The sequence below is a fragment of the Canis lupus genome, chromosome 15, assembly GCF_003254725.2.
Source record: "Canis lupus dingo isolate Sandy chromosome 15, ASM325472v2, whole genome shotgun sequence".
Taxonomy (NCBI): Eukaryota; Metazoa; Chordata; class Mammalia; order Carnivora; family Canidae; genus Canis; species Canis lupus.
Genome location: NC_064257.1, coordinates 55,644,151 through 55,700,000, shown reverse-complemented (window position 1 = coordinate 55,700,000; position 55,850 = coordinate 55,644,151). Strand labels below are relative to the sequence as shown.

General features: G+C 38.7%; 1 long non-coding RNA gene across 1 annotated transcript; it reads right to left on the bottom strand.

Moving 5' to 3' along the window:
* Positions 1-11,531: 11,531 nt before the first annotated feature.
* Positions 11,532-26,269, bottom strand: LOC118350821 (uncharacterized). The gene is made up of 4 exons (XR_004805346.1): positions 26,205-26,269; positions 25,655-25,750; positions 12,469-12,610; positions 11,532-11,678 (listed from the first exon to the last, which is right to left on the bottom strand). It is a non-coding gene; the product is annotated as an uncharacterized LOC118350821 (long non-coding RNA).
* Positions 26,270-55,850: the final 29,581 nt, after the last annotated feature.

The window sequence follows — 55,850 nt, the reverse complement described above, 5'->3', positions numbered from 1 at the left end:
GGGGCGATATTGCAGTTTTGATTTGCATTTCCCTTATGTACAGTATCTTTTCATGAGCTTACTGGTTATTCATATGTCTTCTTTGGAGAAATGTCTATTTGAAATCTTTGTCCATTTTTGAATCAATTCGTTTGTTTGTTGAGTTTTAGGAATTCTCTATATATTCTGGGCATTAATCTCTTTTCAGATATATGACTTGAAAATATTTTCTTCCATTTGTGGGTTGCCTTTTCACTCTGTGAATAGTGACTATTGATGGATAAAGAAGATATGATATAAATATACACTGGTATTGTATTCAGCCTTAAGAAAGAAAGGAATCCTATCATTTGTGACAACATGAATGAATCTGGAGGTCATTAGGGTAAGTGAAATAAGCCAGATAGAGAAAGATGAATACTGCACGATATCACTCACATGTGGAATCTAAAAAACAAAAAGTTGAACTTGTAGAAAGAGAGACCAGAAGAGTCATTGCCAGGGGCTGGGGACTGAGGGGCAAGGGAAATACGGAGAGGTTGGTAAAGGGCACAGACTTCAGGGAGGTCTGAGGATCTAATGTGTAACACGGTGACTATGTTGACAGCACTGAATTGTATAATTTAAATTTGCTAAGAGAGTAAAACTTAAATGTTTTCATCAAAAAAAAAAAAAAAGAGAAATATATGAGGTGATGGATGTGAATGTATTAAGTAGCTCCATGTGTTCGTTCTTTCTCAATGTACACATATATCAAATCATCAGAGTGTACACTTTAAATATCATACACTTGTGTATGTCAGTTATACCTCAGTAAAGCTGAGAAAAAAGAGTAGCCTCTTGGAATATTTATAAAAAAATATAAAAATAAAATACAAACAAAAAAAAAAACAAGCCCTGTGTCGGGGTTACTATAGTATGTTATTGTAACGCTGGATATGGAGGTAGAATGGACAATTTTGTATATCCCTTCACTATACAAAAAAGTTGAATCATTCAATCAGCCACTTACTATTTACTGAGCACCTATTATGTGTGTTTTGATACAATGGAAGGGACTCAAGGCCGTGCTATCTGATCACAGAACACAGAAAGAAAAGGAAAGGAAGAAAAAGGGATCAAAGATAAACTTTACCAAACTGACCCTGAGCCTTGCTTAGGGAGAAATCATGTGTGCAAACTAAAAGTCGCTGAGGCCTCCTTTGCCCTCATGTCCTAACTTGTCTCCACCTAAAATGCCATGATGGTGTGAGAAATAAGTCATTAATAACAGTTTTAAAATACATGTAGATTAATATGCTACTCCTATAATTTGAGATCTGACTAAATGGAAGCTTATATGAGCTAAAAAGACTATTCACGACAGGTCCTTCGCTGGCCCCAATAACCTCTCTCTACTACTTAGAAAGGGCTCCTCTTCTTCAACACAGGTTACTACCATCGTATGATTTTTTAAAAATCAGACACCATACTGCCATCCAGCAGGAAATCATCATAACACATATACAAATAAGCGCCCTCTTTGGTGTGCATCCCCCCTGTCCCCTGAGTTAGCAATGACCTAACCTATCACTTTGATTCAGGACACCATGAGCATGTGTATTAGCTAAATGTTTCCTCTGATAAAAGTGAACATTTACCGAGTACCAGCTTCATCTGACATTTACATGAAAAGGGCTCAGAACAGTACCTAGAACACGTGGTGGTGATATCAGCTTTTTATGCTATTAACCCACTTGAGCCACAAAAAAAAATTCTACAAGATGGCTACTCTTAAGCTTTTTCACTAAAATGCAGTGCACATATTCCTAAAAAAAAAAAAATCACATTTTGCAAAAGTTTGCAATAAACCAGCAGAATTCATACTGAGTATTGGGTTAAAAGGAGACCATTCAAAACAAATGAAACTTTCTAAGGACAGTGTCAATAGATTTAATTAAAATGGCACATTTAAAAAACATGATAAATGCCTGATAAGTAAAATGGGAATTTATGTGTAGTTTTTTCTTTCTCAATAATATAGAAAAAAAATGCTAAAGAAAATGAGGGATTTTAACTTTCTGAAAATGTGGAGTTGCTGGACTGATGGCAGTGTAAGAAAGAATAGACACTCTTTTAGATTTTATTTATTTATTTATTCATGAGAGATACACAGAGAGAGGCAGAGACCTAGGAAGAGGGAGAAGCAGGTTCCCTGTGGGGAGCCTGATGTGGGACTCGATCCCAGGACCCTGGGATCACGACCTGAGCTGAAGGCAGACGCTCAACCACTGAGCCACCCAGGTGTCCCAGAACAGACACTCGATACAGAGATGATATGCACCAGTCAGGAAACCATGCAGATGATCGTGGCAAGCCAGGTTATGTGCCAAATCAAGTCCAACTTGCCCAACAGTCAGAGGGAGACCATTTTGCACCATGCACAGCCCTGCATTCCCCCCCAGCTCACTGCACAGGGTCTTCATATATTTTGCATTCAGCTGCTGATACTCAGTGGTGCAAAACACAAACAGGTAGAGAAAATCTCACGGGAACCGGCACATATGCGTCGTATTGCTGGCATTCTCTTATTTACCAATCATGAGCGAGTCAATTCACATTACACAGACACATGTTGTAGGAGAACAAAGGTATCATCTTCATGTCACAAATGAGAAAACTGAGGTACCAGAAGGGTGGTGGGTGGGTGGAGGGGTGAAATGGGTGATGGGGATTCAGGAGTGTTGTGATGAGTACCAGGTGTTGTATGGAAGTGTTGAATCACTATATTGTATCCCTGAACCTAATATCACACTGTATGTCAACTAACTGGAATTTTAAAACTTAAAAAAATAAAGAATATTTAGTATTTAGAGGCCCCTCGCCCCCTCCCCCCCCAAAAGAATTTGCTTCAGAAAAAAACCATTAGTGAGCTATTTAGAACTTGCTGATTATTTCCCAGGTGACTTGGAGGCGAGAAGTAATACTACATATGTCTATAAGCAAAAATCCTGGGATATCCTTAAATATTTCTCTCTAAAGACCCTTTCTTTGCCACAAGCCCATCTAGTGTCACTTTGCTCACTTCTCTGATTTATTGCCTAAACTTATAACTTTATTCTCCTTCCTTCCAGATTTTTCCTGGACTTTCAAATGTGATTTTATTAAGGAAGAAATCTATCTTCTTCAGTCTCTACCTGTTTGTTCACTTGCATACTAACTAATATGGGAGCCCAGCAAAATAGAATCATCTAACTACCAAGATGTAAACTCTCTGCCACTTGGTGTTATAGTAACTGAGATTTTATTTTATTTTATTTTATTTATTTTATTTTATTATTTTATTATTTTATTTATTTTTGTAACAGATTTTTAAAAATTACATACTTATTTGTCATATGTAATTCACAATGTGGGGCAAGATACCAATAGATTCAACTGTCTCCCCAAATATTTACCTTTAAACAAATTCATCACCAACAAAGCCTACTAATGAAATGATATTCACTTGCTGTAGGGCAGGTTGTGTGTGTGTGTTTGTGTGTGTTAAGTCCTTTATTCTTTCTTGGTCTCTTCTTAGTCAACCACTCTACTTTTTTTTTCTCTTTTCCAATTTTTAAGTTTATTTATTTTTAAAAATTTTATTTAAAGTCAATTAATTAATATACAACATATTATTGGTTCCAGAGATAGAGGTCAGTGATTAGATAAGACTGATAAAGCTATCTGTTGTGATCAGGGCCACGTGACTGGTTTTTGGGCTAAATCTGTAAAGAAAAATGCTAATTCTGGCATAGGCTCTGGATAAGAAAAAGGATTCAAGGTTGGCTCCAGTGACTCTTGTACCCTTTATTACTTATCATTTCCGGCCTGAGGTTTTCTCTCCCTATTCACAGCAGGGATTCTCCAAGATGTTTCAGTTCACAGCTACCCGCAAAAAATCACACATCTTCATGTTCTCTCTCTCGGTGTAGCATTTCAGTCTTAGAGTGATTTTAGGAATGTGTTCCTAGATAACTTGGCACACAGCTGCACCAGCTGATTAGCTGCAGAATGTTCCATCTAGTGTCTCTCGGGCAGATTTCACAATTTGCCTTGTGGGTGACTGAATCATGCACATAAGGATCATGATGACTATCTTGGCCATCGCATGTCAGAGCCTTTTCAGTCACCTGAACTTGTATTTTAAGAAAGAGGAAACTGTTAAAATTTTAGCTCTTATTTGGTGATGTTTTAAAAGAAAGCTAAGGATTGCTACGGCTGAGGTCAAAGAGGTCGCTGGCTGCGTTCTACTCCAGAATTTTAATGGTTTCCAATCTCACATGTAGGTCTTTCATGTATTTTGAATTTATTTTTGTGTAAGGTGTAAGAAAGTGGTTCAGTTTCATTCTGATACTTGCGGTTGTTCAGTTTTCCCAAAATCATTTGTTGAAGAGACTCTTTTTACCATTGGATATTCTTTCCTCTTTGCAAAGACTAATCAATCATATGGTTGTGGGAACCCATTTCTGCGTTCTATATTCTGCTCCACTGATCTATGTGTCTGTTTTTGTGCCAGCCCTATACTGTTTTGATCACTACAGGTTTGTAATGTAATTTGAAGTCCGGAATTGTGATGTTTCCAGCTTTGCTTTTCTTTTTCAAGATTGCTTTGGCTATTTGAGGTCTTTTGTGGTTCCATACAAATTTTAGTATTGTTTGTTCTAGCTCTGTGAAAAATGCTGTTGATATCTTGATGGGGATTGCATTAAATATGTAGATTGCTAAAAAAAAAAAAAAATGTAGATTGCTTTAAGTACTTAGATTGTCTATTCTTCTTGTGTGAGTTTTGGCATATTTTATCTTTTAAGGAATTGCTCCATTTCATGTAGGTTATCAAATTTATGCGCATAGAGTTGTTCATTGTATTCCTTTATTATCCATTTAGTAAAGGATAATTATCCATTTATCATCCATTTTTATAGAGGAATCTGTAGTGATGTCCTCTCATTTCTGACATTAGTAATTTGAATCTGTTTTTTTTTTTTTTTTTTTTTTTAGTTAGGCTGGCTAGAGGCCTCTTAATTTTATTGATCTTTTCAACCAGCATTTGATTTTGTTTTTTTCTTATTGATTTCCTATTTTCGATTTCATTGATTTCTGCTCTAATTTTTATTATTTAATTTAGTTACTTTGGATCTAATTTGCTCATTTTTTCTGGTTTCCTCAGGTAGGAGCTTAGATGATTGATTTTAAAACTTTCTTCTTTGCTCATATATACACTTAATTCTATAAATTTCCTTCTAAGTACTACTTTAACTGCATCTCACAAATTTTGGTTAGTTGTGTTTTCATTTTCACTTAGTTTAAAATATTTCAAAATCATCCTGGAGATTTCTTCTTTGACACATGTGTTATATGGAAGTGTGTTGCTTAATGTCCACATATTTGGGGGTTTTCCAGCTAACTGTTTGTTATTGATTTCTAGGTTAGTTCCATTGTGGGCTGAGAGCAGACATTGTATGCTTTTCAGTTTTGGAAGTTTGAGCAGAGATATCCTCAAGTGCGGAGATTGTCTCCTCCATCACGTATAACCTACTTATCAGCCCAATCAAAGGCATTCTTCATTTCTGTTACAGTGTTTTTGATTTCTAGCTTTCCTTTATGGTTCTTCCTTAGAATTCCGATGCCTCTGCTTACGTTGCCCATCTCTCCTTGCATACTATCTACTTTTTTCATTAGAGCCCTTAGTAGGTCAATCACAGTTGTTTTAAATTCCTGGTCTGAAAAAAAAAAAAAATAAATAAATTCCTGGTCTGATCATTCCAACATCTCTGTCATATCTGAGTCTGCTTCTGATGCTTGCTCTGTCTCTTCAAACTTTTTTTCTCCCTTTTTGTATGTCTTGTAATTTTTTCTTGATACCTAAACATGGTTTGCTGGGTAAAAGGAACTGCAATAAATAACCTTTTGGTGATATAGCGGTCAGTTCTAAGGTAAGGGAAGTGTTCAATAGTCCTATGACTAAGTTTTAGGCTTTTAGTGAGCAATAAGATGTCTGAATATTAGCTAAATTTAAAAACTAATATGGTTTTCTACTCTAATAATAAACTTCAGTGAAGTTAATGAAAAAATTGTAATAGTAACAAAACTATGAAATACTTAAGAATAAATTTAGTGAATGACCAAGGTCATGTTTTATTATTTAATAAATGGTGCTGACACAATAGAGGTCTATCATACGTTACAAATTGAGTGTAAGAAATAAGGTGATAAAACTCCTACAATAAAATCTAGGCTACATGCACAACCTATACCTTTTTGAAAGACTTTTTTTTTTAAAAAAAGATTTATTTATTTATTTGAGAGATAGTAGGAAGAGGGGTGGGGTTGGGGAGAGAGAGGGGATGAGTCTCCAGCAGACTCCCACTGAGCATGAAGCCCAATGTGGGGCTCGATCCCATGACTGCAAGATCATGACCTAAGCTGAAATCCAGAGTTGGTCCCTAACCAACTGAACCATCCAGGTGCCCCTTTGGAAGATCTTCTTAAATAAGCCTAGAAACTTAGATAGGCATATTTGATTTAAAAAAATTTAAAATATATGGTAAAAATTCAATTAAAACAAATACATATGTAATATCTATAAATATCTGACATATGATATTTGTTATATTGCCTATTTGTTATATTAACAGATGGATAGACAAACAACATGACAAACTTGACTAGGCAATGAATTAAAGAGCAAATCCAAATGACGAACAAACCTGAAAGGATTGTCTAACTCACAATCAGGAAAAGGCAAATTTAAGGTAATACCCAGATATCACTTCACAGCAGATTGGCTAAAATTGAATAGACTGCTAACACCAGTTGCTTCTGGGAAGTAGGAAACAGGAGCTCTCAAATGTGCTTGTGGAAATATTAATTTAATCATTTTTTGGGAAAGCAACTAGGGAATATCAAAATTTTAAAAATACACATGCCTTTTAACTCAACAGCTAATATTTTCTCAAATAACACAAAATAGTTCACAGGATCTTAAAATCCAAGAATCTGAGAGTTTCCTTCTATTGTGTACCCCCAGATTAAACATTAATAATGAAGGATTATCCTCCATCTATGGAATTCTCAGTGAACTGAGAATTAAAATAGATAAAGTACCATAAAAGTGATCTAGCTATTGCTCCTCTACTGGATAAATTAAGGAAATACATTTGGATGCAACAACTGCTTCAGAATGTCATTCCCACAAATAAAAAGTAAAGCCAAAACAAAGCAAGTTATACATATACTTAAGGGCAATGCATTGAAAAAATATTTTGTGTAAGTGCTTCTTCTTTTGTAAACCTTCCTTTACAATTATTTTCATTTTAAAATATACAGCAAATACTTAAAATAACAGATATTTACAGGGACCAGATAGAGAACATATGTGTAAACATTTGCCCTAATGCTTAAATCCTTAATTGAAGGAACTGAGTGAGTGTGTGTGGAGGAGGGAATGTTTGCTTTTGCTTACCACATGCCCATCATTGGGCCTGCAGTTTTGGGTTATTTACACTGTTGAGAGTGTTCTCCACTTGTACCTGTGAGACAAGGTGGCCTAGGGCCTAGGGTCCACCATCTTCCATGGAAGAGCTGGGCCTGCAGCTTTGTAAGCAAGTAAACATCATACCACCTTTGAACACTAGGTATTGTCTCCATTTCGCAGATGAGGGATCTGAAGCATAGGGACGTTAGGTCATTGGCATAGGTCACATATCTAATAAGTGACAAGACAAAGCTTTTCACTATAGCACAGTTGTGTATTCCAGTGATGAACAGTTGAGGGCCATTTTTATTTTATAATTCCATGTTTGTTTTAATATGTAAGAAAGACTACGAAAATCATGCATGCTTATAATGTCACATATATTATTGCCAAGTTTTAAAATGAATTGATTTTAAAGATAAATATTACACAACTAATAGTACGAATGGCATGTGGACATGACAACATATCAGGACTAAGTTTGTTTGAACTTTTTGCTCTTCTTTTTTCTACCAATAACTTTATATGCCATACAGTTACCTTACAGGATAAAATCACCGTTTGGCATTTTGCTATACAGTTTAGCTCTAGCCAGCTGACCTCTAAATCTCTCTTCCTGAGGACTGCCCACTGGAGCCCAGGAAGTTGATTTGCTGTACTTGAAGGACACATGGGCAAAGTCAGCTAGATGCCCACCACACTCTTTCTCTTTTTCTATTTCAAGATCTCCATTGTATCACTTCCACTAAGATGTCAAATAACACAGACTCAGAATGCTCTAATATCTCTTTTTAAAATAAAGCTGTTTATAAAAATCAATGGCTTATAAGATATGTCTCTATATACTGTGTAGTTAACCAATGAATGTTTATTATGCCCTTTTTGTATGTAAGGCATTATATTAACTTCTTTGAGCACTGTCTTCTTGGCTTCATAATATTATAATTGAAGAGCATGAGATGTATATGTGAAAAGTGAACTTATAAAAAAAGTGGTGGTAGACTCCAGGATGCTCATTTTAAAAGGACAGTAGGATGCATTGGAAATGTCATAATTCAGAGTTAGATACCTGTGTCTGCTGCTCATTAATGGCATATTTGTGTGACCTTGGACAATTAACCTAAGTGTTCTGAAGATTTCTCACTGTAAAATGGGGAAAAATCTATTTTGCAGACCTGATTGGAAATCATGAGATAATGTTTTGCAAAATATTTCATAAACTTCATAGTGACCTGCAAGTATGTGTATCTATCTCTGTCTCTATCTCTATCATCTCTATCTCTATCTCTATCTCTATCTCTATCTCTATCTCTATCTCTATCTCTATCTAGTTTTTATTTATTTAAGTAAGCTCTCTCTCCAGGGTAGGGTTTGAACTCATGACCCCAAGATCAAGAGTCAGTTGCTCTTCTGACTGACCTGGCCAGGCACTCCATGAGTATATTTCTATTTGTCACAAGGTTTTCTATGACAGAAGCATATATTACTAATAGGAGTTTTAAGGCTGAGTTACAGAATAACTGGTTTCATGTTTAGCCCTAGAAAAATAGTCGACTTATTTTTATTAATTTTTTTATTAAGTTTTTTATTTTAGTTCCAGTATAGTTGGTATATAGTGTTATATTAATGTCAAGTGTACAATATAGTAATTCAAAATTTCTTTTTGTTTTTTAAAAAGATTTATTTATTCATGAGAGATATATAGAGAAAGAGAGAGAGAGAGACAGAGACACAGGCAGAGGGAGAAGCAGGCTCTTCGCAGGGAGCCCGATGTGGGACTTGATCCTGGATCCTGGGATCATGCCCTGAGCTGAAGGCAGACACTCAACCACTGAGCCACCCAGGCAACCCATTTTTTTAAAAAAGATTTTATTTATTTATTCATGAGACACACACACACACACACACACACACACACAGAGACATAGGCAGAGGGAGAGAAAAGAAGGCTTCCCGCAGGAAGCCAGATATGGGACTCGATCCCAGGACCCTGGGATTACAACCTGAGCTGAAGGCAGATGCACAACCACTGAGCCATCCAGGTGCCCCAGTAATTCAACATTTCTCTACATTACTCAGTGCTCATCATAAGTGTACTCTTAAGTCCCCATCATCTATTTCACCTGTCCCCACCTCTCCTCTGGTGACGATCAGTTTTTCTCTGTAGTTAAGAGTCTGTTTCTTTGTCTCTCTCTATTTTTTACCTTTGTTCATTCATTCTGTTTCTTAAATTCCACACATGAGTGAAATCATATGGCATTTGTCTTTCTCTGACTTACTGCGTAATATACTCTAGCTCCATCCATATCATTGCAAATGGCAAGATTTCATTCTTCTTATGGCTGAATAGTATTTTATTGTATATATAGACCACATCATCTTTATTCACTCATCAAAAGAGTAAATTTAATATAGTCAAAAGAAAGTATTGTATAATTACAAAATTCCCCCCTTGGAATTATTAAATAAGAAACTATTCTAAATGTGAAATAACTTATTAGAAAAGACTCATTTGTCCTACCAGATTCCAAGACTTTTTATAAAATAATGGTGATTAAATCAACATGGTGTTGATATTGGGAGATGCAAATAGACTCCATACATGCATGCATGTACACACACATCCACATACCTACACACACCCTTTCACATACACATGCACAGAAACTTGGAATATAACAGAGGTGGCATTGTAGACTGTTGGTGGAAAAAGACTATTAAATGGAGTGGACAATTGTTAACCAGATGAGAAAAAATAGGATAAGATACCAACCTCACACTCTCCATAAAATAAATTAATAATGTTCTGGTAGATTATAGATCTAGCTTGTAAAAATCTAAATCTTAAAACTTTTGAAAGGAAATACAGAAGAGTATATTACATTAGGATAGGAAAAGGTTTCTTAAGGCAAATTAAGAATAAATCATCAAGAAAGTTGGAAATTTTCAACTATAGTAAAATTAAAAATTTCTGTATGACTCAACAACAGACCATAAACAAAATTAAGAACCTTTACTGGAAGATTAAATTATCATCCATAGCTAACAGAAGTTTTTGAGTGTAGAATAGAAAAACAGATACAAGTAAATTGGAAAAACACTAAAAATAAAAACAAAATAGGTCTAAAATATGAATAGATAATTCACAAGAGGAAACATATGTGGTCCATAGCCATATATAAAGATAGTCAAACTCTCAGTAATTTGAGGAATGCACCCATAATCAGCAAAAATTTAAAGTCCGATTATATCACCTGTTGGTGAGAATATGAGGTGAGTGAGAACTCTTGCTTGTAGAAATAATGTAAATTAGCACAACCATTCTGGAGATACTTTTATGATTTTCAATAAAGTCAGAGTGCACATACCCTGCAAATCAGCAATACACATCTACATATTAATTCTCATACATGGGTAAGGTGACAAGGGCAAGGGTGTTTATTTCAATGTTGCTGGTAATAGTAAAAATGGTAAGTGTGGGATCAGCCAAATTGCCTGTCAGTAGAGAAATGAACAAGCAAGCTCTGGTTTAGTCTTACCATGGAGGGTTTAGCTGAAGGAAAAGATGAAATAAAGAAGTAAAAGAGAATTATCAAAATGGCTAAATCTCATTAATGTCTGAAATAAAGCAAACTGCAGAATGATACAGTAAATGTGATATAATTTCTGTGTAAATCCTATAGCATTTAAAAATTTACACATAGTTTATGGATATACACTTGCATAAAATGTGCTTGGAATGATATAATCGAACTTCAGTTTCCTGTTACATCTGGCGATGTTGGGCAATTCCCTGGGATGGAATCTTAGTTGTTTCAAATATTTTATTCCTTAACAGAGGGATCTGAAGCAAATAAGGAAAGATGCTAATGTTTTAAAAATCAGAATGATAGGAAGGAGTATAAACCATCATTTTTACTATTTTATCAAATGCTTTTCTTCTGTATCTGTCACAATTTTTTTTATGATCCAGGAACTTTACTCCCCATTATTACCTAGGAGAAATTAAACATATATTCACAAAAGACCTATACAAGCATGTTCATGGCACCTTTATTCTTAACAGCTCTACACTTGACATAATACAAACGTCCGTCAACAGAGGAATGGTAGTCACACAGTGAAATGCTGCTCAACCATAGGAAGAAATGAGCTGCTGCCACACATAACAACATGGATGAATCTCATAAAAGCTTATGTTGAGCTAAAAAGAAAAAGACACAAGGAAGCTACATTGTAAGATTCCATTTATATACAGCAGGGTTGGCCACATCAGTTGAATAGCCCAGCACAAAGTGAAAATGGGGGCCCATTGTTCATGAAGCCGGAAAACAGTATCTAAAGGTACTAAGATATAAAGCTTTTTCTTCTTCCAAAGTCTTTTGAATTTTCATGGCACTTTTAATTTGTTATTCCATGGGGTTCTCAACAAAGAAAAATTAAAAATTAAAATTGTTATATTTAAATTTAATATTAAATATTACAATTCATTGTTCATCCTTATAATGTGCCATGCTAGTTTTAAATGCAGATGTAAGAACGTTCATCTTGTATGAGGAATAACTGAAATTACACAACTGGTGCTTTGTGGCTCATGCATACACATGTATTTCGTTCTTATCCAAACAGTGAAAGTGCTGCACAAAACTCATAGAACTGTTTCTATTTCACAGCCTGCTATGTGAGCATTGTACCAATGCTCTGTTCCTTCTGTTTAACGATGAGTAGAGTCTGAAGGGTAAAGGGACTATGGGTCACACTCTGGCCTATCCTTCCTTTCCTTTTATAGCACCGTTTACAGGATCAGTGATCGACCAATACAGGGAAGTAACACAACTAGCAAAGGACATGATAAGGCTCCTTGGTCATTAGTGTTTCTTAGAACCCCATTGCTTTCCTTCTGTGTTTGAAGCAAGTTCTGATTGGAATGGAAAGTGTGACTTCTGAGGCTCGTGGTGCCCATGCTTACTCATTCCTAGAGGTAACCTGCTTACCTCATGCTGAGTCTCACTGAAGCCTCCCTCATCATTTGTCCTCTGGAATTGTGTCCTCCTGGAGCATGTAGAGCCCACGTGTGAATGGGGCAACAAGGAACAGCAGATGCACACCATTACTCCTTTGTCCAATCAGATGCCACTTACGAAACACAAGTTCAAAGATAAAGTTATTGAGAATTTCAAGAAAATAATAGTAACAGAGCACTGAACTAAATGTGAAGCCCCCTTGAGCATAGTTATATCTGTATACATTTCGTTAATGTGTGGATACATTTCTCACAATTCAGCAAACTTAAAATCTGTGCAACTTGTTATGTGTAAGTTGTAAGTAAATAAAAAATAAAATGACCAAAAAAAAATGACATCCCCCTCCCAGTTTTCTCCTAAGTGTAAAACTACAGAAGAATTTTATATTTTGATTTAATTTTTCTGGTGACTAATCATGTACCGAACAAAATCAAATTGATTAAATAATCAATAGATTACTAAATTGATCAGTTACCAGCTTCCTCTTCCATTTCCCCCCAGCTCTGTGACCTACTTCAATAGTTGAAAATAGCAAAACTATTACACAGTAACAGAAGGTAATTTATTTTGTCTTGTTCCATATTTCTTTTTTTTTTACAAAGAAAGTGTAATTATCCGTTTGAATAGCATAATACATGAAAAAGAAGGTTGTAATGATCAGGCTACAATTTCAACAAAAAAAAGGTATTTCTTGCTTCTTTTATGCTTCATGAAACATGTAATGTGTCTGCAATTTATGAGGAATTTACATTCATTTTTCTCAGTGACAGTATAAGCCCCTAGAGAGAAAAGGCTTTGATAGGGATCATGATATTTTGCCTCAATGTACTCATTTATCCTGGTCAAGGATGCAAATTGGAGGACGTTTCCCTCAGTGCCATGATAATCACACATTGAGAAGGAAGAGAGTTCAGTATTGCTGGACTTTTGTTCACACTTAGTTATCACATTTGCAATGCGATCAAGAGCTTTAACATACTGTCCTAAGATTTTATTTTACCATTTTTCCCAATGACTAACGTCCAGCAGGATAGTGAATTATTTTTACATTTGTCTGTAACACAAAAGCTAACATACCGTTTAATTCTTAGTTCGTGGAGGCAATGTTTGACAGAAGTACTTTGTAAAGAGATTTAGGAATACGTCTTTTTTAAGTACTATGTTATTTGTTCAGAGCTAATTTATTACCCTGAATATTTGCTATCTTTAAAGGGAAAAATCATTTTAAGAGAGTACAACAAATGGAAAAAATTTCAGGCATGAAAAGTTTTTTATTTTTTTATCTTGCAGTCCAACAAATTGCTCAGTGCTTCTACATGTTGTCTATAGGAGGAGATCCTGAGGGGAGGTGTATGGTGAGCGGAGTCAATAGCATTACAAGCTTGCCCAAAGGAAGACAACAAAACAAGGGCAACACTTTCCAAATCTCAAAAACCATTACCAGCATTATTCTTGTCTGAATTACTATTACTATTACTATTACTATTACTATTACTAACGACTCAATTTGCTCTTTTTTTTTTTTTCAGTGTATAGCTGAAGATGTTTCTCCTCTTGTTCTGAATCATTATTTTGATCTTTCACTGAATGGTTCATACTGTGGGCCCTCTGGGACTTAATTCAACAAGACCGAATCCGAAAACATCATTCTCCTCTTTAAACCAGCTCTTCCTTTTCTCTTAATTCAATTTTATCATCCTTTCAACCACCATAAGATTTTGTCCACCAAGGGCCTCAAGAATCCACTAGTCTCTTCTCCAGCATCCTCTACCCTCCTCTCCTAGGCCCTCCTTTCCCTCTGACGTGCAATAGCACACCACTTCTCTTCCCTGCCTTAATTTCTGCCCTTTTTACTGCATCGTGTGGAGTCCCCCAGCCAAATGCATCTCCATAAGATGCCGTTTTGAATCTATAATTTTTAAAAAAGATTTTATTTATTTATTCATGAGAGACACAGTGAGAGTGAGAAGCAGGTTTCCTGTGGGGATCGCCATGGGGGACTCGATCTCAGGATCCCAGGATCATGACCTGGACCGAAGGCAGATGCTCAACCACTGAGCCACCGGATGTTCCTTGAATCTATAACTTTTAAAGAACTCAGCTAAGATAATGAATCTTTCAGAGGAAGACTGATCATGTGAAGGAACAAGCAGTCCCTGGTGCTCACTCTCAGTTGCCTCGGATGAATTTATTACAGAGGTGGAGTTGGAGAATCATCGTCACCTAGGGCTCTCAGCGTCAACATTCTTCATGATATTGTCAGCCCATTTTGATACAGGGAATTAGAGCTGCAAGATCCTTTCGTGTCTTTCTGACCCCAAAGAAATATGCATTCCTAACCTTTACTCCAAAAATAGTCTTTTATGGCCATTTTATTTTTTAACATTATGGACTGTATAAAAAATCATGAAATTATAATGTGTAATACACCAGAGGGGATCTGGAGACATTTGTATCATGTTCAGTGAAAAGATCCATTACATTTACTTTATATAATTGTATACTTTGTAAATATTAGATATTGAGTGTGCTTAAAATGTTCAAATAAAATCCTTCAGTTTTTTTTTTTTTTAAGATTTTATTTATTTATTCATGAGAGACACAGAGACACAGGCAGAGGGAGAAGCAGGCTCCACACAGGGAGCCTGATGTGGGACTCGATCCCAGGACTCCAGGACCACACCCTGGGCTGAAGGCAGGAGCTAAACTGCTGAGCCACCCAGGGATCCCTGAACATAACACTTTAATATTAAGTTTTATGCTTTTAATGGTTGTATTTAATTTCTGATTAATATTTTTGGATAACAATCTCTTCATTTTTCTTGATAGTCCCCATCAAAGAGAAATCTTGTTCACCTAGTACGTGATTCTAAAAATTAGAGCCATTTGGAAACCATTCAAGTGAAGCATTTATAACAGTTGACACTGTACCTAAGGCAGCTCTTTTTTTTCCCTTCAGAGATGTAACATTAAAATCATTTTTAATGTGAATAGATCTTAAATCTACTTCAATTGTTCCAGCTCAGAATTTCAAAATAATGATAAAGCTCTAATTTGCAGAATGTGGCTGCATTTTAAAGCCATCACCTGAAACTAGTTTGAATCAGAAAGGGGGGCCAATGAAGCCACAGAGCCACAGAAGTAGAATCATAGATATGATTTGGTGGTGCCTGCCAAGAATTTTGCCTGAGTCTGCTCCCATTCCCACCTCCCGCTGGTTAGTGTACTAGGGCTGCCTGCTGGCCTCCTGCGGTCCTTGGGCCGGGAGCTTGGGCACTTCTGCAGGCCCGCTGTCCCTGATGGGTGGCAGCACATGGGGCAGCAGGCTGCCGAAGGTCATGCCTTGGGCTGGCACCTGCTCATCTACAGTGGTGGGGACTAGCACCTGCTCATCTGGCTCGGTGGGGACTAGCGCCCACTCATCTGGCTTGGTGGGGACTAGCACCCGCTCATCTGTGGCTGTGGGGACTAGGCCCACTCAACTGGCTTGGTGGGGACTAGAGCCAGCTCATCTGTCTTGGTGTGACTAGTGCCCGCTCATTTGGTTTAGTGGGGACTAGCGCCCGCTCCAGTAGTGGGGCTGGGGGCGACTAGCGCCTGCTCATCTAGGGGACTAGCGCCCGCTCATCTGGCTTGGTGGGGACTAGCGCCCGCTCCTGTGTGTGTGTGGGGGGCGACTAGCGCCTGCTCATCCAGCGCGGGGGCAAGGGAGGAAGCAGCCAGGGCGCTGGGTGCCAGCGTGCCCACTGCTTGCGTTTTGCGGGTGGGCAGGTGCCCCCCGGGGGCCAGGGCCACTTCCTGGAGCCCCTGCCTGGAGATGCTAGCTGCCTGGGCACCTGGTCAGCTGGGAGCACCTGGTCATCCCAAAGAGAGACAACTTCTCTCTTGAACTCCTGAACAGTTGTACTTTCTATGGTTCTCTTCTCACTCTCGTGTTTTTCAGTGAATCATTTTATTGTTCCAAACAGAAAGCAGATCTCTTCGAAGACTGAAGCTGTGACTTCATCCTTTGTACCCGAGGACGCGCACCTGGAACATCCTCCATGAATGTCTGTTGGATTGCACTGAATATAGATACAGAAATAAAGTCCTTAAGAACTTCAGTGGTCCGCTCAAGGTTACGATGGGAAGTCGGTCAATCTATTGTTAATCCAGCAGTTAAACATACTGAGGAAAATTCGGTTTTTATAATTTGTTTTATAATGTAGTGCAGATCAGCCGAATGGAGTATTCATTTTTTTCTGCAAAAACAATGCCGAGGTAGTTTTGCAGCTAGCTTCAGGATCCTTCCAATTCAATGATTTTTAGGTTTTGTTGTTTTTAAACCAGGGAAATTGGGGCACCTGGGTGGCTTGGTTGGTCAAGCAACCGCCTTTGGCTCAGGTCATGATCCTGGGGTCCTGGGATCCAGCCCCACTTTGGGCTCCCTGCTCAGCTGGGAACCTGCTTCTCCCCCTGCACCCCTCCTGCACATACTTAGGCTCTCTCTCTGAAATAAATAAAAAATAAAAGCTTAAAAAAAATAAACCAGGGAAATCATGTATATTTCAAATGAGTTCCAGTATATAAAACAGATAAAAGTGGAGCAGCCTAAAACGATGCATAGGCCAAATGTGACCTTCCCCCACCACCCTGTGGGCTGTCAGGCACCTCTGCGGAAGGTGGGGCTCCAGGGCACACAATGTGAACACGGCTGCCCCAGGGTTCAATCCCATTGTGTAAAGACGGGGCTTGCCAGGCAAGGAGACCCTGGGGCCCATCCTGGGCTTCTGCATTGGAATGCAAATTCCAGGGGATTCTTACCTGTCCTAACGTCTAGAAGCATTAATTTGGAGGATTTGGGGGATATTAGGATAGGAAAGAGAGTTATTAAATAAGAATTTATGTATAATAAATTATGTAGAATAATTCTTATGTGTAAGAATTTATGTGTAATAGACTCGGGAAATAAAATCGAATGCATTATATACATGAGGGGACGCTGGCCTGGCTTCGCCTTTCCGGCTTCCCGCATGCGTTTCCCTGGGCGCCCGAGAAAGGGGTGCAAGGTTTGGAAGGTAGAGGAAGCCGTGAGGTGACCCCGGAGGTTTAGTGCCAGGTTCCAGGTGCCACCGTTACTCGTGCCTGTGGCCGCCAGTCCGCGCAATTTGCCTTCTCTCCAGGCGCAGGTGTCCCACACCTGGCGGCCTCAGCTCCTGCGGCCCCTGCGGGCCCGGGCCTGTTGCACCTGCAGCCGCACACCCGGTGGACTCGGGTCCTGCGGTTCTTGCAGGCCAGGCCTGTTGCACCTGCAGCCGCGCACCTGGCGGCCTCGGCTCCTGTGGCTCCTGCGGGCCCGGCCCTGGCGCACCTGCAGCCGCGCACCTGGCGGCCTCGGCTCCTGCGGGCCAGGCCTGTTGCACCTGCAGCCGCGCACCTGGCGGCGCGGGGACGTCTGCGGGTGTGCGGCGAGGCCGCGGGGCCAGCGGCATCCTCCTGCGCGTCCGCGGGGCTTGCCGCCTGCCTTGCTGAGCGCCGGCTGGTCTGCGTGGCTGCTAGCTCTGCAGTGACAGTTCCCCGCCCTCCCCCTCGGACCCAGCCCACCTGTCACACCTTGGGCCGGCGGGCAGGTGCGGAGCCCGCGGTCCGGCAACGACCTCTTCCCCAGCTCGCCCTGGCCTTCCTGCTCAGGGATGCTTCTCTGATTCTCCCGCTACCCCCACCCCCTCCGGAGTTTTCTTTCCCCGGCTTCTCCCACAGTTTTCAATCCCTAAAACGAACCTCTCACTCCATATTACTCATTATGGTCTTTCCTGATTCCCCGATTAAGCCCTGATACCTGTTGAGTCCACCAGTGACCGCTGACAGGCCGCCTTCAGGTGTGGCCCATTCCAGGTGTTCTGTATACGTCCTATCCGAAGGTTTTCTTGAGGCCTTGAAAGGGGAATTACTTTTTCTAGAACTTTTGCAGTTTGATATGCTTTGAACATTCTTTTTTGGTTTCTTGATGAAGCACAGAAGACAGCTAAGATACTACTTAATGACTCTCTATATAATTTCATAAAGATAAATAAAAAAAAACAAAACAAAACCCAAACAACCCACAACCATAATCAAGGAGCACTAAATCAGAGGAGAAAGCTCGAGAGAGATAGGCTATTAAGAGAAAGAGGACAAGGGTTATTGGAAAATATAAAGGGATAATAATAAACTAGTTGTTTTGTACCAAGAAGCTAATCCTGCGTTTGAGTCAGCCTCTCCTCTTTTTCCCTTAGTTTCCCTTGCCTTTTTTCAGTTAACCATTTCACATCAGCCAAGTATGAATTTCAAGTAACATAGGATTCTCTATTTTCCTGTTTAAATTAATGTAAAATTTGGTGGGAAAATGGGGCCATTTTTACTCCATCACATGAAACCCTCTGTTTTAGATCTTAGGAGTCTTCTTGTACTTTAAACTGAGTCATAAAATGGAAACAAAAGGCGCTAATAGTTTCTCTTCCTCATAATGAGGTCTGTTTCATCTGCAGCCAACTACTAATTGCTTCTGGAATCCATTCAAATTTCCAAATGTTCTCTTCTACCCTTGACGGGAGGATTCAACAACTCTCCTCTTCAGATGTAAGGTTATTTTATTTTTTACAGTAAGTCCTAATATTTTTGAGCTAGTTCTTGTCTATTTCAGGTGGTTACCTTGGAAGTCATAAATTTAATATTTTCCAGATTTTTTAAAAAAAGATTTTATTTATTTATTCATGAGAGACACACAGAGAGAGGCAGAGACATAGGCAGAGGGAGACTTTCCAGATCTTGATAGTAGAGTAATATAGAATGTGTGAACCTCACTACTTTTCAACCAAAAGATACTTTGCTGGTGATCCTAAAAGAGTTCCTGGACCGCTCTTCTCCCTCTGCCAGAATGAAAGCTCCATGAAGGCCAAGATTTTGGTTTGTTCACTGTTGAACATCCATCCAAGGGAGGCCGGTTTGGCCAACACCTTGATTTTAACCTTCTCTATTTTTTTTTTTTTTTTTTTTCAGATTGCTAAGCTCCAGAACTATCAGAGAATAAATTTGTGTTCCTTGAAGCCACTAAATTCCTGGTAATTTGTTACAGCAGGGGCAAGAACACTACCACACTGATAGTGTTTTTTTTTTCTTTGTGTCAAATGGTTATTATTTATTTATTTATTTATTTATTTTAATTTTGGGAGTGATCTTTATAACTTTTCATAACTTTGTAATTTGGTTGGTTGTCCTTAAGTTTGTAAGGGAAATAAAATGTTATAAAGCCAACAATTTATTGCTGATTTTCCTGCCAGCACCTTTGTTTTTTATTCTGGAATTCTTCAAAGTTTAATGAAGGCAATTTCAGTATAAATTGATTATAGTTTATTTTTTAAAGTTAGAACACACTGGATGATCTCTTAATTTAGGAACACATAACTTTACTAATTGCTTCCATAATGACTTTCCCTTTATTATCTCCCTTATGCCTCACAGAAAAACCCCTTTAAAAGTATATATTAACCTTTTCATTCTTCAGATGAGGAAACAAATTAAGGAAAATTAACTTATCTTGCTTAAGGTGAAACTGATTGAAATTAGTAGGTAACTTATAAGAAGACATTTGAATTCAAATCCCTCTGAAGGATGTATTCTTATATGTTATTTTATTTTCTGAAGGATGCATTCTTATGTATTATTTTATTCTGAACCCACTGGTAACACATAGCTTCATTCCAGTTAAGGTGAACTTTTAATATTCAGTTGACCCCTGAACACCACGGGGATTAGTGATACCAACTCCCATGCAGTTGAAAATCCACGTATAACTTTTGACTACCCCAAAACTTTACTTATAGCCTACTATTGACAGGAAATCTAACCGATGGCCTGAACAGTTGATTAACATTGATGATTAATGCATATTTTGTATGTTTTATACACTGAATTCATATAATAAATAAGTTAGAGGAAAAAAACTCATAAGGAAGGGAAAATACATTTATAGCATTGTATTGTATTTATTTAAAAAATCCACAGAGGGAAGCCTGGGTGGCTCAAGCAGTTGAGCATCTGCCTTTGGCCCAGGGCATGATCCTGGAATCATGGGATCGAGTCCCACACTGGGCTCCCTGAATGGAGCCTGTTTCTCCCTCTGCCTGTGTCTCTGCCTCTCTCTGTGTGTCTCTCATGAATAAATAAAAGCTTTAAAAAAAAAACAAACCCAAAAAACAAAAAAATCCACTGATAAGTGGATCTGGGTAGTTCAAACCTGTGTTGTTCAAGGGTCAACTGGATTGTCTTTTGTTTGAGACATAGAAGAAAATGTTAGTAATTGGACTCTGAATTCTCTTTCACAGGAGAGGGTAGGGGTCCTACAGACAGGCCCCTGACGCATATGTGTGTTGGCATGAGGTTTAGATCATATCGACCAGACTGAGTTAGGTTGAGGGCTGTCAGTAGAGTGTAGTAAGAACCAGTAATTCATGGGGGTCATGTCAGGTTAAAGATTTGATAAAGAAGAAGGGAGTTAAGCTATGAAGATGAATATTTTCACTCATCAGACTGACAAATAAATAAATCCATACTTCGATCCATACTTTGATAAATAAATGCATACCTTGATCTAACACTTTTTACTGCCTGGATTTGGGTTCTTTTGGGTCTTGTAGGATCAAAGGAGCATATAGTCTAAGGTACTTTTTTCCCTCAACTGAGGCAAATCCCCTCTGATGCCCCATGAATTAGGAAGTGTTGTGCTCTGGGTGGTGGGAGCAGACACTATTCCAGGTCCTGTGAATGCAGTGTGTGCTGTTCCCTGTAACTCTTCCAGGTGGTTCTTTCCCGGGCCTTAGAGTGTTTCCTTACATGCAGGTGCTGGCCAGTACTTGGCTGAGGACTTACAAGGACCATATATGCAAATTTCTCTCTTCAGGCAGCTTCTTTAACTCTCTGTGTTGCCAGTTCTAGCCTCCGTCATCTTCCCAGAGTCTCACTTGCATCTCTCCAACTCAGGGAGACCTTGCCCTCAGGTTGGGCCTTCCTGCATCAGGGTCTGGAAACTCTTAAAGCAGTAACCTGCGACAATTCCAGGGTCATTTATTACCTCTTAGTAATACCTCACTGTCCGTCACTGTCTGATGGTCATTGCCTTAAAGCCATTGTTCCAAATATTTCATTTGGTATTCTCGGTTGCTCTAGGCAGGAGGATAAATCTGATCTGTTCTTCCATTTTGGCCAGAAGCAGAAGACTATTGCATTCATTCATTCATTCATTCATTCATTTATATCTACATGTCTATTTTGTTTCTGTTAGAAACATATTATCTATTGAAATTTTGGTCCAGTCTCTTCTCCTTTACCTCTACTATTCAAACTTCAATACTTAAATTTTATTCAAGTGAAAAGAGAATTATATGGCTGGTGTGAGAACTAAATATTTCACCTCATTAAATTAATAGGTTTTAATTGAATTAGGGGTGCTCTTTATTATTTATCAGGAACAGGAACTCATCTCTTCTGCATGTTATTTCTCTTTGCTTTTATTTATTTAAGTATATAATGAGTGTCTCTTTTCCTGCATCCAGTAACATGAATGTGCATGAGACCTGGACCCGTCATCTGATCTTCAGTTCATGCTTAATTCCCCTGATTATATGGTATTTCCATAATAACTTCCAATGTACTAGTGAGTTGTACACTTTCCAACATCAACTGTAAAAATTAAGTTGCTAACCTAAAAACATTATTTTAATTCCAGCTAAATAATGCTGAACCCACTTATAGCGATGCTGTTGTGAGAGATCCTTGGACAGCCCCTGCGTGGGTCTCCACATGGCCTCCTTTGGGCAAAGCAACAACCTGGTGAGCAGCTGTCGTAGGAAAACTACTCTTGAAAAGCTGTTTGTAGATTTTGACAGCACTGAAGTCATTCATGGCAGCCAGCAAAACGGTTGTTTTTACATTAGTGAAGTCACAGCCTGCAGCTTTCAGAATTTCATCTGTGTTTATAAGAGCTTGTTTGGCTTCTTCCACGGGCCCTCCTGGCACCAGCTGTCCCCGGGAAGGGTCCCTGCCTAGCTGTGCTGAAATGCAAGTGGTCCTGCCAACTCACACAGCTTGACTGTAGGAACCAGTGGTCCCCAGGGCTTGCACATTGGGGTCACCTTTCTGATGGAAGATGCCATGGCTAACCCTGCTGTCTGCCGCTCCAGGAGAACACTCCCCATACGCTGCCTCTACTAGCATCTCACTGGGCTAACTGGAGAGGCTACTGCTTTTATTTTTATTTTTTATTTTTATTTTTTGAGGCTACTGCTTTTAAAAGAAGGACAAATCTACAGAGGATAATTACTAACCAGACTTTATTGGAAATAACTAGTAATTTGCAAGAACTCTTATTTTGCAGGCATTTACTCTTTCAAGTTTTCCTGAGTAGCTTTTTCCTGGGGCAGAAGGTTCTTCTATCTGCGAAAGGGACATGTTTTGGGGTGTCAGGATATAGGTGGGGGTGATATTTGCAGTTGAGGTTCCTCCTTGGTGTGCTTTACCTTCCAAAAGAGCAGTTCTGGGTACGAGTCAAGGTGCTGACAGAGTGGGGAGGGCACTGATGAGTTTGGTTCTAGAATTTTCAGCGCGTTGTACATTTTGTCTCATTTCAGCATAGCAACTGCTACCTTAGACCCTTAAACAAATCCTAATTCCTTCAAGCACCTGATTCTTTTCCTAAGCAGTTTGACATAATCACTTCCCTTCAGGATTAACTGCTTCACGTAGTCTTTTCTCTGTACAAAGAGGCCTGCTCACTAATTGTTAGTACTTTTTTAAAGTTGCGTATCTTTTCCAATCTCAGGACAAGTCCAAATTCCTGCACAAATCAAATGCATAATATTTTATACTCCATTCTAATGTCTCCACGTCACCAATTTTCTGGTAAGATCCATTTAAACTTCAGCTGGAATTAATGTCCGACACAAGCAATATGTATGTCCAGCTGGAGTTTAAAGATAATTTCTGATCATTTTTCTCTTTGAAAATTCCTGCCTTCTCTCTATTTCTCCCTGGGAAGGTAGGAAGTGAGTTTCCCATGTGAAATACCAGTTTGTGTTCTGTGGTGGCTTTAAATCAAACCCAGTTTTCGTCTTTTACTGTCACTGTAATACGTTGCAAAATTATATTGCATTTTGGAAGTTTTCCAAGTTTGCTTCAGATATGACCCTTTTCCCTTTGTCACAGGTTAATGAAGCTAAGCTTCCTGTTTGGTTTGAGAATTTTATTAAGAATGTAGTAAGAGAAACTTATAAACAAACCTCTCAAGCCTGTTGCTGACCCAAGGCAATAAAAAGATCTTGTTAATTTATAAAAACCATTTTCAGATTGTTTTTCCAAAAGAAGCTCTGCTCACCGAAAGAAATAATAAACTGCCTTTTAGTCAGCTGCAAACGCATATAAACAAACCTAGTGAGGAATTATCTTGGCAGGATATGGTCAGATTTGTCTCTGGAAGAGTTCCTTTTATTTCCACATGACAGATTCACATGCTGGTGAAGTTTGAGCAAATGTTTGCGGTGAAATGAATTGAAGGAACCCCTTGGCAGACAGCATTGCTTTACCTTCCTGTGACACCTGCAGTTGCCTAAAGTCTCCCTTTGGGGCTCACTTCTCTGTGAGGACATCCCCTTGGATGTCTGAGTCCAATCACTGGACTCGAACTTGGGAACCAGTTCATTGCAGACAGACATCACTGTAACTCTTATAAACAAATCCTGGTTGGAATGGATTTCCAATACTTTGTTTTTCAAGACACACATTTTATTTCATTTGTGTCTTTGTAATCTATTCCCCAGACACGTCTTGTTTATTTTAGTCACTGTCTGCCAGAAACCCACTTGACCAGTGCGGAGGAAAATTTTCTGCTGAAGTCTCGGAGTTGTTTTTATTTTTATTTTTATTTTTATATTTTTATTTTTTAAAGATTTTATTTATTTATTCATGAGAGACACAGAGAGAGGCAGAGACCCAGGCAGAGGGAGAAGCAGGCTCCCTGTGAGGAGCCCGACAGGGGACGCGATCCCAGGACCCCAGGATCACGCCCTGAGCCAAAGGCAGAGGCTCAACCACTGAGCCATCCAGGTGTCCCTCCAAGTAATTTATATTGAACACAGAGGGCACCCGTTTCTTACTAGGAGTAGTTGAACAGTTGAATACATTTTGATCTGTTTCCTTAGGCAGAATTTCATAATGGGACGCCACCCCCCTTAGAGCTGGGTGACTGGAGCCCCTGCACTGGGTGCCCTGCCCCCAGCCACCGCCGCCTCACTGGGCCAGAACATCTGCCAGCCAGGAGCTTCCTTTCTCCCGCCTCCCCCACTCCTACACCCACGCCAGGCTCTCTGGGACCACAGGTGTCCCTGTGCAAATACACGGGCTTGCTTGCACACCCTAAGCTTGCTTTTAATGACAGCTCAGGCATCTTCCCCACATAGGTCACCTGAACTCCAGCTGTCCACCCCTGCGCTGCAGGCCACGGGGCACACAGGAGGGGGAGGTGATCAGAGCATGGGAACATGGACTGGCTTCTTCTCTGATATGCACAGAGGCCCCTTATGATACCAAGTGGATCTGGGTGGTGGTGGCTTGGAATTGTGAGGGTATAGGAACCTTAGTTTGTGTTATTCCCAGGCTGTAAAGGATAGAGAAGAGCCTTGGACAGGGAAATAAGTCATAAAAAACTGAAAATCATGTTTTTTTTTTTTTTTTCTCAAAGAAAGTTTATATGCATGCATGTATGTAAGTAAGGGATATGTGCAGTGGGAAGATGACAAATCAATTACCAAGGGCAAGAGATCTTTAAGTTATATGGACTGACTTTATCCTTTCACCTGTGCACCTTTCTCCGAGTCTTGGAGCCCCTACCCAGGGAGCGTTTCTCGTCAAGGTGAGGAAGAGCGGGAGATATGCTGAATGAACATTGCTGGGTCATGATGTGAGAGAGGTATTAGCTAACACCACAGTGGTAAATCATACTGCAGTTAGGTAAATGCATTAAACCTGACATGTTGTATATTTTAACTCACACAATGCTATCTGACAGCTGTATCTAAGTAAAAAGAAAAGAAAAGAAAAGAAAAGAAAAAGAAAAGGAAAGAAAAGAAAAATTTATAGGGCAGAGTACCTGAAAAGAGGGAGCTTCAGAGAATTTGAGAGATCTGCAGAGGATCCCCGAGAGTCTTCATCTGAATATGGGACCAACCTTGCGTCAGGAAATTACCTGAAGCCAAGAAGAAAAAGAACACTCAAAAGGTTCAAAAGGAATAATTCCCAAATAATCTAAATACTCATTTAAAAGGCAGAAATTCTTGAAAGTGAGGTGGTTAGACTGTAAAATGGTACCTTGACAGAACAATTAAAACTTAAAAAAAGAAGAAAAGAAAAAAAAAAAACTTTTAATAGTAAATCAAATCTTATTTGTCTGAATTAAAAATAAAACAAACAAATGTTCAGTCTGTAATGAAAACAGATGTATGACCCCTGGGAAGAAGATTTATATCATTTTATAAAACTGGTATAAAAATTGTGTTTCAATTATTTCTGTAGTCTGACAAAACTAATTACATATGAACATTAAACATTGTTTTCCTCTAAATTTTTTCCAGTCTCATCCAAAACTGTGTATGAATAAATGTATGTTATAAAAAATTCTCATAAGATGCCATGGAACTTACTGCTTTCACGGAGTAGAGGTGATTTTTTTCTTGTAAAAGGCACACCAAATAATCAGTAGGGTCTGAATAAAAAAAAAGATTTGTTAATTTTGGGAGGAGTCTTTTTGGAGTCTATGTTTAGTCCTTTGGACCAACATTATTTATGAACTGAATTCAATATTCCGAGGCCATTAAACATTAGTTGAGAGTTTGCCGGAGGCCAGGCACTTTTCTAAAATCCACACTACAATTCAGTGATGCAGGTACTATTACTGTCATTCCCGTTCCTATGGATGAGGACACTGGAGTCCAGAAAGTTAAGGAATCAATCCAAGCTGCTCTCAGTAAGTGGCTCAGCACGGATCTCATACCTTCTGATTAAAGGGGAATTATCCTGATTGTTCAGTTTTATCCTGTTGGTATTTTGATTTCAATTGTTCATGGTAATGAAAAAACGATAAACTTCTTATATGTAAATTGAAATTATTTGTCAATCAGCACAGCAAGTGAATTTTGAATTAATCTCCTTAGATTGGGATTCCTCTTCGCCCTCAACAGTATGCTCAGTTTGAGGAGGTTTTGCACAACTCATATGGGCCTCAGCAAGGGAGCCAGCAGTACGTGATTATTTCTTTTTTATCCAGATCTACATAAATAATTCCAGAATTTTTTTAAAAAAAATCTTATGACCTCTTTTAAAACATCCATGGATTCCATTCAAAGTAATAGCTTTATTTCTGTAACAATGCACACATTTATTTCAACATACTCAAAAACTTTGGGTGATAATAAAAATATGTGGAATGCTGCTTAGTCAGCTTGGACTGCCGTAACAAAATACCATACGCTGGGTGGCTTAAACAGCAGGAACTTATTTCTCACATTTCCGGAGGCTAGAAGGTCAAGACCAAGTTGCCAGCATGGTCAGTTTCTGGTTGAGGACACTCTTGGCTTGTAGATCGGCTGCCTTCTTTCTGTGTCCTCACATGGTTGGGGGGAGAGGAGAGAGCAAACTCCCTCACGTCTCTTCTTATAAGGGCACTAATCCCATCATGAGGACCCAGTTTTCATGACCTCATTTAACTCTAATTATGTCCCACAGGTACCAGCTCTAAATAGCATGGCAATGGGGATTAGGGCTTCGACCTCAGTCCATACAGCAGGCCTTCATTACTTTCTCAGAGTTGCCTTATCATATAAAATGACCCGAATTCAAAGACTTTTGCCACTTTAACAAGAATTTGAAAATGAAACCAATTCCCTTTTTTTACTTACATTTTTCAAAATGTGAATTTGCTTTCCAGTATTTATTTCAGTGAAAAGATTTCCCTTTATTCTGCTGCTGTTACAGATAGTGAGTTGGAAGTAAAAGCACTTCGGTAGAGGAGGCCTTTTCTTGTATTGTTTTTATGTAGAATTTTGTGATCTGAATCTTTGTGACTTTCTCATTTGCAGCACATCACAAAAAGCATATGCATTTCAAAAAACTATTAGTCTCAGTGGTTGCTATGAACAAAACAATCTGGATAAATGTCACATGGTAATATGACTTTAAAAAAAGCAGTATCATACCGAAAATGATATGGTGTCTTAAAAAAAAACAAAAAAACCCCACATTGGGAAGCACAGTCTAGCAGTAGAGAGTAGTCACCAGGAAGATGGGCAGTATGTGCAGTAAATGGTAAAATTACTGATTACACGTTATTCTGACAAATATTTTCTTAAAAGTCTTCTCTCTCACTCTACCCCTCTCACACCTCCTCTTCCTTCTAAAGCCTTTCAAATAATCCACTCTAATTCTGTTATAATGTAATGTGAAGTTTAATAGTAACAGCTGTTTAAGTAAAATGCAAGCCTTGAATTTGCATGACCATGTACTGGCTTCGCAGCTATCATGAGATACTATTTGAGGGATGACGGTGCAGAGGGTCAGGAAGTTCTGCAACTCTCTCCGGTTCACAGAGTTAACATGGGCTTGAGATGGACCAACACCTCAGGCAATTGACTCTGAAGCCCAAGCTTTTAACCGCTATCTTTGAATTGATTCATTCTGACACACATACTTATTTGGGGACAGTGCTCAGATACTCAGGTGGAACTTGACCTGCACTGTACGCTCCTCTCACATGAATGGACTATCCTCATTCTTAGCCATTGGCCGGCTCCATCTCCATCATCCTGGTCAGAGAAGCCCATACTATAGCTCACTATGAGAAACCGGTTGATTATGCTGTTTCTCTATCCAGATGAATTAGAGTTTTTCACCCCTAGGGTTGGCTGAAAAGAGCAAATTTCAAACTATAAAATATCAAGTATCCAAAGGCAAATGGTTTTACTTATTCTGACTTGGAAACTGTTCTGGAACATGTCTCCAAATGACGAGAAATCTTTTCTACTATGGTAGGATGGAAAACTTAAGGCATAAATTTCAGGCTGCTTTTAATGTCTATTGCATATGGAAGAGAGTGTGGAATCTACTTTTCCTGTTGTCTCAGAACTGTGGCTGAAACTCACAGCTGAAGACGCAACAAGACACTAAATATTCCTAAGTCATTAATGGCTGCTAGGGCTCACTAAGTGGCATTTGTCCCTACCATCACCATTAGTGACCAACTCTCTTCCACTCCCCCATCCCATTTCCTCCTGCTGTCCCAGAATTTGAGGGAGGGAGAACATTCACAATTTATGGCTAGAAGTTCCTCCCTCTCTGCCCTTGAAGGAAGAGACAGTGATGCTTTTCCATCCATGAAGCCAAGTGAGTCAGCTTCAATAAAATTGAGGTAGAGGCAAAGGTAAAGATAAGGAAAGTTCTATGTTAATAGGTGTTTTTCTTTTCCTGTGAGTTTATTTGTTTATTCTTTTTCAAAAAGGTAGTAGAGAAGCCTCAGTGTGTACTAACTTGGGTAGGACTTATTTTAATCCAGTTTAAAGAAAATCTCAACAATTAAAAAAATAAGTCACATGTTTAATGACTCATTTGCTAACTTGAGTGTTGAAAGAATGGAATGGAATGCTTGGATTCAGCTGCAAAAGACTTAGCCATCTTTATTCAAAGATTATTTCCCCTGGGTCATTTTCCAGAGATCTTTGCTTTGACCTTAAAGTCAGAAGTCAAAATTTCTTCCTTGAATTTATTGTTTGTCCATATTGCTGTCTTTCAGTGTGACTGAAAGAATGACTAAATTAAGGAGTTGAGAAAGCCACAATGGGGCAGGGACATTTTTTAAAAAAAATATTTTATTTTTAAGTAATCTCTACATTCAACATGGGGCTAGAACTCAGGACTCTGTGATAAAGAGTCACATGCTCTACTGTTTGAGCCAGCCAGCCAACCTAGGGTGGGGACCTTTCTAGTGCATAGGAATTCTTCATAATACTCCTGTCAGAATCGAGATGGATAAGATGGTGTTCTGCTCCATTTCAGATGGAGATACATGAGAGCTATGTTTTACTTTCTCTTCTTATCAGTATAAACCAACAATCTTGTTATTGTTATTTAAATTAATTGGATTCACATCCTCTTATTATAGCAAATAGAAAAACAAACAGGTTCTCATACTGATGAGGTGGTGGTACTATCATGGATTAGGATAAGCCCTGTCACCCTGACTGCCTACTACTGTTAAGAGAACTAAAATAAGTTTTCTTGGCCAATGAAGGCCAACCTTCAAATGATGAATATTTTAAATATTTTTATCCAGTAACTTGGCTGAACATTTTACAGTGAACTCATTCTGGTTGGCTTAATAGGAAGCATTGCTTCTCCAAATCAGTTATTGTCAGTGAGGGTCCCAACTGGCTGCCTGCAGGCCAAATTCTGCTGGAAGACTGGCTGCCACACTGTTTTTGTGTTTTGTATGTGAATGCGTTTAAGTAAGTATCTCCAATTTGTCACTGTTCACACAGAGCCCCGTCACATACTCAGTGACAGCTAGGGCCTTTGGTCGGCGACCTTCGTGCTACTCAAACTATCCCAAGAGTCCTCTATGGTTAAAGCAGCTCATTGACAAGCTGAAGCTCATTGACTCTGAAAGATTTCCAGGCCCAATCACCTACATTTTGCTCTGTGGGGCTCAACTTAGTGGTTATGTAGGCTTTTTAACAAATTGAAAGAGTTAAGGTAAAAGTGGCCCCTGCTCTCAGGCATTTCTGGAGTCCCTAACTATTGAAGTCCTGCTAATTTGTGATCAAAGGGAGAGATGTTGGAAATAAGCCATTTTTGGGACCATCATGATGAGGTCCTCTAGATTCAGTCCTTGCAGCAACTTAAACCAAAAGACATTGACTTAGGCTCTGTTATTTTTCCTATAAAAAGGTTTCTCCTGGGGTACTGGGTGGCTCAGTTGGTGCCTTCTGCTCAGGTTAAAATCCCAGGGTGCTGGGATCAAGTCCCACATCACGTTTCCTCCTCAGCAGGGAGCCTGCTTCTCCCTCTGCCCTACTCATGCACTCTCTCTCTTTCTCTCTCTCTCACTCTCGCTCTCTCTTAAATAAATAAATAAAATCTTAAAAATAAAAATGGTTTCTCCTGAAATGAAATGTAATATTGTGCCCTTAGATTTATAAAGAAGAAATGTTGAATGAAAAAATTTTATTGACCATTGTCTTTATATAAAAACACATGGGATACATTCCTTTGTCCTGAGTGCCAGAGAAAAAGTTTGACTCTCTTGAATTGGTGTGCTTCTTTTTTATCACACAGTGAGAATTTCCTCAACTACAATGTTTATTTTTTTACCTTGGTTGTCAGAATATTAAAATTAACTGAAAATTAACCCATGGTTTCTTCCTTACACAGTTACTCTCTTCTTTCTGTATATTGTTTCTTTCTCATTTCTGTCTCTCTCTCTCTCTTTCTTTCTTTTTTTTTTTTTTAAGATTTTATTTGACAGAGGAAGAGAGTACAACTAAGGGGAGTAGCAGGCAGAGGGAGAGGGAAAAGCAGGCTCCCTGCTGAGCAGGGGTCCTGATGCAGGGCATGCAGGGCTCGACGCGGGGCTTAGTCCTAGGACCCTTAGGATCATGATCTGAGCTGAAGGCAGATGCTTAACCAACTGAACCATCCAGGTGCCCCATCTTTCTCACCTCTCTTTCACCTGTGCTGCTTTTCTATGTGAATGTATATGTGCTTACTGGTAACCAATTTCAATGAACTTTTGAAAATATATGCTTCAAAAAGTGCAAATAAACCATTAATCATAAAACATAGCCATATTCAAATATGCCAAATAATTAAAAAAAAAGATTTTATTTATTTATTTGAGGGAGAGAGAGAGGGCAAGAGCATCAGTAGAAGGAGGTGCAGAGAAGGAGGGAAAGAGAGAATCCCAAGCAGATTTTGTGCTGAGTACAGAGCCCCATGTGGGTCTCATGACCTGAGCTGAAATCAAAGAGTCTGCTGCTTAACCAACTGAGCCACCCAGACATCCCATAATATCCCAAATAACTTTTAAAGATTCTATGATTCTTTGTCTTACTCTTTCTCACTTTTTATTTATTTTTTTAAGATTATTTATTTATTTATACATGAGAGACATAGAGAGAGGGGTAGAGATGCAGGCAGAGGGAGAAGCAGGCCCCATGCAGGGAGCCCGATGCGGGACATGATCCCGGGTCTCTAGGATCACGCCCTGGGCCCAAGGTGGTGCTAAACCACTGAGCCACCAGGGCTGCCCTCTTCCTCACTTTTTTAAACAAATAGGAAAAGGTATAGAAAAATCTAGTCTTTTAAAATTAGATTTTCTTGGGCACCTGGGTGGTTAAGGGTCTACCTTTGGCTCAGGTCATGATCCCGGGGTCCTGGGATTGAGTCCTGCATCCAGCTCCCTGCTCAGCGGGGAGGCTGCTTCTTCCTCTACCCCCTCCATCCCTGTTCCTCCACTCATGCTTTCTCTCTCTTTCTCTCTTTCTTTCTCTCTCTGGCAAGAATAAATAAATCTTAAAAATATTTAAAATTTAGATTTTCTTAAGGAAATAAAGAGATGTGCAAATACCATCAGATATATTCTTTAACTGCTATTTGTAATAAGAGAACAAGGAGATACCTATCTGTATAAAACCAGTGGCAATTTGTTAAGTAAATTAATGTGTATCCGTGCAGCAGGATAGTAAGCAGCCATTTGAAGACTGTTTGTACAAGTATATTTGTTAGATGAAAATTTTTAGAATATTGTGATTCAAGCCAATATAGCATTAGGTTTGTGTGTGTGTTTATATTTATTTATTTATTGCACAAAAAAGTCTGGAACTATATACGCCAAAGAGTTGACAATAATCACCTCTGGGCAGTTGGAATTATGTTTAACATGTATTTTATTTTTGCCTATTTGTATTTTTTTTCTTTACTCTTTCTAAAATAAACATGCATCACTTTACAGCAAAAGTTTGCAGATTTCAAATTAAAAAGAACTAGGCAGTGGTTTAGGTTTTTCTTTTCTTTCTTTTTTTATTTTTTTTTTTAAATTTATTTATGATAGGCACACAGTGAGAGAGAGAGAGAGGCAGAGACATAGGCAGAGGGAGAAGCAGGCTCCATGCACCGGGAGCCCGATGTGGGATTCGATCCTGGGTCTCCAGGATCGCACCCTGGGCCAAAGGCAGGCGCCAAACCGCTGCACCACCCAGGGATCCCCCTTCTTTTCTTTTCTTTTCTTTTCTTTTCTTTTCTTTTCTTTTCTTTTCTTTTCTTTTCTTTCTTTTCTTTCTTTTCTTTTTCTTTTCTTTCTTTTCTTTTCTTCTTTTCTTTTCTTTCTTTTCTTTCTTTTCTTTTCTTTTCTTCTTTTCTTTCTTTTCTTTTCTTTCTTTTCTTTTCTTCTTTTCTTTTTTTCTTTCTTTCTTTTTTTTTTTGTCATGAGTGTCTGAAATGGAGAAGGAACATGAGCTGTGGAGACAGCCGCCTCAGCCAGTGTGTCAGGAAGATGGGGCCCAGAGAGGAACTTCAAAGGGTGGCTTTGGGGTGAGCCCGGTGCTTTGATCTTTGGTTAGCACTCGCTCCCCTGAGCACCACTTGACTCCTTTTTGTGAGTGTCTGCTGATCAGAGGACAGGACCACAGATTCACCTGCGCAGTAGAGTAGCTTTGATTCAGCAGAGGTGGAAATCAAGGGCTTTTTATTGATTTGACCCATGAAATCTTATTATCAATGTTTATTGACATTGATGAGAGATTTTCCGAGAGGGGCCAAAAAATAATTCAATTAATGTCTGCAAGATAACCTGTTTTTAAGGTAGAGGCATTTACAGATTTAGAATAAATAGATTTAGAATTTTATAGTATCTGAAAAAAAAACTCCAAACCCCAACTCAGAGCACAAACCTTGATGCCTCGCAGCGTCACAAGAGGAGCCAGTGTCGTCCGATTATGAGCCAGTCCTGTTATAAGCTGGTTCATTTATAAGCGAGTTCTCCAAAGCTGTCTGGTGAAGTCCTTGTTTGTTTTTTTTATTGTCTTCCAATTCTTTTAAAGCATGGAGATTTTATAAATTCCCTGCTTCTACTTCTCCATATGATAATTGGTATTGAAACCTGAGGTTTCCATTTCCAGAGCTAGAGTCACTTTTAAGAAGCAGGTCTCTTGTCATTTTCCAGAAATGGTAGCTAATCCTGACTCAATCTTTGGGAACACTTAGAGGGGATGGTTTGCCCCACACTATGCTGGAAAATAAAACATTGGGCTCGTGGATGGTATCTGACGGATGGGTAGAGTGTGAAAAGGAATGCAGCCATTTGGAGAACTGTGCTGTTCCTGTGAAGATTGAGAGAAATGTGCTCTTCCAACCTGTGAGGTACCATCTGTCTAAGGCTTTATGTGGTCGTAAATCAGAGACTTAGATGTAATGGTCTCTGCAGCAAAAGCCTCACTTGGAATGAACCTCTCACTATCTGTTCCCAATATGACCATTAAAGTCTACCTTCTACGACTGTTTATATTCTTATGCCTGATTCTCTGTTAGGTAGTCAGAGGCCTGAAGAGACTGTGTCCTAGATTTTATTCCTCACAGTGCCTCGAGTAATGCTTTTCGCCCTGTTCACGTGCAATGCAGGTTTATTAAAATGACTCTATTAATATTTTCTTCTCTTTAAGCTAGTGAATAAAAACTGTCAGCTAAAAAAATTATTGGTTCAAAATCTTTTTTTAAAATAGATTTTATTTATTTATTTGAGACATAGAGGGAGAGAGGATAGGTGGGGTGGAGGGGCAGTGGGGAGAGGGAGAAGCAGACTCCCCACCGAGCAGGAAGCCGACTTGGGGCTCAATCTCAGGACCTTGAGATCGTGACCCGAGCTGAAGGCAGATGCTTAACCGGCTGAGCCACCCAGGTGGCCCTACTGATTCAAAATCTTAAGCAAAAAGAAAGTCTATATAAACCTGATCAAATGCCACTTCTTTGAGATAGCTTCGTACAGTCTATGCTGTAATCTGTGGTAGGAGCCCTCAAATAAGAAGTCCAGACTGAGTATGGAAATCCCCTGGTAGTGATTGGTTTGGGGAAAGGCATATGATCCCATTTCTCTCAATGGAACATAAGGAAAAGTCAGTAAGTGGTTTTTGAAGGAGGAAAGTGTTTTACATTTTAAAGAAGGAGGTTGTTAAGAGATGGTTCATTTCATTCTCTGGACATCATATCTAGATGTGATATTTGGTATTCTTGCAGTTAGCTTGGGGACATTTGGAGCCAACCACAGTGAAGACACAATGAAGACATAGTGAAGATACTTGGGGGCACCTGGGTGGCATAGTTGGTTAAGTGTCTGACTCTTGATTTTGTCTGTGGTCATGATCTCAGGATTGTGAGAGCAAGTCCTGTTGTCGGGCTCCATGCTGAGTGTGGAGCCTGCTTATGATTCTCTCTCTCCCTCCCTCTGCACCTCCCCCCAGTCCTGCTCTCTGTCTCCCTCTCTCTAAAAAAAAAAAAAAAGAGATAGCTTATTAAAGAGGCCCACATGTTGCTGCAAACCATCCATTTGTTATTCTTTTTAAAAATCAACTTGTTATTTCAACCCAGATGTTTATATTTGCCTCTCCACCTGGACGCTGGAGTGTGGGGGAAAGAAAGATTTGAAAGATTGAAACCAGAGTTAGAGTTTGATAAGGTAAATGAAATGGAGGGAAAGTGGATCAAGAACTGACCATACTGGTTGTTGAAAACAACAGCTGAGATAATTTATCATGCTGTCCATGCTGGAGAAGAAAGTAAGTGAATCTAGATGGGCTGAAGAACTGGAAGAGGCTCAGCACCAGTGGATTTGGATGATGATGATGAGTAGTAATAGTGGTAAAGAAGTTCCAGTGGATAGAAGCAGAGCAAGTTATCATCATTCTTGAAAAAGCTAAAAAATATGGCTAACACATATTAATTGACTTATTCTTTTATTCATCCAACAACTATTTCTAGGGGCTTACCATTAGAGCTTATAGAATCCATTAACATATGTTTAATAGTTAAATCAGAGACCATTGGTGGGCAAAATATTAGAAAATTTTGTACATCGCAATTGTGATTCTAAAAGAGAAATTTTTGAAGAGATATTCCAAGCCAAATTTTCCTTAGTTCCTCATGATAGCCACCCCATTCTTCTTTTTTTTTAAAGATTTATTTATTTATTTTTATTTATGATAGACACATAGCGAGAGAGAAAGAGGTAGAGACACAGGAGGAGGGAGAAGCAGGCTCCATGCAGGGAGCCCGACGTGGGACTCGATCCTGGGACTCCAGGATCGCGCCCTGGGCCAAAGGCAGGCGCCAAACCACTGAGCCACCCAGAGATCCCCTAGCCACACCATTCTTAAAGGAAATGTCTCATGTGATCTTGCTGAAGGACTATATCTTAATTTTTAATGTAGTAGAGTCATCAGTGCCTCATGCCAAATATTAAGATCCTAATGGTTTGATTTTTATGTCAGATCCAAGAAACAGATATTCATATTTTTCCTTTTAAAACACCCATTTCTAAGGCAAACTAACCTTATGTTTGAGGACATGTTACTGGAACAGAGACTTGATCCTTGATCTAACCACCCGGCGATGAAAACCAAGGGCTGAATATTCATACGTATTTGACCTTAAGAAATTTCCAGCTAATATTGCAGAAGGTAAGTTAAATTTTTTTCTCCTCTGTGAGTTTATTCTGATCTCCATTTTAATATTAGATCTTCTTAATATTTACTTTGGTCACGAGACTGCTGTCAAGTTGGTGTGAAGATACAAACTATGAATCAGGACTAATTCTTATACCCAGGACTTATCCAATGCATGTATTGATTACAAAGTAGCTACATCTTTTATGTTGAGTATTTTAAAAAAACTGCATGTTCAAATATATGATGGCAATGGTGAAGCACGTGTGTTTGAGGTGTTGGTTGGAAAGGAAAGAATTTTAAAAAAATGTGCAAGTATAGGAAGTTTTCGTTAGAAATATGTTGTTGATGCTGTTAATTAAACGTATAATACCTAATTTTTGAGTAGGTAGTTTTCTTACAGGAAATGGTATTTTAATTTTTACCTAGTTTATTCTTGTAAACTTCTGACAATGTGTATATGAGCAGTGGATTTTCAAATTCCACAGGAATTTAGAAATATTCCAAATTACCGATGATAAGAAATGTATCAAAAACAAAAATATTTTTAAAGAAAAATAATTTCAATCTCACACATTTTACATTTTCAGTTTGTAACTGTCTATTCCAGGTATCTCCAGAGTATTCTTTGATCTTTTCCTTTGATAGACTTTTCAAGTCAACTGTTACAGCAGCAGCAGTAAGGAGATGCTGTGATTTCAAAGATATTGGCAAACCTTTTAACTTATGCAGGGTTTTTCTCTCCTGGAACTGTGATGCCAGAAATGTCCTTCACTGCACCTCTCTTACCTCTTTCTCTGCTTGAGCAAATCATACCCATGTTTCAGACCCAGTTTAAATGTTCCTTTCTTACAGAAATTCTTAATCCTTTCTACTGAAAGTAAGATGTAGAGAGTCTGTATCTGCATTCTCAATGATACTGCCCCCACAAGGGCTCTTGGGCAGGTGAGGGTGAAAAAATCTTGGATATTACAAAAGCTTGTGACCCTCCAAAGCCAACAAAATTTTATTATTAAGTATTTATTTTCATGGGAGAGAAGGGAATTGGAAATTAGGAATTAGGAAAAGAGATATCTAAAAGGGCTTCTGAGGGATGATGATGAACAAAGGCTGAGAAGGATTGCTCTACATTAAAAAGTATGTAACACATACTCTGTGCTGCTTTTTTTTTTTTTTTTTTTATTATCACTACAACCTATAGATCTCCACAGGCTTGAACTGTTTGTGTGTGTGTAACACTGTCCTGTGTTTATTGTTTACGATAAAGTCTACAAGCTCTTTCAAGGCAGGGTCCACGGTTTATTCATGGTTGTATTTCCTATATGTGGCATATTTTCTGTATGGTCTCAAAATTTTTTGACCTTGATTTAACTCAAACTTTCTATCTTACAATCCTTAATGTCTGGCTGTTCCCCTTTCCCCAGGGTAGTTACCAGAATAAATGGTCATAGGTTAAGAAAGGATTAGAGGAATCATTATTATATATCTTTGCTATGGTGTTGGAGAGTCCTTGCTCATGGGGATTTAGCCTCAGTCAGTGAGTTCCCAATATGATAATTGGCTCAAGTTCAGAAACTGGGCAATGGATCCTGACTTTTAATTGGGGCGGCTGCCCTCGGCTTTCTAATCATCCATCCTGGGTTGATTTTATAAATCTGTGAGGTTCAACATGGTAGCCACATATGGCTTTTACATTTTAAATGAATTCAAATTAAATACACAGTTACATTCCCCAGCTGCACTTGCTACATTCCCAAGATTGCCCATTTCTAGCATCTCTTGTTTTGAGACTCTTTCCATTAAATTGCTGGCAAAACGTGAAACCTTGAGCTTAAAAACTGTGAGATTTAAAAAACGAACAAAACAGAACCAACCAAACAAAAAAAACCCGTGAGATTTCCCTGTTCATTTCCAACTAAATTAATAATTTTCAGATGGCAAAGAAAAAATGTGTACCCTCTGCTCCAAGTGAAGTCTTCCCTCTGGCAGCAAAGGTGCTGGTTTTTAATCACTGAGCCTGGGGAAGGTAAGGCGCTGTTCCAGTCAAGGGTTTCCTGCCACAGACTCCTACCATCGTAGCAATTTGTCAAATGTAAATACTTTTCAATTTTTTGTCTGCCAGAGAAAAATCATCGACCTCTTGACGATTTCCAAATCAGAAGTCTCTCTGATGATATGGTTTTAGTTGGTACAGCCATTAGCATGTAGTTAATTCTCAATAAACATGAACTAAAAATGCCATTCATACAAATGTCTATTAGATATATAAAATGAATCATATTACTTTTCTGGCAAAAACTTTTAAAACTTACCTACTTCCTTTTCTCAGAGTAGAGTGCCACACTCTTTGAATGGTCTAACAGGCTGCACAAGATCTGCTCTCCTCCTCACCTCCATTTTGCTCCAACCATATTATCTATGAATATGTTTATTGCTCCCTCTACTCCAACCACAATAGCTTCCTTGCTCTTTCTCCAAATGCCAAACACAAATACCCTCAGGGTTTTTTTTTTCCACTTATTGCTCTTTTGTCTAGAATATTCTTCTCTGAGACATCTCTATGGCTCAGTCTCATACTTCTCATCAGTGAGTCTTTTCCTGACCACATAATATAAAAGATCAATCATCCTCTTACCCAGGACTTCCTAGCTTTGTTTCTTTATAGCACTTAATACATCTAGCAAAAATAGATATTCTTGGATTGTCTATGCTAATCTAATGTCAGCTTCTTCCTTTTTTGGGGGGGATTCTTAAAAACAGCTTTATTGAGGTATAGTTGGCATATAATAAACTGTACATTTAAGGCATACATATAAATTGAGATATAGATATATAGATATATCAGGAAACTTTCACCAATATCCAAATAATAAACATATCCTTCAGCCCTAAAATTACCTACATACCATTGTAATTCTTCCTTCAACTGGACCCCTTCTCTAGACAACCATTGACCTATTTTCTAATGATCTGTTGGCATTTTCCAAAATTTAAAAAAAATGGAATCACACAATATCTATTCTGTTTTGACCTAACTTCCTTCACTCCATATAAGTACTTTGTGATTTACTTTTGTTATGTATACTAATAGTTCATTCTTTTTTGGTCTTAGTTCAGGCTGATATAACAAAATACTCCAGACCAGTAGGTTATAAACAATAGAAATTTACTTCTCACAGTTCTGGAGGCTGTACTTCAGAGATCAGGGTACCAGCATGGTTGGGTTCTGGTGAGAGTCATCTTCCAGATTAGACTGTAAGCTTCATGCTGTGTCCCCATTGGTGGAAGGGGTTGGGCCCCACCTCCTAATACTATCACATTATACATGAGGATTTTAACACAGGGATGGTGGGGACTGGGGGATGAGGGGGCACAAACAAACTCAGACCATGGAACTTTTTACTGATGCCTGGTATTCCATTGTACAGATCAGGACTGGCTTTTGCACCTTCACATAAAATTTAGAATCGACTTGTCAATTTCTACCCAAAAAAGTCTACTACGATTTTGATAAGGACCATGTTTATTCTATAGATCAATTTGGGGAGAAATGCCATCTTGACAATATTAAGACTTCTAATCCATGAGCATGAAGTGTCTCTTCATTTATTTAGCTCTTTAATTTTTTTTTAAAGATCTTATTTATTTATTCACAAGAGACACATAGAGAGAGGCAGAGACACAGGCAGAGGGAGAAGCAGGCTCCCTGTGGGAAGCCTGATGCGAGACTTGATCTCAGGACCCCAGGATCCCAACCTGAGCCAAAGACAGATGCTCAACCACTGAGCCACCCAGCTGCCCCATAATGTCAGCTTCTTGAGGGAACTCCCACTCCTGACACCTAAAACCATACCTGGCATATGCTAGATTTTCAATATATATTTATTGCATTAAGTAAATGAATGAATGTACATTGTTTAGAGCAAGGTGAAGGGAAATATAACAGAATTGAAAGAGCCATAAAGAAGATAAGACTGAGCCTTTACTTTTCTCCCCCATAACTCCTCCCCAGGTAAAAACACTTACACTGGGGATACTGGTTATACTGCTGGATTTCCCCCCTCATCTCTAATGATCCCTGCAAATATGGATTGTCACATAATGAAATAAGGGAGATGTGAACTTGGACAGAATGGTTGAAGATGTCATCATGAGAAGAGTCGTTTTGCCTGTGCAAACCTCAGGAAAGTCTTATGCACGTATCTTGAACTTGAGACATCCTTATTGCTTATTGCCATGTGCTATGAAGTCCATAAATACTCCCAAGTTTCTGCAACCCATAGTAGCCTCGGCCTAACTACCTGGAGGTCCCACAGAGGCCATGGTTCCTGAGGGAAAGGTTTGATAATAACAACAATGTTAATGATTACAGCTAACATATGTGTGGAATTACTATGTGCCAGGCACTGTGAGAAGCATTTTTTTTTTTTTTGAGAAGCATTTTTAAACGCATTCTTTTATTTGATCCTTCTAACAACTCTATGATGCAGGTGCTATTGTTATGCCCATTTTCTTTATGAACTAGCACAGCAAAGTTATTTATTTAGTATTAAATCCTGCAAGTGAAAATTCAAAATGAGTGGCACAAAAATTTAGTGCTACTACACATAGAGGAGATTGCCATTATTTTCTCTGTCCCGGTCCTAGAGAACTCACAAATTACTACACTAAATTCATGCAGCTATGGCCCAGGGCCTCAGAGAATCGCTCTAGACCCATGGTTTTACAGGGGCTATTTTGCAATCCAAGGAATGTTTGACAACGTCTGAAGATATTTTTGATTGTCACACTGGGTGGAAATGTTTACTGGCACCTAGTGGGTAGAGGCCAGAGATGCTGCTAAACCTCCTACAGTGCACAGGACAGACTCCCCTCTCCATGGCACCAACAAAGAATTATCTGGCCCCAAATGTCTATAGGTTGAGAAACGCTGCTCTGGATTCTCTCTTGATCTCCATTCTGAATCTACTTTCTCTGTCTTGACAACTCTGGCTTCTGTCCCATCACTTTCTCTAGTTTTTTTTTTTTTTCTTCCTATGAATATCTTTCAGATTGCTACTCCTGTTGGACTGTCTACTTCAGCTTTATTATGGCTTTATAAAGCTTAGTGCTTCTGGCACCCTAGCACTGCTATCCCATCTTATTTTCCAACAAACTCAGAAGAAATTGCTGGGGTGAAATTGCTAATGAAACTCTCAAAGGATGTGGGACTTGAATGTGTCACATTTTAGATGGGCAGCTTTTGTTTCCAATGTGACAGATTCTAACACATAAAATGATTAGAAAGAAGAGAACTGAGATTTCTAAGAATCCTGGCATACTGCATAAAACCTTCACAGGAATTTTTTTTTTCTCTTTTAGACCAGAGAAACAGATTTATCATAGAAATGACTTGATATTGAAAAAATTGTATCAAATTCAGTCAATTTTGTGAATGACGTTTTAGGGCGCTGTATCTGGTTGTTACAATAAATTATGGTGACCCAAATAATTGTGATGAGCCTGTGTTCTTAAAGAGAACTTGTACTTTTAGGTAAGAATGGAAGCCTGATGATGTATGTAGAAAATAGAAAAAAGAGCAATATTAAACCAAGGCAGTATTTTCTTCAGTTACTGATGTTTAATATTGCTAGTGTAATTAAGCTCATTTCCAACTGAGTTTTTTCTTCTAGATGCTAATTTAATCTTAGAAATATACCAGTGTGCATATTTTCAAGCATTATGATAAATACACAAAGATCGTTATTATCTACTTGGAAATTTTGAAAGGTGATAGACAAACTGTCCCCTAGGTAAAGTCTTTATTTCTGTCACCTTCTTTGGAATTAAAAATAACACAGTTAAGTAAATTCCTGAGTATAGATAATGAATGAATCTCATTCCCAGAAATACCAATTCTGCAAAGAAGAATGTTCTTAATCCTTATAGTGGTCATAACTTTGGGCTTTCATGTGTTGATGATACATTTTTTTTTATATTTCATGAACTAGAAACTCACAACAAGACAAAAAGGAACAGAGACTATCAATTGCTTTTGTCTTTTTGCTTTTTCATGCATTATTATTCCTCACTTTATGTTACCCTTTATTATAACCTATACCAGAAAGTAGGCAAAGACAATGGGCTAAATGAAAATGAATCTATTTTGACTCTTTCTTGTAGTTCTGCTAAATTATAATTTTTTTCTGAGATGAGAGAAATTATTTGTGAAAAATGAAATGGGTCTTACTTTAGATTAGATCTTATTTTTTTTCATTGCACTAAATGAGTTTTCAGAATTGGAAACTTCTATAACTACATAGCTGTCGCTTTATGGTTACGTTCACATAATTATTTCAAGAAAATTTTCATAAGAAAGGCAAAATGTAAACATCTACCTTAGTTTTTATCTTTGTAAAAATAGTCAAATGATTATAGGAAAAGAGGATTTCTTTTTCTATAGTTCTTAATAAACACCAGGTAGGACATGATATATTTTACACACACACACAAACATACACACATGGGCACACACATGCATACTCACACAACTTGGTTTTCAGAAAAGCAAGAGTTATGTATTGTGCTTTTTCTTAAAATACAACAAAATTTCACTATAAGAGGAATATTTCCTGAATAATCTAGAAGTCATTGTATCTTTAGCATGAGAGTTCCTGTTTCCAAGAAGACAAGATCAGAAGACCTTCTTAAAAAGAATCTCACGTAGCTTCCTGGCTACTAGTTAAAACAAAACCATATGTTACGGATAAAGTCAGGTCACCTCTTCTGTGACCAAACTAAATTACACTGAAACACTTACTACCAGTTTCAATGAGGGAGACTTCCTATTACCTGCATAAATCAGGTGTACATTTTATCATCCTCAGTAAGATAGGTGTTTCTCTCCATTCTATTTTACTGGGGTCAGCCAAAAATATTGGATATACTGAAAACACAAGCAAACAAGTATCGACAAAAGCCCTTGTAATGAAAGAAGTATATAGATTTCATTATTGGAGTAGGTATTGTCTTAGTTTGTTTGAACTGCTGTAATAAAATACCATACACAAGGTGACTTAAATGACAAATATTTATTTCTCACAGTTCTGGAGACCGGGAAGTCCAAGATCATGTCCAAACTTGATGTCTAGAGAGAGCTCACTTCCTGATTCATAGATGACCATCTTCTCACTGTGTCCTCACATAATAGAAGAATCAAGGGAGTTGTTTTGGGTCTTTTTTTTTTTTATGAGGGGCTAATCCTACTCATGAGGGTTTCATCCCCATGACCTAATCACTTCCCAAATGCTCCACATCCCAATACCATCAATTGGGTTTCAACATAAGAATTTCGAAGAGACACAAACATTCAGTCTATATAGAAGCATGTTTCGAGAACACAAAGAGGCAAAGGGCCGGGCAGAAATGAAATATTCTTCCCAGATCTCTGCCTTTGTATTATGGTATAATCACCAAACCGCATTCCAGATAACAGAGCCACAGCAGACATAAATGCCAGTAGCACTGGTTAGTAAATCCGATAGCCCACTAGAATCATTTGGGAACCTTTAAAAGACACCAATCCCCGGACCCTGCACCTAGTTATTTGAATTTAACTTATCTGTGTTAGGGTCTGGGTATCCACATTTTAATAAAGCCCTCTATAAGAGCTAATGTTCAGTCATATCAGAGATCCGTTGGTCTATAGCTATGGAGCTAACGAGATGGAATCCAAGCCAGCAATGACAGCTGCATACCAGAGAAATAGGCAGGAGAAAACATGGATTCAAAACCAGGCAGATGTCCTCAGAGGCATAGACACTTAATCAACCCTGACCAGTGCCCCTTAGCAGCTAGCCTCCTGTGCTTGATTATGTGTCTGACTCATGAAGGTCTGTGGATTTCTTTCCACTTAGGGAGGGGCTATAAAATTTCTTTTGTAGATTTTTTTTTTTCAAGGAATGAAAGCACTTTGACTTATTTAAAATGTGCCTCATTATCATTAGTTACATGAAATTTCAGTTCTGGATTTTTTTAAAGATAATACAGCATTTTTTCCTTTGGGTTCCTTAAATTTAAACATGTTAAAAAAGGAATGCATGCTCATTATTTATAATAAAGACTTATATTTAAAATATGATGGCCCTTGACCTAACACTCTCTACCCTCAGTCCTGGGCTCCCAAGGCAATCATTGTTAACTCTTCTAGCTGTTTCTTCTGACGTTTATTTTCATATTTCTCAACGACTTGTTCCTACCTTTTTTTTTTTTTTTTTTTCAATTGATCAACATTAGATCTTCTCTTCAACTTCCTGCTTTGGTATATGACGATTCAGCCTGGTGAGTGCACTCTCCCTTCCCTTCCCATGTAGTTCTATCAACACATCTTTGGTTCCATTTCCAGGAACTCAGCTCTTTAACTGCTGTTGTCTTAGGGTCCCAGGTGTGATGGGCACTGGTCAGGGTTAATTTAAGCATCTGCCTCTCAGGAATCCAGCAACAAACCTCCTTTTTCACACCCACAGGGATTGTTAGAAACAAGCAGCTTTTTCTCATAAACACTTTTAAAAAAGTTTGAATAAGCCCCTTCAACTGCATAATAGAACTATCAAACATTTTCCTAAAAGATTCTCTCCACAACCTTTCTTTTGGATACACTCCCTATTCCGAAGGCAGTTACCTTCTGTGCCTCAAAAGATACTTTTGCTTTTGGCATCAGCCTCCAATTACTCCAAGATGCCCACTACCCTTTGGGTTGAGGGCCACCTTCAGTGATTCCCAGGAGAATAGGTGACACATTTCTAGCCTGGGAAGAGAAAAAGACAAAAATAGAACCCTGAATTCCATTTTTAGAAAGGAATCTCATCTCAATGGTAAATAATTTTCCTGGGTTATTATTAAAAGAGAATTCTTCATTACAGCTGCAGGTTGTCTAAAAGCTAGTTTCATTGCTGTTTTATAGAAATGCCTCTAGACACGCTCCACCCAGGCACATGGAAGTGCAGAGCTGAGCAATAGTTAATGACGGTGATCAAACAAGAAAAGACTCAGCATTAAGAAATGTGAACGTCTTGGGGGTGCCTGAGTGACTCAGTTGGTTAAGCCCCCAACTCTTAATTTCAGCTCAGGTCATGATTTCAGGGTCCTGAGATTGAGTCTCCCAGTAGGCCTCCCTCTCAGTGTGGAGTCTGCTTCTCCCTCTCTCTCCTCCCCCCCCACCGCCTCTCCCCACCACCAGCCCCCCACTCATTCCCTCTCTCTTTAGTGATAAGCTTGATTTTTTTTCTCTGTTTGGACCAGAGTTGCCTCCTCTCCTCTTCCAGAACATTTTCTTTTCAATAATATAAAACTATGTGTCATATTCTGGGTATGTGACCCCTGACTTTCCTTAGGAGTCTAGCCAACAGCACTCAGGGACTCTATAGGGCAGCCTAGACCAGCAGGAAGACCCGTGGCTTCTCTGACATGGCTGTTTCTGGCTGGTATTACTCTCTCTTGGTATTGCCAATTTAAATTTCAATAGTTTACTTAATCTTGACCAAGACAAGTATGTGAGTTGGGATTAATTTGAATAAAGCTAATTCTCCCTTCTATGCCAGAGAACACACACTTCCCCTTTTGCAAGGTGTGTGAGAATCCAGGCTAATCTCATACCCCCTGACCTTTGCCCTTAATTCCCCTCTGCCTTCATCTTCCATATGGCAACAGTCTCATCCGTGGAGCCCTCCTGGAGGCCTGGTATGGGTGTCTTTCAAAGTCCTTCCAGGCAGACTTAATTATTTCATTCTTTTTTGTTTTCATAACATTTTGTCCATATCTCTGTAAGAGTTCTTTTAATTCCACTCTGTAATTCACTTCCTTATTCTCCAATTCCTCTAGCCTCCATTTATTACATGATTTAGTGTTCACTGTACCTAACTCAGTGACTGAGTCAGAACAGAGGCTAAATAAATGTTTATTGAACAACTTAATGAAAGAATTCTAACATGGAGGTATCAGGAATATTCTATGATTCATGCTTTTTCTTCATAGGAATATACCGCCCTGTGGATTGAATATACTTCAGGAGAAAGTAACCCCTGTGACCAAAAGTAGGCATAGACTCTCAGAGAACTCAACCAAAGTTGTTCTGGTGTATCTTTGAGGGTTATTGTTCTTCCAAGGACCCAAAATCTTTCTTCTGCACTTCAGAGACTGGGAGGACAGAGCAACTGTCTAGGTATCTGCTCCTCTTCCACACTGGGTGACATAAGAAACATCCTTTTCTTTCAATTACCAATGACATTCATCAGAGATCTGTGGGAAATATCTTTTCCAAATTTTCCCTTGGCAATTGAGTGAATTTTTTTTTTTTTCAGAGACAGAGCAAAAGGGAACAGTCTGATAGATAAAGCATCTTATAATAAGATAAGAGGATATTTTCCAAAGAACCTCTAAAATCTGGCAGATCATGCCAGGCATCCAGCTTGAAAACTGAAAACCAATCAAAGTATTTTTTAACTTAAAAAAAAAAAGATTTTACTCATTCATTCATTCATTCATTCATTCATTTAGAGAGATAGAGCTTGAGCAGGGGGGGAGGGTTTGGGAGGAGGGAGAGAGAATCTCAAGCAGACTCCACGCTGAATGGGGAGCCACATGTGGGGCTCGATCTCATGACCCTGAGATCGTGACCCCAGTGGAAATCAAGAGTCAGATGCTCAACTGATTGAGCCACCAAGGCAGCCATTGAAAATATTAATTTACAAGTTCATATAAATAAAACTCAGGTAGAAAATGGGGTACCTTATACACACTGTGTATGTGAATAGTTTTCAGATTCTTTGCAACCAATATTTGTCATATTGTTTAACTATTTGACTTAGTTCCTAGGGCTACTCTAACAATCTACCACAAATTTAGTGGCTTAAAAAAACAAAAAAATTATTCTCTCATAGTTCTAGAGGTCAGAACTCCAAAATTAAGGTATTGGCAGGACTTCTGTCTTCTGGAGGCTCTGAGGTAGAATCTGTTCTCTGCCTCTCTGTCAGCTTCTGGTGGCTGCTGGCAACAATTGCTATCTCGGTGTGTAGACTCATCAAAAGCCATTTCTGTTCCATCCTCACATCAGCTTCCCCTTGTGTCAGTGTCTCAAATCTCACTCCCTTTTTTTTAGATAAGGAACCAGTCATTGAATTTAGAGCCCACTTTTAATCCAGAATGATCTCCTCAAAATCCTTAATGTCACTGAATCTGTAGACATTATTTTCAAATAAGGTCACATTCACAAGTCTTGTGACTTGTGAAAATGACTTGCAAAACTGCAAAATTACTTGACCATGGGTGTGTGGTGTGTGTGCATTTTTTTTTTAAGTTTCTTACAGTCTAGAATTTGTGCTTTGATCTGTCATTCTGTAATTTAAGAAATTAATTGGAGTCAATTGGTTAACGTCTATTGAACTCTAGATGTTCAGTGATGAGAGAATCAATAGATATATTTAGCTGTTCTTTACTAGCTTCCATTGGTCAGTGATGTTTACATGATTGAATAAGGTTTTGATTGCTTTACTCTTGATTCCTTTTAACAATTTCTCTGGCCTGTAATGGATCAGTGGATCTGTGTAATAAATTTCAATAGCAGTGGAGAATTGTATTTACATTTTCGTAAACATAGCACTCTAACTTACAAAACTTCTTCAATACAGTAAATGATTTGATGAATTCCTCTAAAACACACTGTGCTTGGTTATGGAATAAATAAGACTTGTTAACCAAACACGTGGTTGAGTTCTTATGATTAAAACAGGAATAAATTATCACTGTTAGTTAAGGAAATTGTACAACGATGAGTCATTGTTTGAATAACTTGTTTTTATGAAAGTGGTGAATAAGAAACCTTTTAAAATATGAAAGATCAAGGCAGTAAAAAAGGCCATGTTAACCAGTTTTGGCCCTTTTTCATTAACCAAAACAAACAGAATATTTACTGCATAGTAAAGAAATTGTTGGTGCATTTCAAATGGTGGGTTTCTTAATCTATCTGGTTAATTTTGAATCAGAAAAAAATAAGAAAGAATGAAGTCAGGGAAAGTGGAGTCAGAACAAATGTGCTAGAAAAAGAAAATAGAATCATTAGGGTGAGTGTAAACAGTCATCAGAAAGATGTTGTCTGTGTAGGAAATGGATCATTGGATTGACTGTTGGCTAGAGAGAAAAGTATAAACATCCTACCTTCTTACCGGCTCATTTTTCTCCTTGCCAGCTTTTAACACATTCTAAAAAGTGTTCATATTCATCATTGAAAGTAATATGTATGTGATTGGGCTGAATTAAAAGAGTAATATGGTCAAACAGTATAGTATGTTTCAACTTTACTAGAAGGAAAGAAACCTCTCTCATTACTTTTAAATATGTAGCTTGGAGAGGGAGACACTGCGGGAAGACACAGTCTACCCTACCAGGAAAGGCTAGAGTAAGGAAAGTGGAAAATGTTATCAGCCCAGTAGTTCTTTACTGAGTGCAGGCAAGGGATGTGTAATGAAGGCAATGGACATGTCATATTTGTGTTCTTACCTGTGCTTTTTCTCCGGTAAGCAAGAAAAAGTCCAAATAACTCCCAGTTAGGTTTCCAAAGAAGAGGTAAGATATAAAAAGAAAGGTTTGTTAAGAAATAAAACATAACCCTTTATCATGAGCATGGTGATTTATGAATATAGAAACCAATGGGCCCTACGTTTAACCAGTGAGAAAGTGGAAAGAATTAAGAGCTTGGGCTCCAGCGCAAGAACACTTCCCCTCAAGTGGCTAAATGGGTGGCTGTTGGTAAACCAGCACAATTTTCTGAGCCTCAGTTACATCCTCAATAAAATGAGGGGTATGGCCCGATGAGAATATCATAATGTGTGGCTGAACAAAAAGCACTAATGAGTCAAAGCTGCACACTTAATTTGATCTTTGGGTAGAACAGTGATATCACTATGGTCACATACTGTTCTTACATGGCATTTAGCTTTCTGGGAGATATTTCATTATTTATAATGACGCCTGGGTAAGAGATGATGAATTATCCAAAATTTATCACCATTGTTAGGAAAGCTGCTAAAACTTCATGGCTCTCTCATTTGGGGAAGGATTGATATATTTGACTATTTAAAGACAGTTGCATAGCAAATCACCATAAACAAAGCAAAAGAAAAATCGCACATTGTGATGAAACTATTTGCATCTTACATATCTAAGAAGTAAAGAAGGTACTAAAAATAGGAAAGAGAAAAACTAATAATGATAGAAAAATGGGCAAAAGACATGGCACACAGTTCATAAGAAGTGAAAACTGAGTTTCTGATCTTTAAAGATATTCAAACTCACTTAGAAGAAATGCAAATTAAAACTATATTGAGATACTATTTCTCACCTATCAGATTGGCAATAATTCACGTTTGGCAGCATATTCTGTTGGCAAGGTTGTTATAAAACAGGCATTCTCGTATAGTACTGGTGGGAATGCAAAATTGTTATGTCCCTATGAAAAGGAATTTGGCAACATTTTTTCCAAAGTACATGTTCATTTACTCTCTGCCCCAGCATTTCAACTTCTAGGAATATAATCCAAGAACACACTAGGATAAATGGAAATGACATCTGGAAAAGATTATTCATTGCGTTGTGTATATAATAGATGTTATGTATATATAATAAAGAATTACATATACAGGTATACACAAATTCATGTATATGTAATAATAGTAAAGAAAAAAACAAAAAAACAAAACAAAAAAAAGAAAAAAAACACTACTCACATGCTATGGTACATCTCATATTTTTAATATATATACACATATACATAAATACTATTATATTATATGCTGTATTATAATATATATTAGCATAAAGAATAGTATCATATAGTTTCATTGCTTTAATAATCCTCTGTGCTCCACCTATTTATCCTTCTCTCCCCTCTAAGCCCTGACAACTAACAATCTTTTTACTATCTTCAGAGTTTTGTCTTTTCCAGAATATCATATAGTTGGAATTATACAGTATGGGTTTGTGTGTTTCAACCCTTGTGTCTAGATTGAACATAATAGGTTGTATTAACAGGTGAACAGAAAGTAAATCAGTGGAGAACTATGATATTTTTAAGAAGAAAGGAATTTTTGGAACGACATGTTACAAATAAAAAGCAGAGAGCTGTATGCAATGTCAGAGATCTAGCATGTGAGGCAGAGGAAGACATTCTCAAGAGCCCCTACATTAAATGATATGAGAGATGGTAAGAAATACCATATTCCTTAAAAAGCACTAAAATTCCTACATCTAAAATGCATCTTACTGGATTATTCTTCAAAGAAGCTCTTTAAAAGCTCCCCACACAGGGCACCTGGGTGGCTCAGTAGGTTAAGCGCCTGCCTTCAGCTCAGGTCATGATCCAAGGGTCCTGGGGTCAAGCCATCAGGAGCGCTGGGCTCCCTGCTCAGCAGGGGTCTGCTTCTCCCCCTCCCTCTTCTCTCCAAACGTACCCTTCCACCACTCCTGTGTGCTCTCTCACTCTGCTCTCTTATAAATAAATAAATAAATAAATAAATAAATAAATAAAATCCTAAAAATAAATAAAAGTTCCCCAAATGGTAATAATCTGGCTGCATTTGCACCTATATCTACCAGATTATTTGTTGACCACTCTCTGAGAGTAACTGCTCCTACTGAATCTTTGGAGATTAAACTCATACTGCTGGGCCATTTTAATGATTTCAACTTGAAATTTGGAAAGAAAGATCAAAACCTTTAGATAGTCCAGTATCAGAGCCCCACTGTATTTTAAGATATGAAATCAAGAGAAGAAGCCCCTGAAAACAAATAAGGAAAGGTCACATGCTTTCCTTCTCACATAAAACAGCAAGTAATTCAACCAAAAATCAGTATTGAATATGAATCTATAGTTAGCTTGCTTCCAGTCTGCTCATCAGAATTGCCTACAATTGAACCTTCTTCTTTCTTTCATATAGCTATACGGGCTTTTCTTCCAGATGATACCAGTGAAATAAAGTACACGGAGTCATTGTTTTTTGTGTTTTCAAGAGAAAAGCAATATCTAAACTCCTGGTGGGACGCCTGTGTGGCTCAGTGGTTGAGCGTCTGCCTTCGGCTCAGGGTGTGATCCCGGGGTCCTGGAATTAAAGTCCCACATCAGGCTTCCTGCAGGGAGCCTGCTTCTCCCTCTGCCTGGGTCTCTGCCTCTCTCTGTCTCTCTGAATAAATGAATAAAATCTTAAAAAACAAAACAAAAAACCCTCCTGGTCTTCAGTGCCCTTCATTACCTGTCCCTTCCCTATTTCTTGAGCTTCATTCCCTTTCAACTCTTCAAATACATAAAAATCCCTTCTGCCAGTAGGCCTTTGGGTGTTCGCGTTTGCGTTGGGAATGCTCCCCCCCCCACCTCTCCTACCTACTCTCTGGGTCACTGCTCAATCAATTGCCAACTTACTCAGAAAAGTATCCTTTGTCCCTTTAGACTAAATCATAGCTCCTAGTTACATGGTCTCAAAAATTTCTATTAACCTTTCTTTCAAAACACTCATCACAGTTTTTAATTACATATTTTATGATATTTTGTTTTCCTGCCCCCTCTTTTAAGTTGTATGGTCCATGGAGGCAGGACCTTGATATTCTCAGCACTTAATATCGTGCCTTGGACATGTCTATGTAGTGATATCTTTGGTTTCACTTACCTTTCTCTCTTGATTCTGTATCCCTTGATGCTTTGAACATCCACAAATTTTAAAAGGTAGGTCTCAAGTCTGGCATCTCATTAGAATCATCTGAGCGGATTTTATAAATGGGTCTCACCTCGGATCAATCAAATCAGAATCTCTAGGGCAGTGATTCTCAAAGTGTGACATGCTATTGATTAGCACATCAGCATCACCTGGGAACTTACTAGAAATGCCGGCTTGTGCCCGCACCTTGCTGAATCAGAAGGTGTGGGGAGAGACCAGAAATCTGTGTTTAACAAGCACTCAGCTGATTCTGGTACATGTTAAAGTTTGAGAACAAAGCCACTGTTCTAGCAAACATCAGAGTCAACTAGAGAGCTAATTAAAATACAGATTGCTGGGCTCTGCCTCCAGAGCTTTTGAGTCAGTAGGTCTGGGCTGGGCCTAAAAATTTACATATCAAACAAGTGCCCAGGTAATACTGATGCTACTGGGCAAATTTTGAGAACCACTGGTCTAGGGCTGGAGTCAACAAACTTTTTCTGTCATGGCAAGATGGCAAATATTTTAGGCTTTGTGCGTCACATGGTTTCATGACAACTCCTCAACTCCATCACTGTAGTGGGAAAAACAGCCACACACATATAAACAAATGGGTTTTCGGGCACTGTGCTGGATTTGGCTCAATGGGCTATGGTGTGTCAGTTCTAGAGCCTGGGACCCAGGTATTTTCTTAGATGGTAGTTCTGGACCTTGTATGTACTATAGTAAAATCAACGAATGAGGGCAGCCCGGGTGGCTCAGCGGTTTAGCGCCACCTTCAGCCCAGGGCCTGATCCTGGAGACCTAGGATCGAGTCGCTAGACTGGCTCCCTGCGTGGAGCGTGTCTCTGCCTCTCTCTCTCTCTCTTATGAATAAATAAAAATCTTTTTTAAAAAAATCACTGAATGAGACTTTAAATAATCTCAATTTTCTAGACCATAATCAAGATCTCTGAAGGTGGGGCCCAGGCATTAGTGTTTTTAAAGCTCCAAGTTATTTCTGGTATGCAGCCAAGTATGAGAATTATTGGTTTGAAACCTTAGCTAATCCTCTGATTTCTGATTCTGGCTTGTTATTGACCAGATTCACTGGAATCTCTGATCCTTGACTTGTTGTTGACCCTGACCCCCTTAGGGAATATTAACCAACTATAAACCATGTTAGGCAGGCAGATTGTAAAAAGACCTAGAAACAACATGGAGCATGTAACCTTGAACCTTTAAAATGAGCATAATTGGCGAATAATATGTAGTTCATCAACAAAGAAGTAAATCAGGCAACAGTGAGTTTCGGTGGGTTGGAGAGCACCCAGAGGATCCCTATTATCTCAGGATAGAATTACTGTAGGTCAGTTCTCCAAAAGCTCATCTCACTTCTTAAAGTATATCAAATAGTTTGGAACCAATGGAAACTAAAGTAGTTTTTGGAGAGTCAAAAATGATTGCAACAATGAAGACACAGGAGGAGGTGGTATAGTTCTACTCATCATGATTCCTTTGGTAAATCTATCTTCTATTTGGAGAACAGGATAGTATGTTCAAGAGCACATGTGTGTCCTTGTGGTTCATGAATGTTTTGGAAGGCAAGGATATCTGGAATCACTGCTGGCGGACATTTGCTTTTACCTGCATGCTTGGCGCCAGCACTCACTTAACAAGCCAGTTAGAGGTGTGGATGCTGCAAAGGTGTGGATTTCCTCGTGAGATTTTGCAGGCTCCTGGGATTTAGTGATCTTCCTCCAAAAGGAAGGTGTCTATCTGTGTCTGTGTGTGCAGGTGGTGTAACACTGGTCCAGCGCTGTTCAACAGAACTTTCTATGCTGATGGAAACTTGCTATCTATGCACCATCTGGTGCAGTAGCTACTGGCCGCCTATGGCTCGTGAACACTTGAAATGTGCCTGGTGTGAATAAAGAATTAAATTTTAAATTAAATTTGATTTTTTATAACTAAATATAAGAAGTGCTACTGTATTGGATACTGTGGCTTTCATCAATTAGAGCACAAGTCTTGGCATATGGCCTTCATGTTACTCCAACTTAAGAAATAGCCCCTCAGGCTGAACGTCAGTAGAGATGGGCATGGAATACAGTGCATGTATGCCTGGGAGGGGGAGAGCACGGGACCTTGGCGGGGTTCTGCCTATCTCACTTTAGGGCCAATCGTGAAAAATGCAGGAATAACTGTGATTCCCCCCCCCGCCCCCAGGTCACATGACTGGTAGGAAAGAGGTAACAAATACCATTCTAGGATGTACTAGTTTCTTTTTTTGAGGATAACTAGTGACATAATCTGACAGGTTGGAGATCTCAGAGGTGAGAAAAAACTGTGTGCAGATGCAAGAACCCCCAAATAAGCTTCAGTTTGTTAAACCCAGAGTGTCTCAAACTGATGCCAGAACTCCTCTCTGCATATGCATGTATACTATCTACTAGCAACCGCAGGGCTGAGGCTTGGTGCAGAACACTTTAGGAAAGAATGTTCTATAAAATGGTTGCTGTTCATGTTATAAATCATATTTCCAATCATTCCATTCATGGATTTTTTTTCTGCTCCTTTCTTTTTTGCCTTCTGCCTTTTTTTATTTTCTTAAAAGATTTCATTTATTTATTCATGAGAGACACACAGACATAGGCTGAGGGAGAAGCAGGCTCCTTGTGGGGAGCCCGATGCAGGACTCGATCCTGGGACCCCAGGACCACGACCTGAGCCAAAGGCAGATGCTCAAATACTGAGCCCCCCAGGTGCTCCTGCCTCCTGCTTCTCATGTAGCTGGGTCTACACCAAGAGCATCCTAGGGCCTTGGCGAGGCAGATTGTATCATAGGAATCAGAGCCATGGCTCATGCCACTGACTTGTGTTTTCAGGAGCATTTTGAGCCCCATGTGATGTATGCAATCTCCAGTTGGTGATGGTCAGCCGCTGGGCACACCCAGTTACATGGCTCAGTGGGTCGTATAGCACTTGGTCCATGATTGGCATCTCAGGTAACTTGATGTCATGATAGAGATTGGCTTTTGAAGTTCGAGGATTTCTAATGATAATTCATGTCACTTAAGAAACTGAATAGAAAAAGAGCAAGTGATGCTTTTGGACTGTACAACCGCCAAAGATGCCTGTGAAGTTAGTTTCTCTAGTTTGTAATCATTTTATTATTTTACAGCATATTGAACTAAGTGGAGAATGATGTCTCATATCTAACTTTTCCATTAATATTTGCCATGCCTTCCTTTTAGTCTATGCACTTAGTGTATCTTTGTACATGCGGAATGGTTTCTTTTTCACAGTTGCTCAGCCAAGCAAGATAGGGGACAATAATTATAGAGAAATGTAACCTTTTTAGAGTCAAAACATTCCCTGCATTATTTTTTTGTTATTGTTCGGAAAATAGATAACAACTGCAAAGTAAGCCGTGTTTACTTTCACCTTTGCTAAATTATTTATCAAATTTCACTTGATCTTAGCCAAAAGGCCGAGAAGCGATATTTATCAAATTTCAAAGGCCATGCTGGCCTAAAGAAATGTGAAAATGAACTTAACTACTTGTTAAAATACTTTGGCTTATGCCTAAAATAAACATATACAACTTATTGAATTGGATAAGATATTAACACAAGTAACATATGTTTCTTTAAAGCTAAGATTAGAGCTGAATACTCACATATTTTTATATCTCATCATTCTTATTGCCAGGACTCCCAGAACAGATTGGACAATTGTTTTTGTTTATTTATTACTTTTTTACTGAGCACCAGTATCTGAAACAAAAAGACTTCCTTGGCAGAGCCAGCAGTAACAGAGTTCCAACTACACCTATGTGCAGGTTATCCACTTATCTTTATTCTTCCAACTTTGTTTCTTACATGTTAGGATG